General features: G+C 39.8%; 1 protein-coding gene across 2 annotated transcripts; it reads left to right on the top strand.

The window, feature by feature from the left end:
- The first annotated feature begins 21188 nt into the window (after nt 1–21188).
- On the top strand, nt 21189–69661 carry RNF180 (ring finger protein 180). Of its 2 annotated transcripts, none has more exons than XM_035100895.2 (7): nt 21189–21510; nt 24806–24941; nt 33430–33525; nt 34467–35411; nt 55052–55265; nt 57751–57876; nt 68003–69661. In XM_035100895.2, the coding sequence occupies exons 2-7, from the start codon at nt 24834–24836 to the stop codon at nt 68197–68199; spliced, it is 1686 nt and encodes a 561-aa protein (XP_034956786.1). In that variant the 5' UTR covers nt 21189–21510; nt 24806–24833; the 3' UTR covers nt 68200–69661. The 2 variants fall into 2 exon arrangements, with proteins under 2 accessions (XP_034956786.1, XP_060136252.1); XM_060280269.1 differs by having other exon boundaries at nt 21189–22380.
- Nucleotides 69662–72089: the final 2428 nt, after the last annotated feature.

Here is a 72089-nt window from a genome sequence, read left to right as displayed (position 1 = left end):
TTTTCTGTTGGCTGCAATGTCTACGTTACATGCTCCCTCCCTTTCAAAGACATATATTTTTGAAGGGCAATATTCACAGTGATTTTGGCTGCACCCTAATCACCAGTGGTGACAAATTTGTGGCCCTCCAGGTGTTGCTGGACTCAAAATCCTAACAAACCCAGCAGTGGCGGAGCTTCATGCTCCGGCACCAGGGGCGGGGCTGGGGCGTGGCCCGGGGCAGAGTGCGCCGCCTGCAGGGGTGTGGCACATGTTCTGGGGTGTAGGGTGCCACCTGCAGGAGCGTGGCATACATTCTGGGGGCGTGGCACACCGCCTGGAGGGGTGTGGCATGCATTCTGGGGGCGGGGACAGCCGCGATGACACCCTACCGGGATCACGCTGCCCGGGGCGGCGCGCTCCCATTGCCCCCCTCTTCCTACACTCCTGAAACCCAGCCAGCATGGCCAATGCTCAGGGATGATAGCAGGTGTAACCCAACATCATTTGGAGGGCTGCTAGTTTCCCATCCCTGCTATATATAATTTCCTGCGGAGTAAGTCCTGTTGAATTGAGCAGGGTTTACACAATTTCACTGTTAAAGTGTTTTAATGTGGACTGGAAACAAAGAAAACAAAGAAAGGCCTTTTTTTACACCCCCTTTTCATCATGCATTTGTATTCTAACCAACATGGCGGTTGGCTGGTTTTTGAATGTCTATTCTATAGCAAACAAAGTAGCAGGAACTAAGAACATAAGACGAGCCTGCTGGATCAGGCCACCTAGTCCAGCAGCCCATTCTCACAGCAGCTTGTGGGTTGTTAGCATCCAAAATGCATATGTAAAGGGTTAATTGCAAGAGCTGTGGAACTCTATGATGTCATATGCTCTGTGGTAGTTATGGCAGTTGGTACAGTTATGGCAGTTAATTTTAACAGTTAGAGCAGCAGGTATGTTGTGTTTTGCTGCTGCCTGCCTCAGAGTCAGAGTATCAGTCAGTCTGTAACAGTTTAATCTATGTGAGACCTATTAGCAATTTAAGTATCACCTACTGTACCTGCATTGGATATTTAATCTGTAACTGAAAGTATATTAAGTAAAAGTATACTAAGTAAAAGTTATATATTATTTTAAACTAGCGTGATTTTTATAGGAGGAGAGAGGAGAACTAATTAAAGGGTCAAACGTCCCAGGGCTGACTTCTGCATATCTCTGCAAATGGGAACTAGAGTCTAATTCCCACATGACTAACTAATATGCAACTGGTATTGCTAAACTTCTAAAATACTTTCAAAGTACAAACCATAAACCCTCTTTGAGATGCTTATGAATTTAGCCAAGAAAAGTAAAAAGACCATCAAACTCTCTGTGGTGAATGATAAATCTCTAGAAGGACTTGCTTTTTCTTGCTTTCTTAGTCTGCAACTTCATTATTTCAACTGTCTTTCAGAAACTCTGCCAGGCAAGTAAATCGGTTGCAGGTCAAGACCATAATATAAAAGAAAATCAGATATTTTTATCAAAATATGTTGTCACTAGAATATTTTTTTCTGTTGATCTTTATGATTTAGTGTCTGCAGTGGTTGAAGTACCACTTTGACTTTTCCTGACCTGGCAGCTATCCAGGGCCAATTCATTTGGAATATCTCCCAGCACATCCTCTATAAAAAAAAAAAGGATGTGCTCTGTCATATAGCACATTGATTTCACTGTTCAAGTTTAAATTTACAATGGACTTGTGCTTGTTATTGGCATATACAATTCAGCAGTCCCATACATGGGCGTAGGCAGGGGGGCAGGAGGGGGCAATTGCCCCCCCCCTAGAAGCAGGGCCGCTGGCCAGCCTGCCCCGCTGCCCACCCGGTGCCGTCTCCCTTCTCCCTGGCTGGCTGTGGAGCGGGTGGAGGGAAAGCCAGGCAACCACTTTGCGCGGCTTTGGGACTTTCCCTCCACCTGCCCCGGCGATTGCAGAGGGGGAGGAGGGGATCGGAGCAGCCCGATTTCGGGCTGATCCTGGCTCCCCCTCGCCCCTGCCGATCGCGGAGGGGGAGAAGGGAGTCGGAGCGGGAGGAGGGAAAGCTGGCAAGGGAAAAGGGAGCTTTCCTTGCCCTGCTGTGGCCCCTCCCCCACCCCTTGGCCCCACCCCTTGCCCCGCCCCTTGCCCCCCCTGATTTTCATCCTGGCTACGCCCCTGGTCCCATAAATCACATATCTAAGATTGCTGTGTCTCTATATATGAAATATGTAGATTTTTAAAATAGTTTACAGTCTTACAAATCACAGGATACAGCATAGGTATAGGATATGGCACAGACCAACCCCCCAGCACATAACCCAGATGCTTAAAAGCTTAAAAACTTCCTCTGCCTGCCTGTATGTTACTGGGTCAAGTTCAGTATTCTTTATTACTTGGGTCCAGGATACCCAATTCCTTCTTACCCTGCCCTATCACTGAAATCTTCAGAGGTGTCTTTGTTAGCGGTCTACCATGTCTTAGACGTACAGCGCATATCTACCAGGAGCCATGCATTAAGAATTATGGGGCTGACTATGGAACTTCCTCCCAGCTGAGATAAGTCTATCACCCAGCCTATTGAACTTCAGGTGTTCAACGAAGACCAGGCATTCTAAGTCAAATTATGCCTATCTGATGTTTTCAACTGTGTTTTTTCTTGTTTTAAACACTATGTTGCTTGACTGATGCATTGTTTTATTGATGGTTTTGCAGCAGCAGTTGGGCAATAAACGCAGGGGGGTGTTTCACACCTGGTTTTCCAGTGGCTAGCATCGCTGCCACTTACCAAGAAGGGCAGGGGCAAGGCACAGGGAGCACAGGGCAGGCACAGCAGCGGAGCTAATCTGACTCTTGAACCTGAACCACATTGAACACTGCACTCTGCGCCTCACCTCTCCCTCTCAGGATGCATCAGCAATGCTCAGTTTCAGGAACACAGGTGTGCAACACCAAACCACCCACTGTAGCTGTTCTTCTGCAAACAATTTTGTGACCATTCATAATGAACAGCTGCCCATAAATATTTGAAATTCAATAAATACATGGTGCTCTGCCTGAGGCAGTCCCACTTTAGCCATTTTGCCAGCATATCACTGGTGTATCTGTCATTATGTCCAAAAATATACTATATGGGCATTCATATCCATCAACAACAGTCACTCTATTATACTAATATCAAGTGTCTTTAAACCCCCTTCTTCAGAAATTAGTTTTGTGTGTGAACTGGGGGAGTAGTGGTAATCAAGAAAAAGCCCAGAAAGGAAATTTTGCCACATAAATTATCTAATTCTTACACTTGGCAAGGGGCATTTGAGATCGTTAATTAACAATAGTGTGCTTGCAAATCACCAAAGACATTTTTGTCTCCAGGAATGTGCTTTTCTGTCCTAGGAGTTTTCTGGACCAGATTTAACCACATTAGAATGGCAGCAAAATCAAAGTAAAGCTACTGCTTCACTGCTCCCCTCCCTCTTGCTCCACTCCCACTCTCAACTTCAGCTTGCTAAAAATTATGGCCAGCTAAGGTTCAGGCAGTTTATGATGCAATTATTAGCAATCATCATAGAATGCGTGGCTCCATGTCAAAGAGAAGCACAAAGAAGAATGGCCAAGAAATAAAAATTGCAGTGAGAACCAATTAAGAGTCCAGAAATAATTTGTTTTCAGTTGCAGATCTGGGAGATGGCAGGTCTTTTAATTCTTCCAGCTTTTCCCCATGATATTATTGTGCACCAAACTAGATGAGACATTAATCAAGTGATTGGTTTTTGCATTAGCAGTCAAAGTGGTAGCAGAGGGCAGGGGAGAGAGAGAGATCTGAACCAGGACTGTAGCATTTTTAATCATTTGCCACTGCCATGGCCCTGATCCAGACGGCCCCTCCTGCCACAGCTGCTTTTTGCATTGATTGAGAGGCTCCCACCGACACCCTCACTTGCCATATTATGAATTCGACAGCAAAACTATTGCCTTCTTGATCACTAACATTATGTCCTATGGTTTTTATTTCATTTTTATTTTTTACTCATGCACATTTCTGCCCTGCATGGTTCTAAAGCCTTGGGAGTCATTTCCAATAATTTAAAACCAACACAGATATAAAATTTTCTATAAACATGGGACAAAAGCACAAAACACCAATTTATCTTTCCTGTCTTTTCCCTTCCCACCAACTATAAGAACTTTAGACCACACTTTCAAAAAATTCTTAGATGTTGGTAAATCCCATGAGGAAATAAATTCTACCATTGACAGCAGCAGCTGCCAAGAACATTTCTCTACACTGTCCTTGCTGTCTGCATGTGGCACACAGCTAATAAATTGAAGAAAGATCTCCAGGTTATAGTTTGATGGAATTGTCAACACAGCAGTAGGAGTAGCTACAAGAACTATCTCATAATACCCTGGTCAATAATAGTGGTACTTCCTGTAGGAAATAAGACCCACCTCATCTTTAAACAGACTGTGGCATATTTTGAAGCTCAGTCTTGCTCATTCATTGGGTTGTGTCCTATGCTAGTCCTACTCAGAGGAGACCTATTGAAATTAATGAGCCTGGGTTAGTTATGCTTTTAATTTCAATGGGTCTAATTTGAATTGGGCTAGTGCTAGATACAGCCAATAGATCCAAATGTTGTGAGCTATATGGTGCTCAATTTCAGCCATGCTGTTTGTCTTACCACCACCACCCACTTAACAGGTAGGAATAAACCAGGATGGTTGTGGATTGGGCTTCTTAAATCCCCACAATGGCCTCCTGAAAACCAAGCTTTCTTTTCCAAAAAAAACTTCTCCAATTTTGGTTGCAAATCAGCAAAATACAAGCCAGAGTTCTCCTTCTCTTTTTCTGCTCCACATAAAAGGAACACCGAGTTTCCTTTTGTATATATATTGCAGTTGTCATTTTGCAATCATGACAGCTGAAAGCCAAAATGTGCACTCCTTCATCAAAACTCTCAGATGAAAATTGAGCTTTTGGCTATATTCACCCCTCAGGAAAAGAGGCTGTAGGGTAATAACAGATTCTCATTATGTAGTAAATATTTCAAGACTTAGCGATTGCTTAGCCATCAAAGGAAGACATTAAAGTGATAAGCAAGGCTAATGTTCCTGTGTTAACAGCCCCTTTCATAGTAGCCCAAGATTTTAATGCCATATCCTATCAGCTTGGCAAAGGTCCTCTGGATTGAATTTGTGACACATCTATAAAGTTGTACCGATATATTCTAGAGAACCATATTGAGATGTATCATCCTAATTACAGAATAACATAACTGAAATACCCCATTCACAAAGGCCACATAGCTGCCAAGTTATCCCTTTTTTTAAGGGATTTTCCCTTATGCTGAATAGGCTTCCTCGCGAGAAAAGGGAAAACTTGGCAGCTATGAAAGGCCAACTCCTCAACATTGAGCCAAAGAAAACGTATACCCAGCTTAATTAAATCATGCTCTCCTTTGAATTTATGGATACAGGAGTGGCAAGGACCCTAATATTTTGAGCTGGTGTCAGGAATCATATCCATAAGTTATGGCAGCAACTTTATCGCCACAACATCACCCTCTCCCTCTCAGTAACCTGCATGCAGCATTGGGAAGCTAGGTGAGCAACACTAGGTGAGCAATGCCAGCTAGTAGGTATTACTTCCAAGGTAAATTTCTATTGGATAACTACTGGATAACTACTATTGGCTATTATATTGAATGAATGAATGAATGAATGAATGAATGAATCTTTATTGCTAAAAGCTATGTCATCACAATTGATCACAATGCGTAGAAATATATTTCTAATGCTGGGGAACCTCTGTTCTCCCAGATGAGGAATTGAAATGTGAAAAAAAAATGGCATGTGAGAGTTACATGGCATTGCAAAACCGGATTAATTTCAAGCTACATTGTGGGACTTTATATCATACACCACTGCAGAACAATTACAGCAAACTTTGCAACCTGAATTATTGGACATTTGGAGTATCTGATCCTTACTTTTTCAAAATATCTTCATTCATTTGGTGTTTGTTGGCACCCTTGACAAATATGGGAGCCGATCAATGACCGTATATGACCTCTCTTTTTGTTGTGTTGTTATATTTTGTATTTCACCTTTGAGGACTTTTTGCTTTCCTTAACTTTTTTGCTTATCTGACCACATGTTGCTTACAGATGTTTGGCCAAGCCACCTTAATTCCTAGCAGTAAACAAAAACAGAAAGGTTTTCTGCAGGGCTAGGGGATAATCTGATTCTGTCACACACAGGAAGGCCAGTTTTGAATACATTTCAAACTAACTCATGTGGCTACAATATCTTTCCAAAAGATTTATGCCTTATTGTTATTCTACCAACCTCCCTACCCTTCCTACCAAAGGAGCCTTGGTAAAGTCCCAGCATGAGCTTTAAAAATGTTCTGACTTGCTCAAACTATTTCCAACATGTAGATTATATGAGGAGAAATCATAGCTTAGTGGCAGAGCACCTGATTTACATGCAAACGGTCCCAGGTACAGTCCCCAGAAAGTTGGGCTGGGAATGTCTCCTCCCTGAAACCCTGGAGAGCTGCTGCTACTCAGTGAATACTAAGCTAGATCATCCTGCTTAGTATAAGGCAGCTCCCTTTGTTTTCAGTTTGTTTGCAATCAAATTGGAGATGAGTAAGCATAACTCTGTTGTCTTTGTCCATGGAGTATAGGTCCGTATAGTTAAAGCTATGGTTTTCCCAGTAGTGATGTATGGAAGTGAGAGCTGAACCATAAAGAAGGCTGATCACCAAAGAATTGATGCTTTTGAATTATGATGCTGGAGGAGACCCTTGAGAGTCCCATGGACTGCAAGAAGATCAAACTTATCCATTCTGAAGGAAATCAGCCCTGAGTGCTCACTGGAAGGACAGATCCTGAAGCTGAGGCTCCAATACTTTGGCCACCTCATGAGAAGAGAAGAGTCCCTGGAAAAGACCCTGATGTTGGGAAAGATAGAGGGCACAAGGAGAAGGGGGCACAAGGAGAAGGGGACGACAGAGGACGAGATGGTTGGACAATGTTCTCGAAGCTACGAACATGAGTCTGACCAAACTGCGGGAGGCAGTGGAAGACAGGAGTGCCTGGCGTGCTATGGTCCATGGGGTCACGAAGAGTCAGACACGACTAAACGACTAAACAACAACAACAACAAAGCATAACTCTCCCATTAAGATTGCGTGTTAAGCTGAAAGTTAAGGTTTTACTTTCCCATTCTCATTGGTCTTGAGTATGGCAGCTACTCCGCTACTATCTGTGGATTAATATCAGACACAGGAAATGCCAAGATTGACTTAGGCACTGACTCGGTTACATCTAGTACTGCCAGCTTTCATTAGCAGGATACTAAGTTAGAGGGACCTTTTGTCTGATTGACTGGCACTTTGATCTCAAGAATTTGTAGTTGGTGCACCTGCTTTTACAATGCATCTGCCACTCTGGCATCACATCATACATTGCAAGATGTTACTCAACCACAGCAGTCAGTACAATACTTCTCAAGTACATATGCTGTTGAAGCAAGCAAGTGCAAAATAATGGTTATTTTTAGTGAAATTAGCTATCCATTCAAATTCAGTATAGTTCTGTTTCCAAAGAATAAGAGACTTGAAGATTATCTGTGATAATGATAAAAGGAGATGCTTTCTTTACAATTACAATGTTCCGGGGGGGGGGGGATTCTGAGCACTAAATAGCTAAGCTGCAACCTTTTGTTTCTTTTAAAGAAATACAGAAAATGAACATGCCGGGTATTATTCCTAGTTGCATAGTCTGTAAGGGAGAATTGCTGGCATGTATTTTTGTATTATATCCATAATACCCATTAGAAAATCCATATATTAATAGGCCCTTATAGAGACAGTGGCTTGAACTTGTATTTGAAAACATGAGCTACACAGTGACCATCCAGCTACCATTTTGTTTCATATTAAGACAATTAACAATTTGATGCAAAACAAAAACTAAAAAGCAAACTATAGCTGGAAATGTGATGGTGCCTGCTTGACTTTGTAGAAAGAGACATTAAACCTCTCTTTCTCTATATATTTTAAGAGCTGGAAGTGATCATTAGAAGACATATTGTCCAACCCCCTGCTTAAAGCAGAAATCTAGCAACTAGTATCGAACCTTTGAGCCTTTCCCTCAGTTCTTGTCTTTTAGCACACAAGGACATTATTCAGTAATAATATTGTATCTCCCCTTGAAACTCAACTTGCAAGGCCATGCCAAAGCAATGTACATGGCAAAATTCTGTGGCATTCTGCACATTGTTGTTGACTGTGTTTCTACACTGAAACCTAACTGAGCGATGTACATAAACAGGGCTGAAGGCAACTACTTGTATTATAGCTGTCTGAATCAGCTCTGAAAATTTTTGCTAGTCTTTGAAATGTTTGGTTTTCCTTCCAACCCCTTGAAGATTTGTTTTATCAACTTTTTTGCAATCTAGAAGTAGAATCATGGAATTGTAGAGTTGGAAGGTACCCAAGGGTCATCTAGTCCAACACCTGCAATGCAGGAAAAAGCAGACATAGACAATATGAATGTAGTTCAGTCAATATCTTAGCAATGAGTTTTCAGCCTAAGTAGAAAGGTCACAGTTAGCATTCAAATGAGATCCTATTGGTCCCTTATACAGGTATAGCAGCTGGCATACTGTCCTCTGTCCACCCACATGAAGCAGCGTAAACAATAGAATATCTGGCAAACTACCATGCTGGCACAGAGGGTATGAAATATGCTTCCAGATTTCTACTTTGAAATCCCTGGCACTGTATAGGAACCTCCAATATTGAACGGAATTTTGCTTTGGTAATAACATCTGGACTTAGACTTAAACTTAAGATAACTTAGACTAGTGACCAATGAAGCCCAATATTATCTTCTACAGAGTATCAGGGCCTTTCAACCCTGATACTTTGAGATCTATTTTTCAAACTGGAAGCTCCAGGGACTGAACCTGAGGGTTTCTACATGAAAAGATGAACTCAGCCACCAGGCAACAACCTAATATTCTTTTCTTTTTCTTGCCTTGACAATTTCACATGAGGAACCTTTAAATTCACTGTGAACTTTACTTTAGGCAAAATATTAATGGCAATTCAACTTTTACTGTATATTCCTATTGTTTCCTCAAAGATTGAAAAGGAAACTGGCTTTCCCTTGAATATTAATGACCGGGTGAAAACATGAAGAAGCAGAAGGGACAACCGTTTCCCCCAACTTTTAAAAGTCGCACCACATATAGAAATTCAACATATGCAGTTTTTCCAACATAGACATGCTGTGGCAGGAAAGGTGCACCTTTGGAACTTCTGCCTGTTGTATGAAGCAGCTTGTTTTTTAAAGAGCTTCTGTTTGTGAAAGGATGGCAGCCAGGTGACAGCAGCCATTCATTTTCAAAGATTCACTTTTTTCATTGTCTTTGATAACAGAAGTTGTTTCTTGATGGTGATCTGTTACTCTGCTGCTTCTCTCCAGTGCATTATTATGGGCTACAAAGACAATTAATTGGCTATTGCACAAGGCAATCTGATTGTGTGAGCTGTTTCTCATTCTGTCCCATCCATTCATCGTATTCTCTTGCCCCAAAGAAAGCTTTAAAATGTAATGCTAACCGATAAATCTTTTTATAAGAGGATGTAGAACCTATACTCTAATGAACAGATGTGAAAAATTACATGTTCCAGTGATGAAATAAATTGCCCTATTAACAGCTTAATCTTATTTCATCAATATTTGATTTGTAGCAATCACTGAGAATAAATGTGCCCATAAGCTCAGTGATTTTAAATTCCAACCCACAGTGCTACATCCACTTTTTCATCAAAATGTCATTATTTCTGCATTGTTACCACTTACACTCTTAGACAGAAAGTATTTTAAAGAAACAAAATACTTTGACTCTAAAAAGTTTGTTTAGTGTAATAGTTCTACAACAACTATAGAACATTTTATATTTGAGTTTATAAGCACACACTAAAGATAAAACCAGTGGTGTGTGAAATATTCATAGGTGGAATCCTGGCTCTGTTGAGCTTAATAGCTAAGCTTGAAGTTTCTGTAGTCTTACTACAAGAAAGTGAAATATCATAACGTGGTTACCCCAGAATGGGCATTTTTCTGATAGTGACCATGTACTATGGAATGCCACTCCCTCTACCCTATGTGAAGCAACAACCAACAGTTGTTTTACGTGTCTTGTGAAGACCAGTCTATTTGTCAGCTTTCCCTGACCCATAAGATTGGACCTTGTTTTATATCAAGGCTGGTGTCAGATGCAGCAATAAAGGATGCAGATCTCTGTTGCCAGTGAAGTTAACTATTTATTCAGGGAAACGAACATACAACAGCCTGGTGGTCTCAGCAGCATTCCTCAGCAGGTCTTGCCCCTATGGAGCAGTTGACAGTTTCTATGCTTTTATACTATTGCTTCCACACCTCTTTAAGGCTCATCCTCTCCTGGATGTTTCCCAAGCAGTCTCATACTGCTTATGCACACCTTCTCCCTCTGACCTCTCCTCGGTCTCCCACCAGCAATCCCCTGCTCTTAGCTTTCCTCCTCTGGGGGTTCCCTGGCTGGTTCCTCCCACCACTCTTCTTCGTCCAGCCAGTCCCTGACATTTAATGTGTTGGAGTTCCCTGGATTCCTGTTATTATTTTTCTATGCTTTTATACTATTGCTTAAATGGGTTTTCTGTTTTGCTTTTGCTTTTGCTGTTGTTTTCTACTATGCACTTAGAGATTTTTTGAAAGATTGAGCATTTTATAAATGCTTTTAAGTTAAAAATAAATAAATAAAAACTGGAAATGAAAGAGGGATTAAAGGAGGCCTTACTGAAATCAACTGATGAAACTGAGAAAGTCACACACTCTGCTAATCAATGTTCAGTATAACGCTAAAGGAACACATTCTACTCTTTGCCGAAACCCTAAGTGTTGTAATCTTACATACATACCATTCATGTTGATGGAGCTTGTATAGAAGAAGTTCCCAGTGGATCATATCCTACAGCTTTCTAATGATAACATCAGGCGATATGAAAAATGAAAATGAAAAACCTTAATTGGCTGAGAAGCGTTAGGAAGTGAACACATATTCATGGGTAAAAAATAATACAGCTCTGAATAAAGCACTACTTAATGGCAGGATATACTAAACACAAAGGATGCCATTAAATTGAGATCCATGGTATTATAAACATCTACTTATTTAAGGTTTGTTATTGTGTAGATGCATTGCAGTTGCAGGGACCACAGAAGTTTACATCAATATGTAAAAGCTTTTTACCTGCAGGGCTTATTAAAACGAGAGGAGGAGAACTTTTTTGTTTAAAGGAATAATTTGAATATCTGAAATTTGCTGTTTAAGAATTCAGGAGCTTCATCTTTTTGTACTTTATAAAACTACCAAAGTATACAATATAAATATATCATTTTATTGAGAAGTCTAGGCTAACATCACATCCTTTTGAAAAACCAACCAATATATCCATATTCAAAGACAAGAGACCTGCTTAGAGAGGGGAGGAATGGACAAGCAGAGGTGTATATTGCAAGTGCTGGCTGCATATTGCACTCACTTAAGTCCTTTGTTATTGCTCTTGGCCATCCTTTGACTTGGTTTTTGGACCTTTCTTTGAAAGGTCTATTCTGTATTATGTATTCTAATCATAATTTTCCTTTAAGATGGCTGCTTTAACCTCTCTTTATTCCTTAGGTTTACTCCATTTATCTGGTTATCATTCTTAGTGCATCCTGACCTTGCTATGGTTGCTAATGGTTGCCGTATTCAGAGCCAGGAATGAATTTGCCTGTAGACAAATTGGTCAGGCTAGAGGTTTTGCCTTCCTCATAGCAAATCATCACAACTTTTGGCAGTTAAGGCATTGAGTGGAATCCTAGTCTTCAAGATTTGGGTAAAGTGGTGCATCACCCTGCCCTGAACCAGCAGCATAATCAGGGTACCCCATTAGAGGGGTCTCGGTGGAAGTTTCTGTCCAGAGGTCAAGCGTGGGGACAGATGGGCCATAGAGCTTCTAGTGGCGTGCTTAGGACAGCCACCTCAGTAGATCAACACCTTGGAGGAAGCCCCATTCCTTGGCATGACCCTGAAGTGGTTTCAGGCCTTTGGCAGGAGGCTAAAATGAATATACACCCAATGCCTGAGCCAAACTTCCACCTACACCTGTAATCAATAAAGTTGTGGCCATTTTTAATCCAGCTCATTGTCTATTTGAGTTTATTCTATCACGCCTCACATTACTCACTCCACAGGGGAGGGTGGCACTGTGACTGGTACTACAATCACGTTATTCTTGTTTTGAATGCATTTGTCATAATGTTTCACATAAACCAATGCATTTTAGGAGCACTGTATGTTTTCTAAAACTGAGACAACTACATAACACATACCGGTAGTTGAGTGAATCACTTCGTTGACTAATTCCTGCATACGGTTATTATTTTTACAGCTTACATCAGGTAGAATTTCTTGTTGCTGCTGTTTGCATAGTCATCCATGAGGAAGCCTATAACCTGAAATGCAACATGCACCTCTAAGGCTCTCCCTCTTTTCCGTGCTTCTTGAAATTGAGTACTCTCAGGCCCTTTGTTGACAAATTTATATTGCTCTTTTCTAACCTCTCCCTCTAGTGGTAGGAAGGAATTAAACTGATTTGTTCTAGGAGGATCATAAATAAATTATCTAGGTATTTGGCACTAAATATTCATGAGGTTCAATTTTTGATATGAAAAGTGGGCTTAAGATTGATTTAAGATTGCTGTCTGTGTTTGGGGGGAATTGTTTGTTGCCCTGATATGCACTGCTGCTTTGGAACCACTCTAAAAACTTTTTCCCTTTACTACATGATCCCACTCAATCAGGGATCATGCAGAGAACAGGATGTCATGACATCACATGACGACATCCCTAAGAGCAAACAAAGCTCTCCCATAGCTATGACTCTTAATAAGGAAACAGTCCCTTCTGTCCAGGCAATTGCTTGATGCTCCTTGCCAGGCACTGTAGTGACAGTTTCATTGCCATACAAAGGAGCTCTCATCACTTGTGGCTGCACTAGACTAGTTGGGGCATAATGCAACTGTGCATCTCTTTAATAGAAATGCAGTGCAGATAAACAACTTTCACAGCCAGACAGATGCCCAAATCATAGGAACATAAAAAACAGTTTTATAGCCAAACTACTTTTCTACTTTTCTATACTTTTCTAGTATTGTCATGCTCTGACTGGCAACAGCTCTCCATGGTCCTGGGTAGAGATATTTCTCATCATCTACAGATCCCTCAAATTGTAGGTGGCAGGATTTGAACATGGAAGCTTCTATGTGGAGGATATATGTCCTAATGCTGACCAATGAGTTCCACTGCACCATTTCATTGCATTATTTTTAACGGGATGTGCCTCCACATGTGCCATTCACAATCAACAATGCCATTTTGATCAGGAGAGAGAACATTGGTTGAATTGCGTTCACATATAGGAGCATATTCCTTCTTCCAAACACTCACTTTTCTGTAATTTGTGTTGCAGTCTTTTAAATGAAATGATAAAATAGGAAAAATCAACAAAAGAAGAAAACAATTGAGTGTGGTCAGGTATAAGCAATTGTAAAAGGAATTGGGATACTCTGCTAGCATTGCTCACTATATATTTAATAAAATAATAATAATTGTAAGAATAGTAAAAAAAGAAAAAAGAAAGGGTGGGTGTATAGTGTGTGTTGTTTTTGGTGGGGTGGCTATATATTATATTTCTATCTATCTATCTATCTATTAATTGCCCCTTTAAGGTCAGCACTAGAATTTTACTCTACTAGGTGGTTGGCTAATAGTAATGGAGTAAAAATAGTTCAACTGGATAGATGATAGATAGATAGATAGATAGATAGATAGATAGATAGATAGATAGATGATAGATAGATAGATAGATAGATAGATTAGATTACACACACACTTATTTTATTTATTTATTATTTATTGCAGTCATAGTATTAGAGTTGTCTTACTCTAAGTATAAACAGATAGTAAGGTGAGCGTGTCCCTTACTCTAAGTATAAACCTGGAAGGGGAGATGTGTCAATTTTATTTTAATTTAGTTTTCAAATGTGTTCTTGTATGTCAAGTTCCACTTGGAACTTTGAGGATAATAATATGACATTGAGGAACACTTTGTACATTACAGAATGTTACTGATATGATAAATAATAATACTAAATTAACCTTCCTAATAATCATAAATTAATTAACCTAATGCAGCACCCGTATTAGTTTGATAGAAGGAACTAACAAAGTTGCCTGTATCCTCAGCTGGCAACACCCTCCTCAACCATTACTGAAGAATAAAAACTGTGCACAACTAACAATTATTAACATTGTTTCCCCAGTTTAATGTCTACTCCCAGTTTATTTACTTTGTTGTTTTCAAACTCCTTCTGTCTTTCAGGTAAACAGTGTAAGCACAACCAGAAGCTGCACCAGAAGTTCACATTACACTGCTTGAAAAAGGAACATATGTTCTCAAGTTAGTGCTGTACAAAAAGAAATGCCAATTTAAAACTCTGCATTTATTTTCCACAGCTGTTCTTAATAACTACATCTCCTGGAAGTTACAGACATAGCTAGTCAAAGATGGAAGCATGTACTTTATCCCATTCCAGAGTTGATTTTGTCCATGCAACCAGGATCCATGACATGTATATCTCTATGGAGCAGATACCTAACGCACTAAATAATTTCAGATATCCTAATGATGCTACTTGTCAGGCTTCCATCCCAAATCACTATGTCAGCAACTCTTACTGGTAAACAAGGAAGAGTTCTTTATTAAGGCTAACAGCAGTACAGGCTCAGTAGGAAACACAAGGCCAGAAGTCAAGATTCCAAGATTCAAGAACAAAGAAAGAGGTTCCTAATGGGAGCTTTGGAACTGTCTTGACAGTTGACATGTATCTCCTCCCAAGCTTCTAAAGATGTTTTAGAGTGAGCTCCCTCACGGGACACGCTCACCCTATAAATATACTGTACATCAGGGCAGATGCACCTGGTCCCACCTGTGAAGACAGCACCTGGTTCACAATGACAAGACTGTATCTTGCCCTCTGCCTCCAGCTCCTGTGCCATTTCCTCCTGTTCAGTCCCTAGTCAAAGTCCATCCCATTCCCGGATAAGGCAGAGGAGCCAGCCAATCTGCTTCTCTCTCTCTGATATCTAGAGTCACAAAGGGAGGACATCTCTTTTTTGAACCTGGATTCCAGCCCCCCAACTGTACATTTCCTTCGTTTTCCTCTGGTCTGTGTGAGGCTGATGGAGCTGAAGGGCACATGACATTTATGGACATTTAGGTGCACTCTTTCTAAAGCATTTGTTACTGCTTCCATCTGCCCAATAAAAGGCACACAAAGCTTCTGCCGAGGCAATATTGTCTTACTTTGCAAAACTTTGATATGTACAAGATGCAGTTTTGAGATGTACAAGTCACAGCTCAATAATCCTTTTAAAATCTCTAGTGAACTAATAGATAAATGTGAAGACACAATTTTAAAAGTCAACTGTTGTTCATCAGCTGTGACACATTTGTCAAACCTGTAATTTCCCCCAATACTTACTATTTTAGTTGTTGGCAATATCTGATGGAGCTAACATATGCATTATATTTTAGCACATTTTAGTTTGAGGATTTCACTTCTCTTCACAGTACACATTGCATGCATCTGACTCACTTTGGCTAGAATAAGTACTTCCTTTAGAGAAAATGGAGCAGATCATTGGCTTGATTGCTCATGGAAGTGAAGTTTTTCCCAATAAAAATATTGTGCAATTGAGTTAAGGACATTCCCTTTTCTGTACAGTAAAGGAAAATGATTGCCATAATAGTATTACTCACCTGACATATCAGATTTGGTCCTGAATAACTGATTGAGAATCATTATATTTCAAACAAAAGGAAACAAATGACATTTTCCTGAAGATTTCACTGTAGCCAGAAATAAATTGTATATGAGTCAGGATTAGAATTTAGAGAAATCAATTGGCAAACCAAACTGTTACGAACTAAGAGCCAATTCAGATATCCAGCATGTATGCAAGCAGTTCTCCACACTCCCCTACAGAGGCCCACCTAGTGCCCACACTGCTGTCTTTTGAATACCAGATTAAGACATTTCTGTCTTAATCTTCCTGAGATTGTAGACAGTGTTAGCCATACTCAAAGTAGATCCATTAAAATTATTGGGCATGACTCACTGAGGTTCATTAATTTCAATTGGATATATTCTAAGAATTTAGCTGGATAAATCTCCCAGTTTTAAATCCTCGCAGTACGGTTGGTGGTTTTAATGTATGGAATTTATTAGTGTTTTAGTTCTGCACAAAATATAATGTTCTGTTGTGTTGGTTCTGTATTGCTATATTAGTTGTCTCTTAAGTTTATTGTAACTTGCTAGGACTTACTTCTGAGTAAATATGGATCAGGCTGCAATCTGATGGGTATTCTGAAATCTGCTATCTGTTCACTTTAATGAAGTGGGTTGCTCCCCTTGTAAGGAGATATGTCTATAGAGCTTTCCTCTCCTGAGAAGTATGTATCATGGATGCTCAATTAGAACATTACCACTCCATCTTCCACAACAACAAATGCATTTATTATGATAGCCACCTTAAAATATCTAAAGGACTGTCACATGTAAGATGGAGCAAGCTTGTTTTCTCCTGCTCTGGAAGGTAGGACCAAAACCAATGGCTTCAAGTCACAAGAAGGGAGATTCTGACTAAGCAGCAAGAAGAACTTTCTGACAGTAAGAGCTGTTTGACAGTGGAATGGACTCCCTTGGAAGGTGGTGGACTTTCCTTCCATAGATGTTTGTAAGCAGAGGTTGGATGACAATCTATCATGGTTGCTTTTGTTGAGATTCTTGCTTTGCAGGTGGCTGGACTAGATGACACTTGGGGTCCCTTCCAACTCTACTATGAGTCTATGATTCTATGATTACATGCATATCCTGCTTTTCTTCCAAAGAGTTTAAGGCAGCATACATGTTTCCCTTTCCTTCCTCCTCACTTCCCATTTTAACTTAACAACAAACTCCGAGTGAGAGGGGCTGGTCCCAGGTCACCCAGCGAGTTTCGCGGCTTAGTGGCGAATGTGATTTGACTCAGTTTCCCCAGTTTCAGTTTGACACTCTAATCACTGCACCACACTGGTTCTTAATCACATGGACTGAAGTGACAGTCAAGACATTCAGGTCTTGTTATTAAAGAACTTGGAACAGCAGTAAAGAAAATGCCCTAAATATATTTTCACTTTGGGGTAAAGGGAGAGAAAGACTAGATATAAACTATAAACTGTAAAAGGCACAACAAATCTCTTCTAGAGAATTCCAATACTGTATTACAATTTAAAATATTAATGTTTCAGCCTCTTGCAAGCTTTCTAAACTAACTCTATAGGGAAGCTAGTTTCTGCTATTATTTCTTTCCCAAAGTCATGCATTCCAACATTCCAAGTTAATTTTCTAGATAGAATGGGCACACAATCACAAATGAGTTCCAAAGATTTGACATCTTGTAGCTAGGCCTTCATTTGAGACAGAACTCAATGCCACATCCTGTAGGCCTGACTCCAAGTGAAGAGGAGGAGGAGGAGGTTTGGATTTGATATCCCACTTTATCACTACCCTAAGGAGTCTCAAAGCAGCTAACAATCTCCTTTCCCTTCCTCCCCCACAACAAACACTCTGTGATTTGAGTGAGGCTGAGAGACTTCAGAGAAGTGTGACTAGCCCAAGGTCACCCAGCAGCTGCATGTGGAGGAGCGGGGAAGCAGATTACAAGTCCACTGCTCTTAACCACTACACCACACTGGCTCTTCATAACCCAGGTGACGACAGCATGAAATCCCCTCCAGGCAGAATTAGATATTGGAAAAGATGCAGGGTTGCCACCATGCCATCCAGGTCTTTCTCTCCCCTCTCCTCAGTTGTGCATGAGGAGATATTACTCTTCATGTTTCCTACCCCAACAGACAGTGCCCAACCTTAGAAGCAAGTGATAATCAATAGGATTACTATAATCCGGGTGCATTTTCCTCATCACTGAGCATTCAGTTACCCCATAGATCAGGAAGAAGACTGGAGGGCCTCTTCTCCAAAGCAGTGCTTTAACAAGATATAAGGCGACACAGCATCAAGCATTGAACCCTAGTTTGCTCTTTATAACTAATTACAGATACGGTACACACACCAGATGCAACATGAATCAGAACAATTTATTCGGATTGCTATGTACAATTCTTTAAGTTTTCACATTGATCTTAACTGAAGAGTAGCTATATTTGGCTGTATAGGTACCATACATTTAAACCACACCCACAAGAATCCTGGGACCTGTACTGTAGTTTGTTAAGAGTGCTGGGATTTGTACCTCTGTTGGTGTAGAATACATCTCTCAGGACTCGTGTGGGTGTAGAATACATCTCTCAGGACTCGTGTGTAGAATACATCTCTCAGGACTCGTGTGGAGGGTCCTGAAATTAACTCACATTTCTTCCTTTGTATTTTTTATTTTTTCCAATATATTGGCTATCAAAAGAATCTCTCTCAGCTTTAGTGTATGTTCATCAAAAACCCAAAGTCGCTCCATGGGATTTGTCAGCAATGAGTCTTATTGCAACAAAAAATAGCAATTAGAGCTACATCCTTACAATAGCAATAATAACTCTAGCCTCACAAAGGACCCTTGATGATCCCTCATTTTGAAACAAAAGCAACAGCTTTTGTGAAGCAGAAGTAATAACTTAGTGATTTCTGTGCATTGAAAGAAAGGGGGAAATGGTGCAAATTCATCTTTCAGGGAGTTACCATATTATCTTTGTGTGTTGTTTTAGGCTACAAGCACTATCATATTTTAGAGATAACTCACCAGAGCTTTTCTCTGAACAAAGCAGGGGATTTGTGGCTAAACCTTGTAAAAATGCTGTTCACACTTAGTTGATCATATTCCTGCGAACGTTCCAAACTTGGAATGCTTGCATTAGGACTGAAATAAAAGTCATCGGGCCAGTCACACATTGTCAAGTAATTATTAAGTGTTTGAAGTGTTAACTTATTAGGACTGGGTGCACTACAGAGACTTCCATTATTACAGAAATAAAAATTAAAGCTGGTTAACTGTTGTGGTGAAGCAATGACATTAAAAATTCTAAATAATTGTAATGAATTATTTTAAACCACAGGGTCTCCATCAGAACAGAAGCTTAATTGGAGAGTACAATAAAAAGATACACTACTATCTAAAAAGAGGCATTATTGGCTTCATCCAGTAATATCTGAATGCAGTCCAACAATATGCTAAGAACTGAACTTTTTTTACCCAGTGGGTGGAATAGAATGGCTTTCTGCAATAGAACTACATTGAAACAACAGCATGAAACCTAGCTTCTCTCACCTCAGTGATGTCTCTAGTCCAACATAATGTCATGATGCCATTACAAGGCACTTGATCCAGAATCTGCAGTTAGTGCAGAATGATGCAGCTCAACTTCCAACAGGAAGGAGACCCCGTTGCATTTTAGACCTCTGTTCACAGATCTCCACTGGTTGCCTCTTTGCTACCAGGCCAAATTCAAGGTGTCACTATTAGTATTAAAAGCCTTTAACAGCTTGGAACCAATTTACTTGCAGAATTGCCTTACACCATATATGAACACACAACCACTTCATTCTGCAGAATTCACACTGATACAGGCACTACATAATACTTGTTCTGCACTTGTAAGAAATCACCTGGCATAGAATTTTTGTAAAATAAATAAAAATAAACAACAACACTGGCAACTATGACTACACACAAAGACAGTACTGAGTGGAAAAATAACCTAAGTCAATTGCAACTGCCGCTAGGCTACTGCTACCATCACAAACTCTTTATTTACTTGAGCTATTTATGTACAGTAGTGCTCTTTAAAATATTTATCACCAGGTGGGTTACAATGCTAATTAAAACATTTTCCTATCTTACACAGTAAGATACACAATGGAACATTTAAACTTCACAACCAAGCTGATGGTCTTGCAAATGTCAGCATCTGCACTGTCATGTTATATTTTGGTGCTTTAAATAGGCCACAGATTATTTCAGATGATGAAAAGCTTTGGAAAAATTCTGTGCTGTTATAATCTGTGCTGTTATAATCCAGCAAAAACATAAAATGTCTCTTTAAAGCAGATATAGACAACAATGGTGATTGCAACTTGGAGCCTTTCCACAGAACCACTGAGTGCATGCCGCAAGTGCATTTTCATGCTCCTTCATTAATGACTTCTTCATTGACAATGGTATGAGCTACCCAGAAGCAAGGGAAGGACACCCTGGCCTCTGTCACTACTGAAAGCACAAAGGAGGATATCATTATGCAATCCCTCCCTCCCCAGAAAACCTCCATAGCAAGGTGAATATTACCGTGTCCCCAGATATTGAGGAGAGAATGAGCAGATGCAGCAACACTGAGATTGTCCTACAAGAAAGAACACCATCCCAAAAGACAGCTGCGTGGAGAATGAAAAAATGAAGGGAAGGTCACTCTGGCTGGCAAAAGGACGAAGAGCCAGTTAGATGTAGCAACCAGCTCAAGAGTATTTTGGTAGTGCAAACAATACCAACAGGGAAACTTTGGTGCTTGTTTGAGCAGCAAGACCTTAACCGCCAGATTATTTATTTATTACGTTTCTACCCCTCTTTTCTGCCAAGAAGCCCAGAGCATGCAATGCCCATTTATCCTTACAACCACCCTTGTGAGGTAGGCGAGACTGAGAGAGGATGACTGGGCCCAGGATCACCCAGCAGACTTCAAGCCTGGGAGGGGGATTTAAACCAAGATTTCCCTGGTCACAGTCCAACTACGACACCTCAGGGACTCCTAGTGCCTAACCGATAGAATATGGCAAGACTTTCTTTTTGAAAAGAACTCTGAGCATGTACGGAGCGCGCTCCAAAGCAACCACAAGCAGTAGGGCTCGAGGTCAGATTCTCCACTCCCCATGCTCTGGTGGTTTCCTTTCGGAAAGAAAAGAAGCAGCTATAGCTATAGGAGCGGGAAGCAACAGCAGCAGCAGCAGCAGGCGGCGACGGTACTTTAGATAGACCTCGCCGCCCCTCCCAGCCTGCTCTAACTACTACAGCCACCATCCCGGGAAGGAGCAGAGCTGAAGGAAAACGAGGGCGCGGGCGAAGCCGACGAGCCCTTCTTCTCCCGCTTCCAGAGCCCCGCTTTGCCCGAGGAGACCGAGCGCTTTCTGCTGCCGTTTGTCTCCCGTCTCTTCCCGTTTGGCGCCGCGACAGCCCGCATCTCTCATAATCCCCCCCCCCCGGCGGAGACTCGACAAAGCACCGCCGAGCCAACCAGGCCTCTCCGACGCCCTCCTCTCTCTCCCTCAGAGAGCGCCTCCGCAGCGGCCGGGCGCCGCCAAGAGGGGCAGAGGCAGGTAAATGGGGGCGGCCGCCGGGCGAGCGCGCGCGCGCGGGAGTTTCTGTCAGGCACGGCCGGGCTGAGGAGGAGGAGGCCTAGCCGCTGTGGTCGAGGAGACGAGCAGGCAGGCGCCACCTCCTCCTTCTCCTCTTCCAGCCTCCGCGTGAGGGCAGAGGGAGAAGGGGGCATAGCTGCCAAGTTTTCCCTTTTCTCACGAGGAAGCCTATTCAGCATAAGGGAATTTCCCTTTTAAAAAAAGGGAAGACTTGGCAGCTATGGAAGGGGGTGTCACACGAAGGCTGCCTCTTGTGAATGTAGAATAAAGGGGCATCTCGTCTGAAGGGGGCACAGCAGCGAGGGAAGCCGTGTGGAAAGGAACGGCAGCGGCATCGCCCTTCCCCACACGACCCTGTCAAACAGTAGGGGCGGCAGCAGCAGGAGTAAAAATACATTGTGTGTGTGTGGAGAGAGAGAGAAGCTTTTCCCCACCTGTTTCGTACGAAAGGTGCTCTCTTTTCTAAATATATTTCTTCTGAAGCGCCTTTTTTGATTTCGAGGGAGTTAACTTCAAAGCACGTTTAGAATCGCAGGTTTGTTTTCTGGATTACGTTTCAGTCATTTGAAAGCGAAAAGTGCCTTTTCTTGAAGGTCCAGCAGTTGGGCAAGGAAGCATGCTGCTTCTTTTAGGGAGGGGGGACACTACTTAAACTGTTAAATTCCACAGGGATTTATGATGCTTATTGTTCTTTATTTCCATTATAGACCGCTTACAACCTGAAGATTGCAAGGCAGTACAATAAATAAGAAAATACATAAAGAATAAGCATTTACATAAATACCATAGCAATATAAATAAAGTCAAGAGAGCATTACCAGGCAGTATAATGTAAGATTTCAATTATCATAACAAACATTATTCATACAACCACTCACCTAATCTCGCTCATCAACTGTTTTATACAACCAGTACAATCATTCACTACTTAAAGTATTGTCTCTGTCATCTAACCATTCATAAATAAACCACTAATGCTCAATAATATTACAACCCACATACAGGAGATCCTTGCCAAGCACACACATGTAAGATACTCTCCCCATTTCTAAAGCACTGTTGGTGGAGAATTCCTACAGCTCAATCCTAAAAGGTCCACTGAGGCTGTATCCTATACCCACTTTCTTGGGAGAAGGAAACACAGAACACAGTAGGACTTCCCTTTGAGCAGACGTCTATAGTATTGTGCTCTGTGTGTGTGCTGTGTAGTTTTATGTTAGATTTATGTACCACCTTTCAGTAGGCATGTTCACGGCACTAGCAAAATTACATCTGAGTAAGAGGATTTTTCATGATGGAAACGAATACAATGTCTGCTGCTTAAGTACAGCACACAGTTAGGCGTACTTCAATATATTCAAGTTTTCTGTAAACATTGGCATTTTTTCATTGTATCCAAACATAGAAGAGCTAAGCATAATCTCCTCAAGCAGGACTGCAAGACATGAGTAAACTTGACTAATAAAAGAATTTCATGAACTTTTTTAAAAGGAGCAATGCACCACAAACTCTGGAGCAAATGAGAGGACACATTAAATACATGTATGCATTTAGCATGTTTTGTTTTTACTTTATAAATAACAATTGTTGGAGAAGAGTGGAGATCAGGATCAGGACCACAACACTCAGGAGGGATATTCTTTTCCCACTGTGCAATTGATTCTGATGAAAATCTCTCTAACACACTATTCCCAAGCTGCTACTGACACCAAATAAAAAGCAAATATATCAAATGCACATTCACATTTACCATACCATCTCATTTTGTCCTTGAAAGCTAAGCATCTCTTTGTGGCAGTTGAATTCCACAATGTGTTTCTAGATTAACACATTATGGAATTCTTGTGGATTATGGGCCTCACCGGCTGGAGGAGGAGGATAGTTGGTATGGGAGTCTACAGAGGTTAACTAGAGGCCTGACTCTTACTGACTGTGCCAGTAAGCCTTGAAACACTGAAAAATAATGAAATTTCATTATGTAACGTTTTTGTCAATCATAGTTGACAAATTTGACAATGGGGACTAGAAATCTAACTAGTCATGGTTTAATCTAGTGTAGTACTTCAGGAAAAGCCTTGACTCAAAGCAACAGTCAGAGGGAGAACATGTTGCTGCAGAGCAAAGCCACAATTGTTCTAAACTAAAGCAACATATTTCACCTATCTGTCAGGAATACATTCCTGCAAGCAGTCCTATGGGACTGCTTGTGTGAATGAAGAATTGAAGTTTCCTTTTAGCCTTGTAATCAGGTAAAGATTTTACACTGAGTTACCTCTTCAGGTATTGAAAACTTGAACACGGTGATGATGCAGGGGATGTAGTTATGGGGCATGATGGAAATTCAGCTGCACCCTGCATCTGTTCAAGAAATCTGCATAGATAGCAGAACTATTTGTTCAAATTATTTGGACCTGTGCAAAAAACAAAACAAAAACAACCAAGAGTATGACTGTCATTAATATGACTGTTCTGTTAATGGGAATAAAACGGAGAATAAACTTTTCTTCCCTCAAATCCGTTGCAAATTCAGAGATGGAGCAGGGGAGGAAAGTGGGGAAAGAGGGCTAAACCGATTTTATAGGAACAAAGCCACTCCCACTGATTTTGGTAGCAATTCTGTGCAGAAGGTGAACACGAGGAAATGAGTGGGAGCAAAATGCAGTAACTAAAAAAAGTTAGCATAAAGTCCTCTGATAAATCACAGGATAAAAGATCATAAGTAGCGGCATCAATACAAGTGGGGCTGAGTAGTATGTGCATCGTGAAGAGTCAAGAAGCGATTAATAAGGATAAAACATCAGCTAATGTGGATTGACCCATAACTTTGTAAGGTAACCCCTGACCGTTAGGTCCAGTCGTGGATGACTCTGGGGTTGTTGCGCTCATCTTGCTTTACTGGCCAAGGGAGCCAGCGTACAGCTTCCAGGTCATGTGGCAGCATGACTAAGCCACTTCTGGTGAACCAGAGCAGCGCACGGAAACACTGTTTACCTTCCTGCCGGAGTGATACCTATTTATCTACTTCCACTTTGACGTGCTTTCGAACTGCTAGTTTGGCAGGAGCAGGGATCGAGCAATGGGAGCTCACCCCATCGCGGGGATTCGAACCGCCGACATTATAATCGGCAAGCCCTAGGCTCTGTGGTTTAACCATCAGAATAAAATGCAAGCTTCTCTTTCTCTGAAAGAACTGGTAAAAAAAAACACAGAATACAGAAACATAATAAAGTACGCTATTTTTATTTGATTCTAACAGAAATACAGTTCAAAGAAACAGAATTAAGATGAATATCCAAGGGCAGGGTGACATGCTTCGTTGCTGGAAGTGTCGAAAATATGTAGCTAATTCTGATTGCCTCATAAATTACCAAACTGCAGACTTGGTCTTTGAAGTAAGTAAAAAATGTATTATTTCTTCTAGGCCATTACTAAAGTATGTATTTATAATTTAGGAATGCTAGAATTAACATGTTCATAATTGCACAGTTTATATACTACTGAATTAAGAAGAACTGGGTTACGGATAAAAAATAAAAAAAATTCCTTCCAGTAGCACCTTAGAGATCAACTAAGTTTGTCATAGGTATGAGCTTTCGTGTGCATGCACACTTCTTCAGATGCATGCAGACGAAAGCTCATACCTATGACAAACTTAGTTGGTCTCTAAGGTGCTACTGTAAGGAATTTTTTTTATTTTTTTGTTTCGACTACGTCAGACCAACACAGCTACCTACCTGTAACTGAGAGATGGATATTCACCCACTGGACAATTTAAACTATTTGTTTATCAAATGAAGCTTTATTGGTATTTTTAGTATTCTGAAGTACTCTTTCATATTTGTATTGTATTGTATTGTATTGTATTGTATTGTATTGTAGATGTCATATATGCCCAGTGCAGAAAACAGGGAAGTAAATCACAATACTGGTTTCGTGCTGTTGTACTGGATCTGCTAACCTAAAATTAACTTGCTAACCTAAAATTTTAGGAAAGAAAAAAAAAAGATATCCACAATGCTAAATTATCTAATCTGTACGATTTATAAGGATAGTTTAGAGAGATTCACCATTGCACAGGGAGCACAACAAGGGCTTGCAAGGTTAAACTTCTGAAAAGTATAAATAAGCTTAAACTTGCAATAACTGTTTTGTCTGCACAGGAAGATGAACAAAGGATTGGTAGGCACTAGCATTCTTACATTATTTTACAGCGGAGTCAGAATAAGAATTTGTCTGGCACAGACCTTTTAGGTGATGGGGTCCTTTTCACTGTGATAAAATAATTTCAGCAGCTATTATTGTTATTGCTATTGGTAACCCAGAGAAATGTATGCACACTTAAATCCTATTGAAATCAATGTAAATTAATAACATGGGTTTCTTTTGAATGCACCTATTCTCTTTAACAGTGCTGTTTTCTGTTCAGTTGCTTTCACAATTACTTAGAAGTGCTATGGAAATCCGTCAGATTAGTTTACAAATCATTGTGGCATTGGTCCATTGCTCAAGCCCGCTTCCTCTACAGCACGGGTGTCAAACACAAGGCCCGGGGGCCAAATCCGGCCCACCAGACCTCGTCATGTGGCCCGCCGAGCGCCCCAGTCAGCGGGACCCAGCAGCAGGACCTTGCTGCTGAAGCGCTGCGCCGACAAAGCGCCGACAAACAGCTGGGGCCGGGGGGGAGTAGAAAGGCGGCCGGAGCAGCGCCGCACGGAGATTCCCGAGCCTCTGAGACGCAGCAGTGCTCTGTAGCACTTTGAATCCTCCTCCTCCTGCTACGGCTCAGCGCCTGGAAACGGCTGCTGCTGCTGAAGCACAGACAAAGCACCCAGCAGCACCGCGTGGAGGAGGAGGAGGATTCAAAGTGCTACAGAGCACTGCTGCGTCCCAGAGGCTCGGGACTCTCCGCACGGTGCTGCTGGGCACCGACGCGGCAAGCCGCCTCCTCCTCCTCTTGCCTCACCTCCTCCTCCTCCTGCCGTGGCTCAGCCTCACGAACGTGCAACTCTGAGGCTTTACACACTTCTCCTAAAATGGACACCCGCTGCCTCACGCTGCACGGGAAATGCTTTTTGCCCCTGGGTCCCTTTGCACTCTTTTCTGGCGCTGAATCAAGGCGGCGACCCCCCCCCTTCCCTTTCTTTCTTCCTCGCTCTCGTTCTTATTCTTTCTTTCCCTCTCCTTCCTTCCTTCTTTATCTCTGTCTTCTCTCCCTCTTTCTTTTTCTTTCCTTCTTTATTCCTTCTTTCCTACTCTTCTTTCTCTCCCCTCTTTTCTTCCTACCTCTCTCCCTCCCACTTCCTCTTTTCTTCCTCCCTCCCTCCCTCCCTCCTTCCCCTCCCCTCCCCTCCTTCTCCCTCTCCTCAGAAACATAGGATGCTGCTTTATACTTCTGGCCCTTAAACCCTGGAACCAGGAGAGCAGCTCCAGTGAGTCAACCTCAGCCAGTCCCTTTGGTGAAGGGTGGTGGCTCACTGGCAGAACATCTGTCCTGCATGCAGAAGGACCCCAGCATCTCCAGGTACTAGTAGCTCTGCAAAGGTCCTGCATGAAACCCTACCGAGCCTCCACCACCCAGTGCAGTTACCAAAAATCATTTTTCAATAAATTGTACAATAATTGTACATTTGAATATCTACTTGCCATTATTCTGACTATGTTTCTGCTTTCAGAGCTAGTTATTACTTACATTATTACAAAAAACAGTAATAATTGAATGCAGTGACAATAATTTATGATAATAAAGAGTGGACACATAGTCCTACAGATACAACCGGCCCTTTGAGGGTGACCAAACTGCTGATGCGGCCCCCGATGAATTTGAGTTTGACACCCCTGCTCTACAGCTTCTCATTTTCAACCCATTAAAGAATCTCAGATAGGGGAACTAGGAAAGAGGCCTTGGAGAGCTGATACTAAATTGAATGGGCAGGCCTGGGCTCGATGGACCGATGGTCTGAGACCAGGCACCCCCAATGTTTTGGGACTACAACTCCCATCATTCCTAGCTAACAGGACCAGCGGTCAGGGATGATGGGAACTGTAGTCCCAAAACATCTGGAGGGCTGCGTTTGGAGGTGCCTTGTCCGAGACAGTTTCAGATAGTTTCGTAAATTGTTGTTGTTGTTTTTTAATACTTTATTATTTAAAATAGTACAGAACATAACATATGTATGATACAGGTACAACGTTAATTTTCCTTTCATCGAGTCATTTACAGAAAAAATACGAAAAAAAATGCATAACTCAAAATAAACTCTTCTTCGCAATGTGAATAGTATACCATCCTTGTATTTTTTCCTAATTCTTCCCTCTTAGATACTTCCCATCCTTCTAATAATACAATAACAATTTCTTTATTTTCGCGGGCCTGCAAAGTAATTTTCTTCCTTTTTTCTTTTTTCCTTGGTTTTTCCTGATCTCACTTTTCCCCCCGTAAATTGTTAATATATCATCATAATTCACTAGCTAAGAAAAAAAATTTCATTAAAAAATGGGAAGTTAAGTCTTGGCTTAAAAAAAAACAAAATACAAAATGCATTTGTGCAATTGCTGTCATTTTGCAGCATCAGTTAATTATCAAGCACTGGTTTCCACTAGCTCCCTGCTGATGTCTTTTATAATGCTGGTTCAGAGAAAAGAGCAAAGTAAAAGTGCACCATGCTGATTCTTCATCCGCAATGTAATGCTGTGTTTGCCAGGAGAGAAAATAACATCATTTTTTTCAGTTTTGTAGGTCTAACATAAACATAGACTATTGGGAGCAGATTTATTCTTAACATAGATTATTAAACTGGATGATACATACAGAAACAGAAATTCACATTATTTTCCTTTCCTTATATAGCAACCCTTAAAAAATTTCCACCTCTTAATGATTTGAAATAATCTGTAAGGAGAATCTGGGAGGTGTTTTTGTATCTGCTTCTAGCTTAACTGTAGTGTCTCCCACACATTCTTCAGATGTTATAGCATGACTCAGCATAACAGGGCTAGGAAAGCAACCCAAGGCACTATGTGCGATCACATGGTTAATAACGACAAACAGATGTCAAAAGTTTTGCATCTGTCCTACCTTGCAACCCAGTGCAAGAACAGGAAATATGTGGCTTGTGAATTATCTGTACTTTTCACAGCTTTTTATGTGAGTAGCGGGATCTTTTTAGGATTCCAGTTTTGACAGTGTCAAAAGCCATCCATTTCTCTCATTTGACCAGTTTCAGCTAAGAAATAAGCCTTCAAATTCATCAATCTTCTGCAGTCAAAAGGACAGGTCTGCTTCCTACACTTGTTATAACCAAAGCTTTGTGCATTGCACAATTTGTGCCACAAGATGTTATCAGAAATAAAATTCAGTACCTCAAGTTTCTCAGGCTTAGTCTTTTTTAAAAGCAAGTGATTGGCCCTCATGATAGTGAAGATATGCTTGAAAGTGTGAAGGAGCATGGCGAAATCTCAGAAGCTTTCTGAAAGCAGCTGATGGGTGGGGGAGGTGGTTTTATTGGTCTGCATATTATTTTGTAGTACATATGTTTTTTAATATAGAGTGTACATAACACTTAGGTCCCTCCATCTCCTTCCAGTCATCTGACTGGCCACAAAAGCACCAGGCTATGATGCAGCAGTCCCTCTAAAAGCACCAAACTATAATAATGTGTCTTAAAAGTGTTTATTCATAAGGGTGAGATTGTTTTACACAATATTATATTCAACTATCAATGTTTTTAATGTTTTCAGTACCATTCAACTTTTATGTTACATTAGAAGGATTTTTCTTAGCAATTCTCAAACATCTCCTGCTGGATGGGTTATAGATATCTGATATCTCACAAGCTGATTCACTGTGACTTTTTTCAAATTAAAAACAAAAGTGGAAGTGTACCTTGATATGGCTGTGGAGGAAAAGAGGCTCAGTAAGACATTATGTCCAGAAAATGCATACACCTACACATATGCACACATCCCTCCAAAGAAAGTACAGTACCCTATAATTTATCTGCATATTCTGTCACTTGCTGGGTAAACTATGCCTGCAGTAGTAAGCTTAGAGGAAACTGCTTCCCCCCCTTCCACACACACACACACACACGAAGTGCTTGCTGCCTTTGCTGCATGGTCTACTTGCTGTCCAAACTAGAGCAAGCATGCACTGCAGAGGGCAGGGTTAGAAACTGAGACTGCCAAGGTTTTAAAATTGGATTGTTAAGAATATAAGGCTTTATGGACGTGCATGAACAAGTACTAAACAATAAAAACCAAGAGGGGAGTGGAGGGAAGTCAACTAGAATTATGGCTTAAAAATTGTTTATGATATTTTCTTTTTTCTTTATACATTATTGTTATTTTTATGCATTGTTGTTATTTCTATCTTTTTTGTTATCTTGGAAAATTAATAAAATGTTATAGAAAAAAGAAAAGAAAGAAAGTAGTCTGCCATCAGGACTACCTGATATGCACATGTCGATCTGCTTTGCAGAGAGAGGGGTGTGTATGGACTTTTAAAAGAATGTTTATTTGTCCATTGCACCTTGCTTGTCTGACAAGGAGTCTATATACATTAAGAGGGTGTGAAGAGGAAAAGAAGCTGAGGTCCAGTGAACAGATCACAGTGCATTCAAGTTGGGTTTCAAAGAAAATGCACACATCTCTAAATATGTATCCAACCATGCATCCTATAAATTAATATATATTCCACTTGCTAGAAGGGTAAAGAGGGGGGTCTTTTCTCACTTTTGCAGAAGTCTGGATAAGATAAGAAACAGCAGGGCAGAGTCATTGTGAGTCAGGTGGAACAATATCTGCATTTATGTCAAGTCTTCTGTGTTTTTCAAAGGGTTTGCAAGATGTGGCTTCCTCTCACTGTCCCTGCAGTTTGGACAAGAGAAGAACAGCAGGAGAGAGTCCACTGATTTCTTTCCTTCTCACTGCAGGACAAATCAGATATCTCTCCCAGAAACAGTCTGGAAATGATAGAAGATTTGGTGTTCAGTGGGAAAGAAGGAAGGTTGATAGCAAAGGCTATCAGAGGCTGGTTAATAAGCCAGATTGAGGTTTGTGGACATGTATGAAACTCGACTCAGTTTGGACATTTGACCGTCAGTAAGGTTTTGGTCACACTACCAGTCAAATATTTTAAACCATGAGCTTCATTAGAACAAGAAAAAAGATACTGTACTTTAATTGCCTGCAGGTTTCATGCTTTTGATAATAACAAAAACAAATCTGTTACATTGTAATGTTTCTCAGTAACAGTTATATATAATGACTTATTGTAACTTTTAATAGATTTAGGTAAGGTGAATAAATGTGAATAATTTACCGAACATCTAGATTCTAGAACACCAGGGTCAAGCACCTGACAAGCCATGTTGACGATTCATTTCTGACTGCATTTATGTAGCAATGGAGCCAGACATCTTTTTTTCATGCATTGCCCCTGTGAGGTGCAAAATATCTCCATATACCATACCCAATGGAGGCATGCAGCCCAATTTCAAGCTTCTGTTCTTTGTAGCTGCTCTAAGTAACTAACACTCTAAATTGATTTTGTGTGGCAGGGTGGTATTGTTTTTGTTTGTTACCATGGTATTTTGTGTTTTTATATTATAAAACAACCTGTGATCCTCTGATGAAGGGCAATATAGAAATTTAATACATAAAATAAATCATGAAATAAACCTGTAAAGAAGAAGAGATTAAAGTGCAACCACACCACCTTGAAAACTTGTTGTAAGTGCCTTACACACACAGAGAGAGAAACAGATTCGAGGGACATACTTTACACCCAAACTGGCATGGATCAGATTGCACCCAATCTGTCCATTATTAAGATCCTGGAGGGCTTCTGCTAACCAGAGCAAACATTACTGTGCCAGATGGACAAATAGTCTAACCTAGTATAAGGCACCTGTGTTCCTATTATCATTTACTCACATTCATTTCTGTTAAGTTAGGGCCGAGCCTTTTTTGGTAAACATCATAACTAAACAGGGATTCCCATCACATCAAGACACAATATGAGCTCCATTCCTCCCCTTCACCAGTCTTTTCAAGCCACTTATTTATATCACTGGTAAGAAAGAAACTGGAGATTAAGCAAATAATACAGAGTGTGGAAGCTTTTTTCTTCTGCTGAATATTTTAGGACTTACACTTGAGACAGGGCTTAGCTGCACCCTAAAATTTCATTTTCATATGCTGCAGTGAATTCAGTCTTGGGAGTGTAACTGTTGGCACTAAATTGTGATTATTTAGAGTGCACTTGATAAAGCTTTTAGTAGCATTTAAATGTCATACTGCAGTATAGCCATAAGATAAATTAAAATATTTTTAATTACGTTCCTTGTTTTTTCCTACTTTCTTTTTGTTACTGCCATAGTAAAATAAAACATATATTTTAAAGCCAAGTATTCTTCACAATAAATTGTTTTCAGTATAAAAATTTGCCCCGCTCAAAGAACAGTTATTAAAATTGGATAAGTTTTTATTTGGAAAACAACAACAACAACAAATTAAGGGGGGAAATGGAATTTAAAGTACCAACAATGTGAACTGATTTCCCGCCCCCGCCCCAGTGATTGTACAAATGTTATTCAACAAGTCGGTTTTCTCATAATTAAACAAGACCCTGTTCAATTAAATTGTGTTAGTTTTAAACATATATTTTTCTTATTCTTGCAACCCTTTATAGTTTAGAAACTAGTACCATTATCTATAAACTAGTTAAGACTGATTAAACTGAAATACGTTGGCTTGGTTTTTTTTTCTTTTAGCCTGCAGGCGCCGACTTCTGCAGGGTGCCAGAAGGCTAAAAGGGGGAAAAACCGAGCCGATGCTTGACAGGAGCAACGCACACACCCTCACTCGCTCGGCGCAGGCCCGCTCGCTCAGTGTGCTGCCTGCCAGAGGATCCGCCTTCCAGCTGCTCCCCGCCTCCTCCAGCCCTAAGTAAAGGTCAATTCTGGGAATTGGGGGGGGGCTGTTGGAGGATCTTGCTTCAGGTGGCCCTGACCCTAAACCTTTTAATCTTCTCACGAAATGCTGTATTTATTTGTAACAATTTATTGGCTATTCTCTGTTTACACATTGCACAATGCATATTTTCAAGAAAGAAAATGGCACCATTTATTTAAATAATTATACAACTTGCTTTTATCCACCATTGTGTCCAAAATGTATAGTGTATTCTTGGAAAACCATAGTGTCTTATAATACTGATTGCATAAATACCATCATGTATTTATGAAATTTCATAATGGATATATTAATAAAGATTTAACAATAATCTGTCAGGAAAGAATCCAACCACAAGATTTGAAACAATTTCCTAAACTTATTCACTATATGCTTGAGAAAATCCTCATTTTCTAAGATGGTTTGTAGGTGAATTAGGAGACATCAGCTGTGTTCCATCATCTTTGCAACTAGGCCATTACAGGAGAAACCATCTCTAGGCAGCAGTCCCATCTTGCTGGCCTGTCTCTTTATTGCAGAATTAACAATACATGTTTTAAAACTATCAAATACTTATTGTATTTTCGGGCAAGCCCTCAAAAGGTAACTAATAATAAAAATGTCAAAAGTGCATACTTGTATTTCATGACTTAATTGTAAAACACTGAAATGCACCCTGCATCATAGTTGGAGAATGAGAAGCAAAGGTGCTAGGTACAGACCACTTGTTCAACCTGGTTGAAAGGGAAATAGGTTGATGGGGCACTAATTAGAAGGAGAGCTGGCATGAAGGACACATTTGCCTGAAGGCAAGGAAGGAATAAAGAATGCGGGAAATGGCACTGGAAGTGGAAATATCAATGAAAGGTATTTAAAAATAGAAAGTAAGTCAGAATGTTATTAATATATTGAATCTTAATTCAACAGGAACCTCACTCTTCTACTGCCTCTCAGGATATCTGTAATGTATGGCACATGAACATAGAAGCACTTCCAGATTGGGTGACTCATATAATAGAAAATGTATGTTCAGTTTACTTATCTCGCATTACTTTTTTATATTCTATGCAATATTCTATAGAACGTAAACAATATCTAGGTCTTTATAATGGGCCTTAGAAGTACAGTTATATCATTACATATTTTATAGTTATTTAAGTAGGTAAATGCCTTTTCAAATGCTTATAATAAACAAGTCATTGTGTCAACTCTGCTCTTGCCATATTTAGTATGCATATCAACACATCCAAAGTTTCTGTATAATTGTAATACATAGTGCTATTCCCACACTTCGTTTGGTGTCATAAGTCCTGAAACTTCAGTAAGATTTCAACAGATGTAAATACACCCTTCTGCTAAAAGACTGATTTTGATTTATTGGAAGGATAACACCATGGCGCCTTTGAAAGATGGATAGAAGCTATGACTACTTTTGCAACATACAAACATAGATTGTATGGAATACATTTATAAAAAGCACAATGACTTTAATAATTCTATCATGAATCATGGTACTACTTATATACCCATATATTGCATTGTATCACAGTTTCAAGCACTTTTTTCTTTTCTTTTGATGTCTCCACATTTTTCACTCTACTGAATTTTTTCAATTATATATATATATATATATATATATATATATATATATATATATATATATAAGATTTGAACAGACTGACTTCTGCATAGGATTTTAGTTTACAAGACTGTTCAAAGGTTACCCTTACCCTCCCCCTCAAAGTTCCATGTTAAATACTGGTATGTGCCTTACTTAGTATAAAACTAAGGTCTCAGAATATTTAGGAATATCAAATAACCCTTTGAAATGATTACTTTGGTACATTGCCTTTTTCAGTCATAAAACAAATATTTACATGCTTTTCTGCTCTGTTTGAAAAAAGATTTATGTCTTATCTTCTGGATTACAAATAATTAATTGTTTCCCACCACATTATCCTCAGGCACAGTGGACAACTGGAAAGCTGAACTGCCCATTCTGTGGGGCCCGTCTGGGGGGCTTTAATTTCGTCAATAATACAAAATGCTCCTGTGGCCAATTTACAAACATCCATCTTTGCAAAAGGCGAACTGACTACCAAACAGTTAGTTCAGTTACATCAGCAATATCGCCACTGAAGCACTTGTCTCTTTGTAAAGTTCATTCTGACTTTAACAACGAAATATGGCAGTGTGTGACAGGTGGATCTTTGGAAGATAGAAATCAAAGACTTCCATATGTAGCCAAAAATAACAATGGCATTGGACGATTAATGGAGGCACTTTGCCTAGAGGTAAGATCAACCAACTTTGAGATGAACAGTAAAGAAACACACTTCAAAGTGTCTAATCCAAAAACAAGTATTTCAGCTTCACTGGCTGTGAATGACAAATACACTGTAAAAGCTTTTCATAGAAAATCACAGAGTTTAGACATGAACTTCAGAGAGAAGCTTGTTTTGCTGCCTACTTTATATGGAACTTCCACAGCTAAGAGACCTGTTTTCTCCAGGCAACATGAAGCACAGCCTTTTTACACAAAGGGCTGCTTACAATTAAAGTCTAGCAGAACACATACTTTTTTTCATTTCCCACTTAAATCAGATGCTGGTGAGCTTCCAAACAGTTTTTCAGTTACTTCTTATGGTGCATTTGCACAAGAAGAGACAGAGTTTAATCATGGTTTAAAAGCTTCCAAACAGTATCTTGAGAGCACTACTGCTGACCAGCAGCTGTTCCTGTCTTCAGAGAGCACTACAGAAGAAGATACTGTGCAGAAGCACATCACACCTCTTGGTCTTCTTCAGCCTTTCACAACTGTTGATCAAAAGTTGAACAAGAGAAAAAGGAACCAATTGAACAGTTTGAGGAGAAAGAAAAGGTGGCCAGAGAGGTGGCCTCAGAAGCAGGTATGTACAAAAAAATAGAGATTGTAACCATACCAAAATTTATCATGTTAGAGACAGCAACCTCTAAGTGGGAGTAATGGCTGCAGCCATGATATATATCAGTCCAGATATCTTACTAAGCTATAGTTAGCATCAGTCATGGTTTACAAATCTACTTCAAACTGATCTCTTTTGGGGGTGCAGACCATTGCAAACCATGGTTTGTTGATTCAGACATAACGTCAAACCATAGTTTATTACCTATACTTCACACAATGTCGGAATGGATCCATTGGCTAAAGGGCCAAAATATGTACAAACATTTCCTGTTCTTATGAAAAACACTAGTAGATAATACCAAAAATGTAGAAAAGAAACTGTCTATGTACATTTTTAATTATTTTTTCTTGCACCCAAAGACTTGTATCAGTATAAAGAACAAGTCCTTCATCATGAGCCTTCACTTAAAATCCAAATTGAAAGGAAGTCTTTCAATAATCTCTTGTTTCTCATCAAAATGTGAGCTCCCTTCCTGTAATGTAGTTTTTCTACCTGACAAAGTACAAATACAAATTCTCTTCTATAAAAGGTGAAAAGACTGCTTATTCTATTCTTAAAACTTTTGTGCTCATGTTTGAAATTAGCTCCTCTGCAGTTTTCTTTGCAGCTTTCTACTTCCTACAGTGAGTGTGAAGTTTTTCACCATAGCTAAGCCATATACACAAGTAAGCATGTGCATTAAAACATTACAGGTTATTTGAGTCATGTGCACAACTGCATAAACATCATTTTGAGCTTTCACATTACATGACTACATAAAATTTCCCATTATGAAATTCTCTCCTGTTAATACGGTAATAATAATTTATTTGTACCCTGCCACTCAGGGTGGCTTCCAACATATATAAAGACATAATAAAACATCAAACATCAAAGACATAATAAAACATCAAACATTAAAAAGCTTCCCTATACAGGGCTACTGTCATTGTTATCATTTATCTAGTTATTTTCACCCTGTATGAATCCAAGAATTATGTTTATAAATATTTCCATATATTTTACAATTAATACAATATATTAATATTGTTCTCTCAAACAACATGGTGTACTTTCCTATATTGTATTAAGTCAGAATGCACCCACACACCAAAACATTACAGTTCAAGTTCATTAAAATTCTATATTTCTATTTTAATGTAATTCCACGCAGCATAATGTATCATTCCACCGGAACTATATTATCGTGTTTTTGCTGCTAATCTTCCTGTATAAGGGGACTCCCCAGTAAGTACCGGTATGCAATAATAGAAGTGGGTTTTTTTAACAGCAGGGGGCACCAAATTTCCTCTAGCTACAAAACAATGGTAACTAAACTTTTATGAACAAGCATTGCATGGTATAGGATGCTGTATTTTGTTTGTAGAATGTTTTATAGATTAAAAACAGTAACACTGCTAACATCTGGTGATTAGCGGTTTTAAGCATAATAGTGATACCTGTTGCCACTGCTGCAGCCCAGAGTCTGCCAACATTTCTGTAATAAGCTGGTTCTTGTGGCTGATTTTATTATATATCCATTCCAAAATTGCCTTTGTTAAAAGCTTGTGATAAATGGCTGCAGTCTGTCTGCCAAAGAACTGTTTTTCTGCCTCTTAAAAACTTGTACCATTTTAGTTTAAAATATTTTTAGTAAGAGCAAGAATAATTTTTGTAACAATCTATGAATTATTACTGGAAAAGAAACACTGTGAATGATAAAAAGAGAAAATATTTTCTTGAACTTTCTTTTTGTTTAAAAGTTGGGGAGAAAACAAATAAATGGACAACTGAACATGTGATATAATTTTTTAAATATTACTGTTACAGTACAAGGAGCTCTTCACACTGAATCTTTTTTTTTAATGACATTAATTCTTTCCAAACATTTGAGTCATTGTCATAAAGTAAAATTAAATGCAAGACATTAATCGTTACTTATCAAAGAAGAGTTTGGTTTAGCTAGCTTGTAATATAATGGTGGCTAGTATCCTGGTGATTAATCTAAGTTAATCAAATGAAAATATAGGGAAAATGTCTATTTACAGAAACACTAATTGGTTTTGAGATACCAGTTTCATTTCTATTTATGCCATTGCCTTGGTTACTTGAAGAGGGTGCTTGAGAGGGCAGTAGTGGCCCAGTTTCAGGCATGTTTTGGGGAAAACTGATTACCTGGATCTATTTTAGTCTTGCTTGAAGCCCAGGCCTAATTCGAGGTGCTTCCAGTAACATTTAAAGCCCTAAATGGCAAGCCCCAGATATCTGAAATACCGGCTCCGTCTTCATAGTTCTGCCTATGGAACTGATGGCCCAGAAGAGGACTTTCACTGTGGCAGCCCTAAACTTCCTCCCGTCTAGCATTTTCGTCATATAGCTTTCACCATATGCTGAAGACATACCTCTTTATGTTGATGTTGTGTTCTGGCTGGAACAGTCGTATTTATTTTAATAATTCAGTATTATATTATTGTATTGTATACCACTCTGGGACCTTCTAGTGAAAATAAATAAATAAATAGGGGCACAGACATATTAGCATCTACTCTTCCCATTTGTTGAATGCTTTTTCTAATTCCTGACCATGCAAAGACTCTGTTGTGCATTTGTAATGACCCTAACTCTGGGGTGCCATGGGCAATACTGGCCTCTGTCCCTCTTTCCTTCTCTGATGCCCTCCCACGGCTCTGCCTCCCAAAAGCTTGCACAGCTGTTTGCTGCTGCAGCCCCGGCTACAAGCTCCGCAGGCAAATTGTGCCTCTGGGGCTGGTCAGAAGTGCTGGTTGCCAGGAGCTGAAGCAGCCTCAGAGTAAGCAAGCAAGTGGGCAAGGGAGCCCAGCCAGCCAGTCTGCCAGCCCTTGGGAATGTACAGACAAGTCCCAGGCCCCTGTTGGGTAGTGTGAGGTGGCACCTCTCTTTGGGGAGGGGGGGCAGCTCAGAAACCAGGGGCAGCAGCTGCTGCTGCCCACAGGACTCCCAAAGAGAAGGGAATGGAGAGGAGGCTAATGGAACACTCCAAAAGGGAGGGTGTTCAAAAAAGGGTGAGAGACTGCCAGCTCTGCAGGCAAGGGGTAATGTAACTGAGCTCCTGAGCCCCACAGGGGTGCTGCAGAAAAATATGTAGTTGGTAAAGGGAGCTGTGAACTCAAAAGGGTTGAAAACCGCTGCCCTAACACAGTATTATTGGTCCACCCCAATGCATTTGATCACTGACATTTTTTTTTTAATTTTCAAAGGCTACTCAACAACCTTAGTGCTTGGCAGAGCAAACCTCACCCCTCCTTTCCCCTCTGTCTTCCAATTCTTTGTCCATTACCCTGTTTCTCATATTTTAAGACATACCCATAAAATAAGCCATAGCAGGATTTTTAAGCATTCAAGGAATATAAGCCATACCCCAAAAATAAGACATAGTGATAGCCGCAGCAGTAATGCCGGCTGCGGCAGGAGGAGGAAAAAAAATAAGACATCCCCTGAAAATAAGCCATAGTGTGTTTTTTTGAGGAAAAAATAAATATAAGACATGTCTTATAATATGAGAAACACGGTATTAGAAAACACAGGGCTTTTCCAGTTGACCTATTTATTGAACATTCACTAACTCCTGGACCCTTTGGGGGGTTGTGAAGCCTTCCAGCCCCCCTATTCACCCGTTGGTGAGTGCTCGCCTTTGGAGCTCCCGCGGCGAGCGTCCGACAACGATCCGCAGAAAAACCGGAAGTCTTCTCATTCTGATTGTTTGCATTGTGTTCATCCCACAGTTTTCAAAGCATTTCATCATCACTTTCCAAAGAGCGCTTTAATTGTGCAAACCTAAGTTTATACAGCATACAATTGAATCCCTCCTGCAAAATAGTGTTAGTCTGGAGACACCCTCAAAAGGCCATTGTGAAATGGCAAGTTGCCCATGGGGGGGTGCAGATTGAAGACTTGTTTTAGTAGTCTATGGAACTTAGCCCCATCTCAGAAATTAAGAAAGTAGGAATGCACATTGGCTGAGTCCTTGGCAAAGCAAAGGAGGTTTGGAGAAGAGAAGGACCAGATGTCCCACTTGGATTCCATATTGTTTTCTGATGTCTTGGTAGACAACATCTACATTCTTTGCAGTTTTCTGTGCAACCGGGAGGTTAAATGTTAGTGAAAACTTGCATTCGAAATGTACTGCTGGAGCTATAGATTATGACTCAGAATCCTCCTCATGGGGCACTCCCACATTAATTTTTCTTTCAATTTCATTTCTTTTTCATTCCATTTTAAGTAGAATCAAGTTAGTACGGCATTTTCCACACCTTTGAGAATTTAATATCTTTATATCCACTGTAACTACATCCACACCAGTGGGTGGTGCACTGCTGCTATATCCCTATTCTGTATTTGCACAGACTCTCCTGTTTTTACAGACTTCCCGCCCACTTCCTTTTTCACCTCACTGAGCATGTGCACAAGGAACAGCAGGATTTTTTTCAGTTGTTTTTTTAATTGTCAGCCTCCAGGAAGAGCAGCATGTTGTAGAATCATACTGAGTTCCTTTCTGCAGTTGTTTGCTTAGTTTGTGCTCCTTCAAAAAGCCTGACATTTCTGCCATTAATGAGAGCAGTAATATTGACAACATCTGTCATTTGTGACAGCCTACAATTCTGATTCCCTCTGCATCTAAGGAGAGGCAGGATGTGCTTGTTATTTTTGGCACCTATACTGGACTTCATCATACTTACCTGCTTTTTTCCAGTTAGATAACATCTGCATAATTTGGAGATGGAGGGAAATTGGGGCATGTTCAAATACAGCTTGGCATTGTGTGGATACACCCCTAAAAATGAATACTGCAATTATGAAATGAATGCTTGGTGTGGATGCACCAGGAAAAGTAAAAAAAGATTCACGAAGACAGGAGAGATGGAGAGCACAGGACTCCTGCACCTTTAATGACTGTTCAGAAATCCCCTCTTCTATACAACTATTAAAGGTGCAAGAGCCCTGCCTTCTTTTTCATCTGACCATCCTACATTTATTTGCTGGGGTGCCCTAGGGTGTACTAAGTTGAAAAAGCCATCTACTGCTCCAGAAGGCTTCCAAACTTAGTGTAAGCCAAAAACATACGGATGCAATCCAGAAGGCAAGATTCATCATCAGTAGGCAATGGGATTGACATACCAGCTCAATTAATCTGTTAAAAAGGAACAAAAGAGAGTGGAGGCAGAGTAAGTGGCATTTATTATGCAAGAACACCAAATCAGATGCTGAGCACTGCCTTCACTCGAAGAGCAATTTTCTCCTGGCTCTTGAGCAGGAGGGAGGTTTTGGAAAGTAAAGAGATAGCCAAGGAAATCAGCTGACATGGACAATGCCAGAGGTTTGCCTAAGGGTCTCCTCAGAACCACAGGGGAGGATGAGATGCAGCTGGCTCCGGATCCAATACAAGGTCACAAGAGAAGCAGCTGCAGCACACAGGCTGCCTCACCATCCGTTGACATTTCGAGGGATCCTGAGATTCAACTCTCAGCTCCTAGGAATGAAAATAGATATTTGTTACATAAGTATGCTTACAAAATGTTTATTCCAGATTTAGTCCCAAGAAACCTGAAATTAGAAGGGAGTTTTTGTGTGTCATTGCAGAAAATCTGTTGAAGCAGCAATGCAAGTCAAACTGTTACGGGGGAAGTGTAATCATTGATTTTAGACTAGTGTCTCTTAAAATTCTGTACCATAGCTGCCAAGTTATCCCTTTTTTACAGGGATTTTCCCTTATGCTGAATAGGCTTCCTCGCGAGAAAAGGGAAAACTTGGCAGCTATGTTCTGTACATGCATTTCCAGCACAATCCCCTATGTGTCTGCTAAAAAGTAAATCCCATTGAATACAATGGGGATTAAACCTTAAACTGAAATTCCAGATAAAAATTCCAGATAGATAGATAGATAGATAGATAGATAGATAGATGCCTAGAAGTAAGTTCCATTTTATTCAATGGGACTTGCTTCTGAGTAGAGATGTATAGAAATGCACTGTCAGCCTGTCATCCTAATACCTAGCCAGCAGTGGTGAGGCTTCATAGAGTGCTGAATCCACAGACGTGGCACTTGTAGGAACCAAAACGGCGGGGGTGTCATCCAAAACTTCTCCGGCCTACTGGATCAGGTTTAGAATTGCTCTGGAAGATCTGTAGATACCAGACTTAGTAAATACAGTATAGCCTATTATATTTATTGCATCATTTTACCTCAACTTGAAATACAAAACTTTTTATCCGAGTTGAGTAGTTGTGAAATGAGCTTTATAATGGCTGAAGAATTATTACCTCACAGCAATCTGTTTCCGTTTCTCCCAATTTCCCAGTTTTCAGTTCCCCATATTTCTGTATCGGTTTTTGATTTTTGTAAAAGTCCTCATGAAAATTCATCATCAAGTCTCCTAATGCACACCTGCTTGTATGCAATTGTGCCTAATAGATTGATTTTAATATACATTTTTGCATGTTATTTTCACTAATTATGCATTTTTATGCACCATTTAGCCTGGTAAACTCATTTATGGAGCAGGGGGTGGTGTGGTCTAAACCACTGAGCCTCTTGGGGTTGCTGATCGGAAGGTCGGCAGTTCAAATCCACACAATGGGGTAAGCTCCCGTTGCTCTGTCCCAGCTTCTGGCAACATAGCAGAATGTGGTGTTCATATATGACAGAGGTCTCACTTGCTCTTTTAAAATAAGAGATATGTCTAAAAAGTTAACTGTAATTATTGTCCTTCATATAACATTCATTGCATGTTATATTTTGTTTATTCAGAATTATTTTTCAACTCTCAAAAGCTGCTCCCATTTTTTCTATATATGTTTGTTTTCCTCTAAATGGTGGCTTATGGAAGCATGTAGCCCATGACAGTGTCTCTTATTAAAACGACAAGGGATGCACAATTAGTACATTTCCCTACCAAACAGTGATAGTGGGTTCTGCTGTACAGATAATTACAACGGTGCCATAATTGCAGTTACAGGAATTCATGCAACTGGAAGTAACACAGTTGGCAGGAAAGCAGTCCTGATTACTGCCATGCTGTTCCCAAATTCATTTTATGTTAAGCTTATTATCTCACTTTGATTTCCTATGACAAAAAGATAAAATTATTTGCTTCAAAGCAAGAAAATGTTTTTATTTCTTCTTCATTAGGAAGGGGGTTGGGAAATGTAATAAATTCAACGTAAGTTTTTTGAATAAGAATATTTTGATTTGAACAAGGTATATGAAAGAATTAATAGGGTACTTTTTTACAAATGTATAACACATTTGCTTCATTACATATTTTAAATAAAAAACAAGGAATTTACAAGTATTGTGTTTTCACTATGCAACATTTTTGATGTGCTTTCTGCATCGCAAAGGCATCAATCACATCTTCATAGTCTATTGTGATCCCTACTTCTATTTCAGTATTCTGCGTGGCTAATGCACTAAGTCATTCTTGTAACATTTGAGAATACAAATATGTTAGTATACTCCATTTTCTTTGGCTGTGCAATTGGTTGCTGCTGTGCAGAGAAAATTCTGAGTGGTATGTCCATTTATGGAAAGACGTCTTGTAGTTTGTCTCTCATCATTGCACACATTTTCAAGATGCTTTTATGTCCTTCTGCCATACTTAATAAATAATTTCTGAAGTGGCTGCATTCATTAATGAATGATCCTGCCAAGTCATCCTGATAGTAATTTTGCAAATCTTTTGTGTGTATCTGCACTTCTAATTGTTCCAATTCTGGCATTTTTAATAGGATCGCAAACTTCGAAGAATTAAGGTTCTTATACGCTAACTTTGGTCTCTCCAGCTTTGAGATGAACCTATCAATTATCACATTTATATGAGTTAATTTTGAAGCTTTCGTGTGCATTAAACTTTGTTTTAGTTTTATGTGATTCATCACTCTGAAGTTTCTTTTTCTGCTGCTGTTTATTGGACATATCACCAGAGTTGCTCAAACCTGACTTTTCCATAGCTGCTGGTTCAGAAAATTCAAACATATCACCAGCATCTTTCACGTACAATGTCAATGAATTCTACAGCTCTGCCACAGTACTAATGTTGATGTCAACAGATTGAAACTTCTTGCCAGTAATGTTGAATCAGTCCGAAATGTGTCCCACATTTGTGCCATTAGTGCTATCTCCAAGGACTCCAGTTTATTAAACAATCCTGTACCTTTACTGCAAGTTAAGGATTTATCTTATTTATAGCAGATCATCATGTAAGGCTGCAATAATTTGGTTCCAGTTTTGATTAAGCTGTGACAAGCTTCATTTAAAGATGACCGAGTACCAGACATGGTGGTTTTTTTAGAGAAACATTTCTGGATATTGTTAAGTGTAATTCTAATACCTCCCACTGATGAGTAGATGATGAGAAAAATACATATAAGTTTTTGAAGTAGGCCAAGGAATTCAATAGCTTATTTACATTTCCAATAGCTTATGTCCATTCTGCTGCACATGCCCCAATTACGTTCAGTGAGTGAGCATGGTATTGCATGAAAACATTGAGCTTCTTTTATTCTCAATAGAAGACCCTTGTACAATCCAGGCATTTTGCTTGAAGTGTTGTATGATTGCCCTCTACAGTATTCAATATTTATATGTCTTGAGTGTGCTAAAAACTGCATCAGCCAGCTGTTCTGATTTATGGCCAGGATTAGGGAGAAAACAAATAAAACACTCTACAGGCTGTTCATTTTCGTTCACATATCAAATTATCAAAGAAAGCTGATCAACATGACTTATGTCAGGCATTTACACTTATTTTAAAAATGCTTTGCAGAATATGTTTATTCTGTAATATGATTCAAAACTTTATCTTCCATGTTGTTGATTACTTATCTATTTCAACTTAAGACCCTCACCTGGGGTTCCATATTTTGATTTACTAAAAAATAGATCAAATTCAGCTGTGACCATAATAAAGTTTCCATTATGAATAGATCCAAAGCAATTTGTGCTTCCTGTGAAAGACAGTCCTCAAAATGCTAAAGCTTTGACTGCAGCTACAACTCTTCTAAGAACACACCTCCAATACTAGACTTTTTCATCAGTCTGCCCTTCTAATGCATCCACCCTTCCAATGACTGATCCTCACTGTTTCAGAGCCAAAACTTAGTTTGTATAGCCAAGAGAATTCTCATACTTATAAATTCATGGGCATGTTTCTAGTCATTAAAACCTTCCTTACCTATGAAATATGTCCCTCCAAGCAAAAGCCATTGGGGCACAAAAAAACAAAAACAACCTGAGCCTATTGACTTAAGAGTACACTAAGCATTCCTCCTAGTCTTTTCTCCATTCAAGAGGTGTCCTTTAGATAAATGACAAAGAAGGCCTCTTAGATTGCAGAAAATCTTCTTTAAATTTTGTTCATTATCATTCTAAATAATCTCACAGTTCTTCATTTATTCTCCATAGGGCTGGATCAATGGCCATTAACAAAAGTGACCATAATTTCTTATTTCACCACAATGAAGCATATGTTCAATCTCACTGCAGTATTTGGAATCTGCAACAGAGTTATCAGAGCTAGTACCGAGTTGAAGACTGTTTGTGCACTGAAATGGAATCAGGGTTTTCTTTTACTTTCCCCCAAGGTTGAGGTCAGTGCTTATATCACTCAACTTGTTTGCATCTTGTATTTGAAAACTGGTGCTCAGAATGCTGGAGCTAACAATATTTTCACTACCGGTAATAGGTTTCTGAGACTTGTTTTCATTTACTCATTTTATATAGAGTATTTTTAAAAATTCAGGTTCAGAACATTTATCAATAACATCACTTGCTTCTTTGCTTTTTTCTATATTCTGCACTGCTCAGCCTCTTCCGTTCATCTGATGATGATAAATTTACCTTACCTAGTTGTTATTAAATTATTTCGGCCATTGGCCCATATCAAACAGCAATTCAACATAAAATTTAATAACAACTAATACCAAACTATTCCAAAAGTTAAGCAACATGTAGCACAATAAACATTCAGAAAACAATATGATATAACCACCATCAGAAATGAGAACAAGTCATCTCACACTAACACAATAATTTATAGAGAGTGCATGCCTGCATTATGTACTGCACTGTGGGTCTACTACAAACACTTTTAAGATGAGCTTCTCCCAGTTGTTCTGCAGTCAGACCAGGATCGATGTAGTATGCTCAAACCGTCTTGCCCCAGTGAGTAACCTGGCCACCAAATTCTGCACTAGCTGAAGTTTCCAAACTGTCTTCATAGGCAGCACAACATATATGCTGACTCGAGCCTTTTCCAGATGACCTGTGTAGTGGTTTTTTGTTTTTTGTTTTGCATCCTGATATTTTTACACAGAGGTTATATGACATTGTATTGTTTTCCCTGCCTGCTTAAAACATTTTGTTTAGGTAAGCCTAGGTACGCACCTAGAAGTTACATCTCTTTTCAGTTGTTGCTGATTTTAATCATTGTTTGAATGTTTTTAAATAAATGTTTTCAGTTGTTTTTAATAAATAATGTTAATGCTTTATGTTATACGTTTGTAAACTATGTAGAGGCTTTCTTACAATCAAGTAATTAATGCTCAATACACAGCAACTTCTGGTTGGTTTGTGTGGCAGTTATAGGACACCACCAATAGAAGGAATGGAAGATCCTTTACTTTGCTAATGTACACAGGGCCAACAATTAAGAACAAATGTCTGTACTACTCAGCTAAATTCATCTCTAACTGAGAACAGGAGTTAATGTATGCTCATTATTTGTTAAGCTCTTTATATGAAGATAAATTTAACATTCAAAGCAACAGTACCAGCACAAATTCAAAATATAAATTCCTCTTAATTACATAGCAGCTATTGCTTGCTGGTGGTGTTTTATTCCAAAGCATAAATCTTGTTATTTCTTATGAGCTTTTGTTGGAAAATAGGAATTAAATTTACATTTTGAAATCATACTCTCTCTTTTTTAGAGTTATAAGGGTGTTTTTTCACCTTGAGCTGAGTTAAAAGCTGTTGTATTGATTGCAGTGGTTGGAAACCATCTGTTAAATTTTTAATTTAGCTTTATTTGGCAGGTATGAGTTTTCAATAGATCTCTTGAAAGGCTACACACATTCTGTCATAGAGCTGCTATCTTCATTTTAAAGATACAATAGCTTGAATGAATATTTTATATAGTATCTGCATAAATGAATATTGACTAAAAATGAAGTATAATTTCAAACTAAAACTGCTTACTTGCAAAATAAGGGTTACCTGAAAAGCACATATTTCATTAGAGTTGACATAAAATCCTGTGTTTAGAATAATTATTTGAATGGTAACAGATCAGTTATTTGTACCTCTCACCTTTCTGAAGAATGAGACAGTTTCTCTAAACAAGCAGCAGGATGAGGTGGCAAAAGTTTGAGGTGCTAGACAGAAGCTTCAAACTACAGGTGAGGATGCCCTACTCCCTGTGCATAAAAAGCTAACACATTATGGCTGCTTTGCTGGATTAATCTTTTTTATGTGGAAATAGTATTTAAAGAAGACTATTTTTAAAAAACCACATGTAGTCTGAATAGGTGTATTCTAGTCTATCACTTTAGCTGCACATTCTGATCTATATATGCAGGAAATGAGGCTGAAATGAGATGTCGGAGTCCGGAGGTAGAAGAATGGACCACTTCAGGTTACATGTGAAAAAGTTTTGTGCTTGCCTGTGCAAAAAAACTCCCTGCAAGTATAAAACTAGCATAGCAGGGCTGATGTCCTAGTTTTTAACTAGCAGGGACAGGTTTTTTAAAATTGGGCACATTCAGAATGGCATCCTGCACCTGTACCCTGAAGCAGTACCATCCATTCCACTACATCATTCTGCTGTGTGTGTATTTATCAAGTCTAAACTGGATAAATGCCAAATCAAAGTCATTCTCATTTCAGTTTTTATGTAATTAATGGTACCATTCCTCCGGGCAAAATCTGCAAGTTTTCAATTGCAAAAAGATCCCAAGTGGTGTTGCTCAGCTTTAAGAGCTGTCTAAAAATGTAGTTTCTATTTTATAACAGAGTACACTGGAGGATAAGTAGTGTTGTACGGTTGTAGGACATTTTGGAACACAGGAGTTCACAGCCTTGCCCCCAAGAAAAGCCCCAAAAGCCAGACAGCTTTGTTGATTCATTTTTGTTGATTATTTTATTTACATTTATAAAATGTACAGTACAGTATATGCAGCAGGCTACAATATATGTTTTACTTGGTGAGTAATAATATTTGTAGGCTTGCATTAACAAAATAGATTTTGTATCTCCACACCGATGTGTCTTGAACCTGTAACTGGAACTGACATTTATATTGATTAAAACAATGGTACTGTTACTGTTTTTTGATATGTGACCAACCAAGCGACTAAAATAATTTAAAATGTTATTTAACTCATTACTGATTAGTAGAGGGGTGTCAAAAAGCTTCATGCAAACTAGATAGAAATGCTTCCCTCTTTTGCTTTCAGCTGTTCTTAAAATATTCTAGCCCCAAAGCTAATTAAGCAATTTTTTAAAAATAAAAAGTTAGCCATTTTATAGCCACTGATTCCAATGTGAGTAAATCTCCTTAAATTCCTAAGTATTTTAGCAGAACTGAATGTAGATTCCTCTGTAAGAGATTCTTTTGTTGGATGGTTTGGGTTTTTTTTGTTATAATAAAAATAATAATGTGATGAGTTTGGGGTTAGATTAAATTGGTTTTTTAAATCCCTTTCAATCCTGTGATTATATAGCTGTAAAATGGGGTGGGAGGGTGGGCAGAGGCAAACCATTTTTTTAACCAAAGTAGGCCTGCTTCTAATGTAAACAAGGACAGCAAAACAGCTGGAGAACTTTCTGGAATATGGTGGAATGGGGCTTGTCTTCCTCCCCCATTCCCCTGCCTGGTGGTTTCATCAAGGTATCTGTGCATGAAAGTGAACAGAAGAGATTGGTACTCTTGGACACAGAGGTCCTTCTTAACTCTCTGTGAGCATCCAAACCATAGCATTAGGATGCACCCTAGAAATCTGATGGGGAGCAGGGTAAATTGGAGTTTTAATGCTGGGAATCTTTCCATGCTAATAACTATGCAACCAGAGCTTCAGGCAAACATGAAGGGTGGAAAACCTATATGCATCTCAGTGCATTCTCTATCTCCAAAAAAATACTTTTCAACCCCCAAACGTCAGGGAACTTGGAGAAATCTAAAAAGTCTGTCCCTATTCTTTCTCCCACCCTTAGTGGAAAGGGAACATAAAGAGGTTTGTTGGCCTTTCATAGTCCCCATATATTTTCATATTTAGCTCAAACCTGCATTGTAGCATTTTGCTGCTCAGTTGTGAGTTTTGTCCCCTTGTAGCACATTGTCTACTAATAACAACTGTCAACACCCTGTTGTCTGCCTACAAAGTGCCCACCATTTGGGAATTTTGAACATGTGTGTATGTCTAAGCATCTTGGGAAGCTATTTTCATGAATCTATTGCGTTAATTTGTTTCATGTAATGGGAAAAATTGCTACTTCCCTGGGTGATTGCCAATGGCTTCACTGAGAACTGCATTCCCAAAGGTTCTTAGACTGAAAAATGTAATCTTTCCAGTAGCATTTATCTGGCTACTAGGAATATCAGTTGCCACTTTAGATGTATATTCTAATAAATGACATTCCAATTAGGACATGGAGTGATCTGGGGGGATTAGTATTTGAAAAGCGGCATAACATAAAGTTCTTGAAGTGATTCTGCATTTAACAATGTGGATGCTGCTGAATGTCATCAGAAATTTTGCTAAATACTAAAACAGGCCTATTTTCAATTGCTGTGGCTGGTGTCATTCCCATTCATTGCAATGAGACTTGCAGCAGTTCAGTGCTTTGATGAGAGCAGACTCTTGCAAAAAAAAATAAAAGGCTCTTCAAGGCAATAACAATGCTTTCAGAAATGAGTTTTAGAACATTTAGCACAGGGGTTCTCAAATACTGTTACAGTAAGTCTCACTCAGTCAAGGGTACATCTATTAGAATCCATCTGTATAAAAGGTAGAGGAGGTGGTCTGTGTAGGCAGTTATTTTTTTCAGTTTAGGCTCAGATCAAGCTGTTAAAGGAGAAGAGGAAACAAAACCTAGACACTAACAACATATCCTGAATCGGGTTGGGGTGCATAGATTGTTCATGCATGAAAAGGAGCAATAAAAACTACAAAAAACAGCTGTGCCACTACTGTATTATCTCACTCAATATACAGTATTAGTGAGTAGCTATATGCAACTGTAGCACTAATATGCAAGTTTGAGTTCCAAAGTATGGAATGTAGAGTAATTGGGAGGAAGGGTTCAAACTGAATTCATCTTTGCACAGTGGCTTGGGCCTCTTAAGGACATCTGGCTTTCACTTTGATAAATTTAGATTTAGCACAGTAAAGTTTATAGTACAAATGAACACATAATTCACACCGGCCCCCTGGCCTGTAGATTTTACAACCAAGCACATTCCTCACTATGCATAGAACATACACTGTAAATCTGAGCATCTGTGTATACATTAATGGACTACTTTGTTGTAATGACCCATTTCTTGATTCAGAACAAGGTTGTCTAATATGAACTATTCCCTCCAAAAACCTGCATCCTTCCTTCTCCTGAGACCAGTTCCCACCTTTGGAAACTTGTGTCACTTAACCAGTTTTATAACTGGAAGCTCAAGGTGGCTCAGATGCCTCTTGCACAGATCCCTCACCCATAAGTCTGAGTCCTACCCCAGTCCTCCCTTCTTGTTTCACACAAAACTTGTCTAGCAGTAGTGACTATAAGGCTTTTCCCCTGACACATAGACGATTGAATGTGCTTGACTGTATTACCAATCAATGTCATTTCCCCAAGAACTTGTTTCCAACTCAAACTGTGAACTGCTTCTGTGTCTATACACATGCATAAGTGAACCCATATCTCCCACATTCACACCATGTTAAAGCATATGGTTTCCCCCAAATAATCATGAGAACTGTGGGTTGTTAAGAATGCCGGGCATTGTAGCTCTGTGTGCAGTAAACTACAGCTCCTAGGATTCTTTGGGAGAAGCCATCTCCTTTAAATGTGCTTTACTGGAGACAATTGCATGCCATAGATGTTATTGCAAAGACTAAGGTACACGATATTCCCTTGCTTATTTGAGGAAAATTTGCCAATTCCAATAAGTGCCAATGTAAATGAATCAAACTGTTTAGTTATACAAAATGGGAGACAGTGAGTATAATGACTTTGTGCCAGAGTATATAATGGCTTTAGTTGCAGTAACTCTACTCATTTGCAATGAATACTGCCATAGTATTCCACCCTTTTATGCTTCCAATTGTCTATGGATCATTTATTCTAGGTGCCATAAGTAGACAACACTCACTTTAAATGTAAATGTTGTGCTGAAAAATATACTCTTCTTTATAGTTTTCTCTGTGAGCAATTTATTTCTCCCAAGGTGAAGCAGAAAAGCCTGAGAGGAGGCCATGGCTCTTTGTAATTCTTAACGCCAAAGACCCTCTTAACCTACTTTGTTCTCCTTGATGTTTTTTACTTCTATTTTGCATTTTAGTGAGAAGCGAACTAGAGAGGAAGTGAAAATTATTAACTAAATACAAACATGGATGTTTGGACTTGTTTTGCTAACAATTATATGTGAAGTTTAGGCATAATTGTTTTCCAAAGTGTAAAACCATAAGCAACTATGCTAAATATCAGACATCAGTCTGAGCACAGAACCCTCAAATGCCAAATTAGGAGGAAGGTCCACATCTTTAGGTGGTAAATGATTTCAGTGCTTTATTTTTTCTGGTCTGCTTTCATCTCACACTAATGACATAGAACTACTTGTTTCCTTTTGCTGTTATTTTCTAATTTTACTACTTAATCCAGGCATCCCCAAACTGCGGCCCTCCAGATGTTTTGGCCTACAACTCCCATAATCCCTAGCTAACAGGACCAGTGGTTGGGGAAGATGGGAATAGTAGTCCAAAACATCTGGAGGGCCGAAGTTTGGGGATGCCTGACTTAATCCCTGCTACCTTGTCCACCACAGGATGCCTCCTGCCACTAAATCAGTGCCTCAGGTAAAACTGTAGAAGCTTTGGGTGAAGAAGACGGGGAGAATTGAGTGACAGTGGCAAGTGAGGGATGATAATCACCATTAAAATAACTTTTCACTAGTTCTCGAAGCTACGAACATGAGTTTGACCAAACTGCGGGAGGCAGTGGAAGACAGGAGTGCCTGGCGTGCTATGGTCCATGGGGTCACGAAGAGTCGGACACGACTAAACGACTAAACAACAACAGTTTATAAGAATTGAGAGCAGCCTGGAATTGTGGATGGTGTCAAAGTAATCCCAAACTAGAAGCTGACAGAATTACATTTCAGTATTTAAAAATTAAATGTGAGCAGCAGTCCCATTCTATAGTTTTTCCTCAACTTGGCTCAATGATTGTATTTTTATTCATTTCATTAAACATAATTTGTATACCACTTAATGGTAAATAAAACACACGAGAAGTTTATGAAGAATATTTTTTTAAAAAAAATAGTTTATAAAAATCAACGTTAAAAGCAAGCTTTCAAAATTCAAAATGTAAGTCACCAGTTAAAAATAAACATTACAAGCTAAATTACATATTAAAATGCACATAAATTTTGCATGTCTGGGTAGGTTTTCCTAAACAAAAAGGTGCTGAAAAGAGAATAGCAAAAATGCCTAATATCAATGGGCAGGTAGTTCCAGGGTGCAGGAAGTGCTGCACTAAAAAATTGACTCTTTACAAGTGCAAGACAAACATTATGTGACAATTGTAAAAGCAAGTCATTATAAAAGCAAGTTTTATGCAAGTCAAAGTGGTCGTGCAGGCATAGATGGGGTAAGGTGCTCCCACAAGTAAACTGGTCGTAAGCAGTTAACATCTTTATATTCTAATAGTAACACCTTGAAATTTAAATTTGGCCTGTAGCAAATTGGCAACCACTGTAGATCTTTGAGCAGGGTTGTTTTATGCTGACAGGGTCTGACTCCAGTCAGCAACCATTCTGCAGCCTTCTGTACTAACTGTAGTTTCTGGACCAAGCACAAGGGAAGCCCCACCTCATGTTCGTTTTAGTAATCCAACCCTAAAGTCACCAGTGCCTGAACTACTGTGATTAAGAACTCCTGGTCCAGCTGGAGCTGGTAGGAGGCACTTCTAGTCACCAAGGCTTTCCTGGGCATTTCCTACCTATGTACCTGCTCCTTCAAGGGGAGCACAACCCCATCCAGGGCAGGTAATTGGCTAGTTTCTCAAACATTGGAAGCACTCACCTATGCATCTCCATCTTGCTTGGATTTAAGCTCATCTTACTTTCCATCATCCATCCCACTGCTGCATCCTGGCACCAGTCAGGGTCTGCAAGGCCTCTCCTGATACCAATATTATGAGAAATAGAGCTGAGTGCCATCATCAACATGATGGCACATTGCCCCCAAACTCCTAATGACTGTTCCAAGCAACTTCATATAGATACTTTAAAAGCTTAACTGTCCGGGGCTAAAAAGCACTCTCCCATGCTACTCTCTGGATTTGGTCCCATAGATAGGGCCGGAACCGCTGAAACGCAATGGCCTATTTTCCATGGAGCTGGTCCAGGAGCATACCATGGTCAATGATGTCAAAAGCTGCATAGAGATCAAAAAGAAGAAGCACGTTTGCAGTCCTCTCGTCTCACTCTTGCTCAAGGTGAGCAAGACCAGTTCAGTCAATAGTCAGGTCTGAACCCCAAATGGAGTGGGTCCAAATAATCCATGTTATCCAAAAATTCATGAAACTTCCCCACAAGGACTCTTTCCACAACCTTCCCTAGGAAGGAGGTATCTGCAGCTGGTGAGTAGTCATGCCAAACCAAGGGATCCAGGGTCAGTTTCTTTAGGAGTGGCCATAGTATCACTTTTTCAAGGAATACAGGGCCACCCCTTCACCCAATGAAGATCTATGTGTGCATGTATTTAAACATGGCACATATTTACAAAATACTATATATATATATATATATATATATATATATATATATATATGTGCAATAACATGAATTATACATATTTGGTAAGAAGCAATTATCACTTCCATTGTTCAAATAAGTTAATAATAATAATTCAGGACTTCGTGTTTACTGCATGCCAAAAAACAAAAATGCTACCATCTGCAATGCCAAATTCACAATTGACAAAATAAAGTAGACAAGTTTAGGTCATTTGAGCTGAGGAACTAATCAGAAATGATTTATCATTCTAATTTAATTTGGCATCAGCAAAAGAATGCAATAGCAAAAAGAAAGAGGAGTGAGATGCGCACACGCAAGGACACACAAAAAACAGACCTTGGCCGAAACCCATTTCTGACCTCTAATGTCTGGACCTAATTAATATGTCCTGTTTAATTGACACCTATTGATTGATTGATTGATTGATTGATTGACTGATTGATATCTATTTAATATGTCTCTGCAACCATGAGATCTAGGAACCCCTGATTAAAAATGGAAGCTGGGTTTGCTATTTCCATTTTGCTCTTGATTTCTTAGTCATTGTGCTAGAGAGTAGGGACCAGATGTGGGCAAGTTCAAAGCTATTGCTTAGCTACAAAACTCCTAAGTAGCCTTGAACAACACATTGCTTGACTATACCATTTCCACTACTGCTTAGATTCTCTTACCAGCAAGACTTTGGTCATGGAGCAAGGTTTTTACAAAAGCGCAGGAGCCATCCAACTATAAATCACAGGTATCTGAGCTAGACAAGGTTGCATCAGCAATGACTAGGCACCAATTTTTTTAGTTGCCCTTGCTCTCCCACCCGCATTCTGGATTATGAGCAGGGCCCTGACTCAGAACATGTGTTGGTTCTGAACCTGTCCTCCTGACTAGGGCTCAGGGAAGGGAAAGGCTAGGGTGATCTGGGGGAATCTGAAGTTGGAAGGTAGGACCAGCTAGATTGTGTTAGATCCCCCAAATCCATCGCCCTCCTGAATGGGGACACCTTCTGGAGGGAGGGGAAGTAATCAGGCAGTGGAGGTAGTTTCTGCTGCCTCCCCTTGAAACCCATTAAGTGCTAGGTGGGCTAGCTTGGATGAGCACAAGCTTGCATTACTCACTATTTTCGACTACAGCATGTGGAATTCTGAAGATGATCTACCGTAAGCATTCACTTTCTCATAAGAGAAGAAGATAATTTGTTATAGTAATGCTAAGCACTCGCCTACTTTTTAATACACCTACTCCTAGCCCCAGTGTTGTCGTTCTTTTACTGACTTTTGTAATACAGTTCATAAAATGTGCGCACAACACTAGTAATAGGAAAGCTTGCCGTACATAGGGGGAGGTGATTTGTGTTATTTTTCAGCTGTTGCAGCAAAGCATGTTTCTTTTTGTTCTAGCTCCACCTAGAAGTGTTCACATTACTTCAGGTAACATTGATTTTACTTTGGGATTACGTTAGAAAATATTAGTGGGGGTGGGGGAATACACATTGTACTTGGAGCATGATGCCTTTATTGTGTCTCTTATTTGACTGAGTGAAATAATTTTAAAGCACTGCTTTGTTTCTCCCTCTTTCCCCAGGCTATGAAAACAGAAGAGGAGCACGAACACTGGCAAGATAAGGAAAGCTACCTCTGTGCAGTGTGCCTGGATGTTTATTTTAATCCTTACATGTGCTATCCCTGCCACCACATCTTCTGTGAACCTTGCCTACGCACACTCGCCAAAGATAACCCAACCAGCACTCCGTGTCCTCTGTGCCGCACAGCAATTGCCCAAGTTTTTTTCCAATCAGGTATAAAGCTTTTAAAGATATATTTCATCTTTCCTAGTGACTACAAGTAAACATTTAGCTGTCTTTCTTCAAAGTGAAGGTTCAAGACTAGACACTGTACTCCAAATCTAGTACAATGGGAACTAGTCATACATTAGGCATGATGGTAGCAGATCCATGTGTCTAAATCCACATCTATTCCAGTTATGTAGAGAAAGGGATGGGTACAAATGTTAGTAACAAAAGTGCAAAGCCGGGAGGGGGTGTTAAACTCCCTCACCAAGGCAGGAGATCCCTCCAAGACACATTTGTCTTCAACTGGGCTCAGAATCACCAGTATTGGGAGAAAAGCACTTGGGGAGATTGTGTGTGTAGCACTCACTTCTCCATAGCCAAACACCCTGCCCCTACATAAGGAGAGCAGATGCTGCTTGAAACACATAATCTGTTACGTTCTTCTCTAGTCGGAGCCTTAATGGTTACAAGTTTCTCACACTCTCTTCTTTCAGGTGCATCCAGAACACAATTTTTGTTGCAGGAACAAAAAAATATGGTTTTAAATAGAATTAACCCTAAATCCCAGGATGCATTCACTTAATAGTCTTACCTATTGCTAGGTCCACCCCCAATAGGCTATTCAAAAATTAACGATTACAGCAAGTGTTTCAGTTTTTCCACAATATGATCCATCTCCGTCCAAGTTCCTGTGAATAGCTCAAAGCATTCCTCTCTCACAACATTAAAAATATAGCAATAGAAACCAGAATAGCAGTAATCCGTTCTTCTAAGATTTCTCTAGCTATGCAACTTTTGAAATTAAAGAGTGGGTACAAGCATTATCTGGTTGAGCTTAGATACCCTGCAGCCCAGAGAGCTTTTTCCTTATTAAGTTTTCAGCTTTGAAATCTGCAATAACGAGGGAAGAGCACTTGGTATGCCCACAGGACCAGATAAGATGCATTTGTGGTTCAATGGAAATTGAAGATCTAGCTCATTATTTATTGTACTGTCCATTATATAGCACATCCAGAGATAATCACTTGGGCGCTTTTCTAAAGAGGATAAGTAATGGCCCACAAAATTCCAGATTAATTTTTTTGCTAGGTTTCTGCCAAAATGGTGGCAGAGACAACTTGCCTGATTGAGTCAGGAAGGAAGGCTATTAATTGCAAAGGTGATGAGAATCATTAGTGATACTGTGTTTATGCACTGACGTTTTGGACAGTTTTCCTCTGCATTAGAGCCCAGGCTAGACTATGCTTTTCCCCAATATTTGCATATTTACAGTATTTGTAAAATGTTGATACTGCTCTTCATCCTACAAGTGATCACAGAATGATATCCAGCAAAATATAAAAACATTATAAAACACAAACAATAATTTAAAAATAATGGAAACACAATAAACCATCATAAAATCATAAAAAAATAAGGCAAGGGCTAATCTCTACCAATTTCCTGCCACTTAAGTACTGCAAGCTGATAGACTACCTAGAAACTTCATCAGCTAATAATCTACTTTAGGGCGCTGCTATATAAAGTTGCAAAGAGCTCTTTAATTGCATATGCTCAGCTTCCTTGACTATGATTGAGACCCTTCTGCTTTAAAATCTATGCATAATATCCATATGTTTACTTCCTAGACTGCAGCCCTTTATATAGCTAGGGATGCTATATAAGTATTCAAGAAGATATCACATCATAAATAAATCAGCTAAAAGTATTGCTCTGCTTTCCTTTGGACCCCATCAGTGAGTCCGGGGGGTGAGTCCAGTGAGTTTTGTCATCTGAGCAACCCAGGACCTCTATACAAACTGCCCAGGCTTACGCCCCAGAGAGGTCACTTTAGTACTGCAAATACATGTACACTGACATGTAGCCTTGAACCACAGTGTATATAGATAGACATACCCAAATGCTTACATGCAACCTATCTGGAATCTGCTGTGGCCTGATCCTAAGCGTACTTTTACTGAGTTCAGTGGAACTTATTCCCTGGTAAGAATCAATAGGATTGCAACCCAGGTCATGCAACTGTAGCCTGTATTTTAAAGTATACAGTGCTTACAAGTGCTATTTTTTTATTTAAAAAAAACTGCTGCAGGAACTCAACCAATTTTTAGATCTGTTTTAGCATGCAGCACAGAGAGCAACTGTTTAAAAAACACATATCCAAAATTCTAGTTGAGTGGTAACTAGTCGGATAATTAAATGGTTTTTTGGAATGTGGCATTAGTCTTGATTCCACATTACTGAGAATAAGTTTCCTGAAAGTAACAGATCTATATATAAGAGCTCAAGCTTGCCAGGTTTTCTTATATGTGTTTTGTATTGAATGTTTAAAAAAAAATATTTTAAAATTTCTTTATGTGCTGCATGGTGTGTGTGTGTGTAATATGCGACAAATGTAAATAAATCTGAAATTCAAATCTTTGGTAATTACAAAATTTACATTATGAAGTGGTTTAGATTTGTGACATGTTTTTTTCCTTCCCCCACACTACAGAACTGAACAATTCAACAAAGGCTCACTTTCCTATTGAATATTCAAAATTAAAGGAAAACTTTCAAGAATCCGGTTTAGCAAAATGGCCCCTCCCTAGTTGCAGGAAGGCATTCAGAGTTATTGAAGGTAAGAAAGATTGCTGAATATTTTGCCTTTTCATGTGTCAAATGCAGCCTGTAGCATTCATGTGAATGGATTTGATGCCATTTGTTTGCCCCTACCTGTAAATCTTGCAGCCTAAGGTTTCCAGATTCATTACATTACATGCGGCAGAGTTCATAACAGGACACTGCTGGGCCCCTGTATTGCAAATGTATAGGATAATACCACTGTTGAGATTGGTGGGTCTAACTGGTATTTGGGGTAATCTAAGCACCATGTTGTACAATATTCTTGCTGTGTTTCACATTTGAAACCTATGTATGTGACATTTTCCTGTAAACGCCAGCTCCCTCAGCCACTAAAGCGAGATGAGCGCTGTAATCTCAGAGTCGTAAGTGACTGGACTTAATGGTCAGGGGTCCCTTGCAGCCATTGCCCTCTAATATGCATTGGTGCCTCATGTGGCTTGGACATGGAATTGCTTGGACTTGGCTTAAGCTGAGGTCCTTTCTGTTTCATGAATGCTAAGAAGTAGGCAGAAAAATAACAAGAGACCCTCTACTAGCATGGTTCAGAATAGGCACTGCCATGACATTGTTAGGATTCTTTTCTCATGTTGCAGTCATGGGATTGGTTATATCACATGACAGCATACCTGCCAAGTCCTAGACGGAAAGATCCGGGATCGGCAGCGGTCAGGGGTACTCAGGGGTACTCAGCATTGGTGTTTTCTACTGCTAAAAATTGACTCTGAAAATGGTACATTCAATTTAGATTGTCTAGAATGAGCCTCAACAGCTGTTCCCAAACACGATTCAGTTTTCCTAGAAGCATTATTGCTAACTGGATCCACCTCTTGCTGAGCGTTTTGGAGTCATTGTGTCAGCTGAAATGGGATGGGGTTGTGGAAGAGATGTGGGAAGCACAGCAGAAAAGCAATTTTTTTGCGGTATCCTACAGTTCTTCAATCTGCCCCATTGATAGCACTTGTGCCACCATCGTACCCCATACTTGTGCCTGCCACAAAGAATTTGCATCTCAGTAGCTTCAACTGGAGTAGTGGTTGTGGGGGATTGAAAAATACCTGCCCATGTAAAATTTATGTGAAGTGTTTTCACATGATGAAAATTGCAGGTAATGGACAATTTTACTTAAAATGCTACATATACGAAGTGAGCATGTAATTAATTATTTGAACAATGTGGGTAGCTATCTTAATTACTGCAGGTCTTAAATCTAATTGTTGATTGAGTGATTCAGAACAATGTTGTAGAAAGCATGTTTTCACTTGTTACCGAATAAGCACTGTGGAACTCCTCACAGTAGTCCACCTGGCAATTCACTATACAGCTTGTCCTGAATGCTGAAGATGCACAGCTTTGATGCCAAGAGATATCTATTTTTGGAACTCACCCTATTTTTGTGATCATAAATTGTTTTAAATGTTGTATTGTTGTAACCCAGTCTGGGGCCTTAGGGAAAGGGCAGGTAAATAATACAGTAATAAGGAAAACAAACGTAAAACATTGTAAAACAACTACAAACTGTAAGATAGTAGTTTGTATGTTTTATCTCTAGTTTTAATACTCTTGCTTTTTGGATACAGTTTTTCACTGATTCCATGGAACTTAAATCTATTATTTTTCTTAAATGAAAAACTGTCTTAACAGGAAGTATTCACAAACTCTCTGTAGCAACATGTACTCAGGATGTTCTGAAAGTGTGGAAAGGTGAGGAAAGAAACATAATGCATTACAGTATGTTTAAAACATGGCTCACAGAGCCTTTGGGAGGAGTGACCTAAAAGGCATTAGAGATTCTATAAATATTTTAGCAGTCCTAAGAGATACAATATAGGGAGAGGAATTAGAAAAAAGAGCCAGCAAGTAGTTTGCCGGCATGAAAGCAGAACTAGGAATGTACCAAGAGTTTTGTTCAGTAAAATTGATTGGGCACACTCATTTGGGGGGGGGGGGTTGACTTTCAGTGATTACTGTTTTATGTAACTCATAGCAATTCTCATAACAAAAACAGTCTTAAGCTAGCACAGCTAGTCAATACCAATAATCGGATTTGTAACTGGATGCTAATTACCAACTGATGAGAAGCAGTGACTTTAATTCATGAGTATTTTTGGTTAAACATTAATTGATATTTAATATACTTATTAATTACTAGGTGGGCATTATTATAGAATCATAAGGCGGCAAGGAAACCAGAGTTCTGTTGTTCAGTTCCCTAATCTCTGCCAATATAGCTGTACCTAAAGCATCCCTGTCAGATGCCTGTTTGATCTTTTTTATAAAAGCCTACAAGGAAGGAAATGTACAACCTTCTGAAGAAGTTCACTGAAATACTAAAACTGCTCTTAAATTTTGGTATTTTAAATAACAGAATTACAAAGATTGAGGTGGTTTAATGAGCCATCAATTTCAAGCCTGTGACAGAAGTAGAGGTCATGCCCAAACCCACCTTTGTCATCTTATCTTCATTCTTGAATATACATCTGTAAATAATGTTAGAGGGCATCTAGACATTCCTTCTGTTTATGATTATTCTTTCTAAAATCCCAACAGCCTTTCTGTAGATTCCTTCCTTTATCTGACATTTAGCTAGATCAACTCTTTGAAGTTGCTTCCATCAGATCTGTCATTTCATACTGCATGACTACTCTTTTCAAAGTGACATTGGGCAAACAAGGATACCAGCAACAATGTGTGTCCTGTGCTGTGTTTATGGCAGTTATGTAACAACAAAAAATACATGCTCAGCACAAGTCTAGTAGGACAATGGTACTCAATGAAAGAAGAGAAAAGCAGTCTTTGCTGGTTGTAAATTTTGCCTGGGAGCAGAACCATAAATGCTCCATAGGCCACAGAACATTTTTTGTTGCTTTCAGTGAAAAAGGACTGACCTTGACTGACCCAGTTTTACAGTACTACATTGGAAGATGCTTTTGGGTCAACTGTTTATCAATTTTGTATATAGAGCTAACCTTCCAATCTTGTTCAAAGGCTTTCCAGTAAAGATTAATGTTTCAAATAAAACCAAGTCAGTGCAGGGCTCTGCTCCCTAGAATAAGTGATAAAGTCATGTCTGTCAGGAGGTCCTACACACGAGTAGGAGTCTGGTAGAGACACATGCCCAGCTGGCATGTTCTCTCCCTCCTGGTCGGTCGTCCAGAAGATTCAAAATCTTTCTCCAGCCTGAACATTACAGCGACTGATACTTAAGAGGCATCAGTACACTACAGGATCAGCAGAGTATAGGAAGTCAGTGTACAGACTCAGTAGCCCAGCAGTTTGGCTAAACCTTGTTTATTTACATCCACACTCGGGGCATCATAACTCAGCTCCTTCCTCTTCGGCATCAGATAGCAAAGAGAAAGAACAAGGAAAAATGTCCTACATCATGGAAACACAGAAATCCTGTCTCTGTCACTTCCCACAATGAGGAATGAAAACATACACTGTCATGCATAGCTGCCAAGTATCCCGTTTCCGCCGGGAAAAACCCTTTTTTCCTACCGCTTCCCGGCGGTCTCCCGTTTAGTTTTTAATCCCGATATTCTCCCTTAAATCGGTTTCTGCCGGCGGCCACTTTTTTTCTGGTGCCACTTTGCCCTTCTATGGGCACCAGAAAATGGCGGCGCCGGCGCCGGAAGTCGTTTCCGCGCATGACCGGAAACGCGTAAAAGTGACTTCCGGTGGCGCTTTGCCCTTCTATGGGCATCAGAAAATGGTGGCGCCGGAAGTCGCTTTTACGTGTTTCCGGTCATGCGTGGAAGCGACTTCCGGCGCTGGCGCCCCCATTTTCTGGTGCCCCTGACCGTTAGGTCCAGTCGCAGACGACTCTGGGGTTGTGGTGCTCATCTCACTCTATAGGCCGAGGGAGCCGGCGTACAGCTTCCAGGTCATGTGGCAGCATGACTAAGCCACTTCTGGCGAACCAGAGCAGTGCACGGAAACGCTGTTTACCTTCCCGCCGGAGCGGTACCTATTTATTTACTTGCATTTTGGCGTGCTTTCGAACTGCTAGGTGGGCAGGAGCTAGGACCAAACAACAGGAGCTCACCCCGTTGCAGGGATTTGAACCGCCAACCTTCTGATTGGCAAGCCCTAGGCTTTGTGGTTTAGACCACAGCGCCACCCGCACAGGCAGCTCATACACCAGTGGTTGATGTGCATGTTAATTTGTGTGATCAATTGCACAATTATCTTTTGAAACCAGTTTCTACAGGCTTTCTGATTTATGTAGAAGAAGCTGGTTCTGAACACCTGTTAACCCTAAATGTATTTAATGTTATTGGCCAAGTGATAGTGAGTGCCTGTGCACGGGTGCATGCCCATGCAAGACTCAGCTCTCGGTTTTAACATAAAAGCGAATTGATTGGTGTTGAATTGCCAGGAGAACAAATCCCTCTATAAATATTTCTGTAATTATCTTAAAACAATTTTGAAATGATATGATAAAAAGTGTCAACGCATCTGTGAAACAGCCAACTATTTTGTTTAATTTCAGCACAAGATGTGCTCGATACTTAAATAACAGATTTAAAATAGCAACAAGCCACGATGTGATATTTCCTAACATCTTTATGTTAAACTCTCAGTAACACTAACATGCCTGGGTGTGATGAATATTCATTGACCTCTTATTTCCAGGTTAATCTTGGGAACTTTCCTTATATTATATAAACCATCTTCAAGTCTTCATGCGCAAATCACAGAAAGTAGTTATATTCATCAGTTCTTACTGAAAACCTGCATGTAGGACACCTGTATCTAGTAATTTATTTCTGCTTAATGTGCACAATAAAACTGTCAATTTGGTTGAGGAAGTAGCACAGAGAGAATGGAGGAAAATCAGAGACTTTTACATCATTTAAAAACTTTTCCTAGGCCACAATACCTCAAGGACTGCCTCTCCTCATATGAACCGACCAGGATCTTGCGATCATCATCTTCACTTGCCTCTTCCATGAGAGATCCAAAGGGTAGCAACACAAGAACAGACCTTCTCTGTGGTAGCTCCCTGTTTGTGGAATGCTCTCCCCCAGGAAGGCTCTCCTGGCACCTTCATTACAGGCAAAAACATTCCTCTTCTTCAAGGTCTTGGGCAAATTAAACAATCTAGGGCCTTTTAAACTGTGGTGGGGTATCATTTTGTTTTTTACTATGTTATGTGTTTTTATGTTAAGCGCCCTGTGATCCTCAGATGAAGGGTGGTATAGAAATTTTAGTAGTAGTAGTAGTAGTAGTAGTAGTAGTAATCCCCACACAGAGAGAGACACATAATCATCTCTATCCAACCATGTACAAAGGTTCCAAACTCTCACTTCATATGAAGCCACTGATTTTGGAAAAAAATAAATTTTGTAGAGCCTGAATGTTAGAAGATTCAGGATAGATAGAAAAAAAGTAGTTCTTCATGCAGCACATAGTTAAACTATGGCACTCACTTCCACAATAAGCATTGATGACTGCCAACTTGGATTGCTTCAAAGGGGGATTGGACAAATTCACAACGCTATTACTACTAGCCATGGTGACTGTACTGACGGCCACAGTTGGGGCATTAGAGGTTGGAGGTTGCTGGGAATTGCTGCTCATGTCCTTTTTACAAGTTTCCCACAGTATTCTGGTTGGCCACTGTGAGAACAGGATGCTGGGCTGATCCAACAAAATCATCTGATGTTAATCAGAAATGGCAAGATTCGAAAGCCAGTTGGGAACATTTCAGCATTCCAGGACGTTCTGTAAATGACCTTAAAGTAGTCATCCTGGCCACAGTCAGTCAGGGAACTATTTGTCCATCTATCCCACTATCTCTCTCCTTTCTATGTTCCTTAATGCCTTTATTGTGTTTCATACCTGCATGGTTTATTTTTTGAATTAAATTGCTTTCTAAGCAGTTGTTTGGGGGTTAACAATCAAGTTTTAACTTGAAGAAAATTTTCATGCATTTTCCCTCTGAATCCAGAAACCTTCACCCATATTTGTTATCTTCATTAACAGCTGTTGCTAGCCACCTGCTGTGAGGCCGAAAAGGAAACTTGAGCGACTGTTTTCCACATGATTTTTTCAGCATCACACAGTGCTCACATCTATATATAAAATGTGCTGCACACTCATACAAGGATAAATCTCACTTGGCTAAAATCTCCTGAGTTGTGAGAAATGCAGGTACTGCTCTCAGCTTAGAATGTACTAAAATGTTAGCTTCTGTTTGATTTACCTGCTACTCTTTGGTTAGCTACTTAGATTAAAAACAAACAACACACAAACACCGCCTGTATGTTTTCCATCACTTTGCTCATTGACATTCTTCTGTTCATAATAAAACAAAAATGATGGGTTGTTGTTTTTTGTTGTTGTTTTTTGCACCATCTCACATAATGTCTCTAATGGACTTTTGCCTATTGTTTTTCTTGAGGGTAGGAGAGAGTGGTTACTTTCTAAAATGCCACAAAAATCAATGCAAGGTAAAGAAAACAGCTGAAAGAAGGAAGATGAGAGCATGCTGTTAATCGAATCACAGACAGTTCGCTTCTTGGAACAAAGGCTGACTGTCTCTTATTCAATTAACACAGTTCACTTTTGCCCTCTTTGTTCTGAGAGCAGTACACCTAAGCAAGTAGATTTTAGCCTGAAATCATTATAGATTTATTTTATTTTTCTTAAAAAACCAATGCAAAAACCTCTGGGGGTGTTTTTAAACAATTAGTCCCAAAAATATATATAATTTCATTGGTTCTGTGGCTCTCATACAGAACAGTTTCCTGATGTGCATCCTCTACCTCTCTTCAGACTTGCTTCATAAAAACATCCAAGTTTGTCTTACTAGCCGCATAAATGTAACACAGACAACATTGTCCCTGAAACATCACAGGGCCCCATCATTAAAATCTACATGGTAAATTTTAAAGACACTGAGAAACTAGTTAAAGGGAGAACTACAAGGGAGGTATTTGAAAGAAGACATTTGATTGAAACAGCCCTTTTTTGTTTGTTAACAGAATTTTTCTAGATAGAAGTATTCCTATTTAAGTGTGTGTCTCAAGTTATCAGGAAAAAATTAAAATGGCGTAAAACATGTTTTAAGGAGCTGGATATCAAGCAGACATTTGCATTATATTACAAAATACAGTATGCAAGAGCTAAAGCTTCCTAACATCACTGCAAAACAGGCAAAAAACCTTCCAAAATTACCCTTTATCCTTGGCACTAAATCTCTACTAGATGTCTGGCAGACCAAGATTATGCTTTTCTTATACCTAGTGCCTTTCGGTTTGCTGAAAATGAGTGGGAAATGTTGACATCCTTCAGTAATGGTGACAACATTAGGTTTTGCAAGTGAGCAGAGGCTAATATGGTGAACTACCATTCATTCAAATTGGGTAAGGAAAAATTATGAGACCATTGATCCATCTAGCTCAGTATTGTCTATCCTGGCTAGCAGCAGCTCTCCAGTGGTTCAGGAAGGACCTTTTCCCAGCCCTACCTGGAGATGCCACCAGGGACTGAACCTGGGACGTCCTGCACACAAGGGAGATAATCTGCCTCTTGAGTTGCAGATCTTAGTAACATATGCTTATGGTGCTGCTTGAGTTTGGGCCGGAGACCAGGCTAGGGGTAGGTACCGATTGTCCCCTCACCCAAGGAAACACTTTGCCCTGGGGGCAGGGCTGGCTCATGGCCAAACCATGGATTTTAATCCTTTCTTATTTCCAAAGGCATATGGAAAATAATTCTTAAAAACAAAGAAAATATTTTAAAGTCTTTATGGAAAGCAAAATGAGAAACACAACTGGTGACTAAAGAACACCCTATTCATCCATACCCATGTGTACTGAGAAGACCCAGCTTCCCCATTTTTAATTCGGTGTGGACTATTAAAACTGAATTAATTAAGATATAGTAGAATGAATTTCCTATTTATGTGACAGGAAGTTCAGGCAGGAGCCTAAACTTGCCATTTTTATGCTTTGGGGCATGCAGTAATGAATCTGCAAGAGCCTTAGACTGAAGGGTGTTTAATGCTAAAACTTATGCTTTGGATTTACGATTGCTTTTCATTTACTGTTCGAAGTCAAGGGGGCTTCCCATATAGTTCTGGCGGGGAAAATTGGGTCAAACATTTAGCTAATGCAGTATGAGATGTATGACTGGGGAGTTCACCAGCAAGAACAATTACAGTAATAAAATTTCTATTTTTGAATGAAAAATGATTACATTATAAAGTCTAATCCAGGGTAAATATAAGGCAGGTTTGCTTAAAGTAAATCACACAGAGATACAAATCAAGGATTACATCTACATTCATCTGAATCTTCTCAACTGACTTAACATCACAAGTTCAACTAATGTCACTAAACGTTTGCATGATTATGTTTTGATTCATGATTACAAGATGATTCAAAGTTGTTGAGGCAAAAATAGTCTCCTGGCAAATTTTGTGTTATATTTGCCATATGAACAGAGATAAATAAAATATAATCAAATATAGCCAATTTGATTAAAGTCCTCTGGAGAGTGGACTACACTACATATAGAAGATTTATATATGGAAATCAAATAGTTTTCACACCAATGGCAGCACTTGTCACTTCCAGATTCATCCCTTGCAAGCTGTGACATAAAATGAGGAAATAAAACCTAGGTGCACATTTTGTAGTGATGTTTAGGATATGTTAATATCCCAGAGCCATTGAAAATATACTCTAAAACAGGGTTCCCCAAACTATGGCCCGGGAGCATCGGAAATAGCTTGTGCGCATGCGCAAGCATCATTTCCAGTGAACTTCCAGGCTGAAGGAGGCCCATGTGCATGCACACAAGCGATTTCCGGTGTTCCGGCAACCAGGAAGTGTGCCGGAAATCGTGTGTGCACACGTGTATGGGCCGCAGCGCAATTGGCGCTGGCGGCACCAGCCCTCAGCGAGGTAAGTTTGGAGACCCCTGCTCTCTATTTTACTCGCGCTGCATGGAGAAGGGTCTTATTTTGGGATACAAATGGAAGTTGGCTGTGGTAACAAAAGTTTTGTTCCATACTGTATTCTCCTTTTATCACATATCATAGAGTAAAACCAAGTCAGATTTTTTTAAAAAAATAATAATTAATCGAGAGTGATTGATTATGAGCCTTTGAGAGACTGGTCACTGGGAGATGGTTTTTCATATTTCATGGTTTTTCTTTTCAAACTATGCACAATAGCCTCATAAGCACAAATACTCTAACTTTATAAAGATCTGCAGTAGTTTGACAAGCAGTCACATTTTAAAAGCAATTTTGGCATAAGGGTAATTACATTACATAAGGGTAATCCATTACAAAGGCTGGAAGTTGCAAGGGGTTGTATCATGTAAAGAGCCTATCTGAAAGGGGTCACCCCATATTGGAGACAATGGTGCATGAGGAATTAGGTAACGTAAAGCATAGTTGGTTCCAGATAACCCAAATTAGGTCTTTCATGAGCTCTGTACTGTCCAAAGAGAAAGGAATTTGCTCCCAAACCTCATTTGTTTACAATCCTTGGGCCAATTAAAAGGGTTAGCATCTCAGTTATACAAACTGCTTGTTGATATCATTATAGGATCCTCAGAAGGCTTGAGAATGGCGTACGAGGGAGTTCTAGGGTGTCTTGTTTTATTCTATTTAATTTTTAGGGATTCTTCTTTGTTTTATGGTTTTTAACTTTTATGGTTTTTAACTCCCCAGAGGATATTATTGAGTGGGATATAAATATTGCAAATAAATAAATAAAAATAGCAGGCATGACACAGAGGGGAAAAAAGATAGGGAGGAAAGAGGAAAAACAAGCAAAAGCTGGCACAAGTGCTTAAAGTTTTTATACTAAGAAACTTGAATGGAAGCATTTGGAGGGAGAAGGAGGGCGAACTGGAACGGACCTGTCAGCAGAGCCCACGGCGTGTGTCCTGATTCATATCATTCCCTTTTCTACAGCCAGGTGGAATGACTGCTGCAAGATGGCATATGAGGGAGAGATGAGATCAAATGTAACTGGACTATTATACTGTATTAGCATATGATTTCCCCCTATCTTTTCTCTGTATATCTAAGAAAAGGAATTTATACTAGCTATATTTTTGACAGAATTATAACTTGTTCTTTTTTTCTGGTCCTGCAGGTCTTGAAAACACAGATTCCTTTACACGAAGGCATTTCCCACATGCTGCTCACAGGATGGACTATATGGACTTTGAGGATGATAGCAGAGGATTGCGATTTGACATGGACATGGTGATAATCTACATTTATTCCATCAATTGGGTTATAGGATTCATTTTGTTCTGCTTTCTCTGCTATTTTTTCTTTCCCTTTTAAGGACTTCTATTTCCCATTGTTTCATTCAGCCATCAGGCATGGGAACAGACATACCCCTGATGTAAAGAGCATGTAGAAGACTTGGATTTACTGTTTTAGAAATTGAAATGGTTAAAATATCAAGAGTAACTCAGTGTCCATTTTCTAATCATTAGGTTTTTCTGTTGCATTTTGAACTTTGAATTGTGGAGAAATATTTGTATATAGTGTGTACTTTACTAATGCCTTCTAAAATGGACACACAGTTTTCTGACCCAATACTTTCTTTTTGGTTCTGTATTGCCAACCTTTAAGCAAATTAGGGCAGATTCAAATGTGCATATTCACTGAAAAGTGGCTTCTGCCACAAGCAACAATTGGCATGTTTGAAACAGTCTTCATAGTTCACATCCTACAGATAGACCCTCCATATCACCTCAGATATAATGATTTCTGGGGAGGAGTTCACACCTTAAGCAGTTAGGCTGCCTTGTGATGCTTGGAGTTTTCCATATGATATATTTGCTTATTAGTGTGTATCATATGCACTGTATATCAGATGTGTTAAGACTCTAGCTTTTCATCTCCAGCATTCATCCTGAATATATTAAGTTCACATAGGATATGGTTCAAGAGCAGTTTTTGTGGTGACCAATGTAGCCAAACCTGCAGAGACAATCTAGCTCTCTTTTGTCTATGTTTGTCTGTCAAAGTATTGACATGGAGGAAACTAACCTTTAGTCTCCTGAAGCAGAGTAGTCACATGTATTATGGGACAATGAGTGGAAACACAAATCAAAAGCCACATTAGTACTGCCTGTGTTTAATGGAAGCTGTTTCCACAATTCCGCAATTAAAAGACACCCCAAAAATCATATCAGATTGCTATTGTAAGAAAATGCTACACCTCATGTTTACTCTAGATAACACCATATGTGGCAACAACATTACACCTCCCTTCCCACTGCCAGTGGGAAAATTTTAGGGAATGTAATGTTCAGACTTGGTCAATGTCATCAAGTAACAAATCAAGTGATGGTGCAAGATATCAGGTGACGAATATGAATATGTGAACCAGTCCTTTCTTTCTTTCTTAGCACTTGACATGCAAGGTGGAATTAGGTTACTTGCCTGTTACTTTAATCTCACATATTATACAGATTCACACATGCATACAGAATCAACTGAGGCATGAATGAGCAATCACAGCTCAAGTATCAGTCAGAAAGGTCATATCACCACACATTTTCTTAAACACGGTGTTTTTCATTAGAGACGGCTCACACATTCAGCTGTGAGTTGTCAAGTGTTGAAAAATCAAATAATCTTTATTTGTGCACAAACTGCCCTTAGATGTAAGAAGACTGGAAGCATTGCAAAGATACATATGTCACAGGTTCTTGTAACACACATGCACACATGGGCATACCCAGCGCAGGGCAGGGGGGAGCTGCCCCCCCCAGAAGCAACTTAGCTTTTTCCAAATGGGCGAAGCGGGGTGAGGGGAGTGAGAGAGGGGGGGGGGAGGGGGAAAAAAGTCAGCCTCCTCCTCTGATCTTCCCAAGCTGTTCTCTCCTTCCTTGAGCCTTATATTTACAGTGCGCCGCACGCAAAGAGCTGCAAGTGGTTCTTGTGCCTCCTACGTCGTCTAATGTAAGCTTAAAAGCAAGGAACTGGAAGTATTTGAACGGGGAAATTTAAACATATTTTTTTGGCACAATGGGAAAGTTGGGGAAAACAGAAGCTCTACTCCACCTTCTCCACCACGGCAGTGTTTTTCCAAAAACTCTCGTGTTTCCAGCTGTTTTACTCTGTTTTACTCTTAGCACCCCATTATTTATGCGAGAGCGAAAGCGGATAGAAATGGCTTCAAGCACCAACGCTGCCAGGCTCCGAACTGCTCTTAAGGAGCGGCAGCAGGCGGCAGAGCCGGAGTCACCATACCTAGGTGGCGGCGGCAAATACGGCCACTTTCCCTTAATCCGTAGCTTTTGCGTGTGAGGTCTGAAATTGATCTGCAACGCTACACTCTCACGTCCTTGCCGAAAGAAAGAAGGAATGAGCTTTTCAACCTCTCTCACTCTGTGTGTGTGTTTTTTTTCTGCAAATAAAATGCACCGCTCGGCACGTGGCGCACAGAGGCGAAGGAGCCTTTGGCCACGCCACGCTTGTCCAAGCCTAGTCCCTGTTGGGAAATGGCCTTAGCCACCGTGTGCCGGGGTCTTCAGAAATGTGGAAAGACTCCTATCGATGCCCCCAATATATGGAATGCATAAAGAGGAGAAGAAAAACAGAACTATTGATGACCTGACTCCCAGAGTCAGAAAGATTTTTTTTCTCCTTTCGGTTTATGTACTATTATTAGTGTTCACCTGGGCTCCGTAGCCCCGCGCACGTTCCCACTTTGTGGCCCCTCCCCTCCCGTGCCTTGGCCCCCCCTTGCCCCCCCCCTAGTTTTGATCCTGGGTAGCCCCTGCACGCACAACCTAAATATGTGGAAGAATAGGTAACTGAAAAGATTGTGGCACAGATTGTTGTTTGGCATTCTGAAGTTAGTCCTGTCAATCTCCTCTGTTCCCAGTATGGCTGGATCTGGATCCAGCCCATAATTTAACATAGTATTTATTATTTCGAAAGTGCCTAAAACAAAACAAAACAGGGTGCTATGAAACAGAGTTAACCACAACAAAATGATGCCCCCCTGATTACAGTGTGAGACAGCAGATGTAACCTTTGGTCTGTCTAAGAGATTTCTACTAGAGGAAAGCAATGTATAATGAGAAATAGATGCAACAAAATGCAAGCACTAAGAAGTTTTTTAAAAAAAACATTTTTAAATGAACACAATAAGCCAATGCAAAGAGAAAAGAAGAGGACAAACACTGTTTATATTTACAGACAAGAAAGGTGAGAAATATTTAGAGCAAAAAATAGATATTTATCATTTTAGATAGCTTCTTAATTAAATAAGCCAGCTTCATAATCTATGGTTTGAAGCTAGGTTGTTTAGAAAATGACCAGAGTTTATTTTAGACTATGATCTATGCTTCTTACCAAAATTCATGGAAAGCGAAATTAAATACTGTACCGCAAACATTTTTCTCCAAGCTGCACAGAAGAAGTGCTGAGCTCAGGCTTGTTCTAGCTCATGCGCTTTGCAGTGGATCATGGTTTACACGCAAGTCAGCCCATACTCTCAAGTTCACAGCATCTTAGTCTGCCAATACTATACACTGTTTTTAATAGCCCAATCACAAATATCACTGGGAAGCTACAAGGATTCTTCTGAGAAAACACTATCACAGATTAGCAGCAACCACTGAGCAAATTTCTCAAATTAACAGGGTTTTGTCCTTGCGGGGCCAAGCACAGGAAGCGTGCAACTCTGGTGCTGGGCCTCCCAAGGTAGAAAAGAGACTCATAACATCAGTTTTGGGTTGAAATAGATATAAGTAGGCTTAAGTGAAGGCATTGGAAATGCATCAGGTATCAAGCAGCTCACCAGCTGGTTGATCAGGGGTTTGGTTGACCTTGAATAGCAAGTCTATCTATTATGTACATTCAGGGCCACCACTTGGAAGGGTGCTATGGCCCATCTTCCCCCATGTGGACTCCCAGAGACACACCCCTTCCCAGATCTCCTTTAGCCAATAGGCTAAAGATGCAACCCAATGCCTTATCCACCTGAAGTTGTGATAATTGCTATGAGGTAGGCAAAAGCCTGCCAACCAGCCAGTTTGTCTACTGGAAAATATCATCCCTGGCCCCAAATACAGCAACTGAGTATTCTATGGAAAGGTCCGCGCGCTGCCTTACCCACCATCCTTTGGGCAGGACCATTCAGAAACAGGCTGGGAGGGTGAGGGATCCAACAATATATGAACAGCCAACTTCTGCTACGACTTGCCTTT

Source organism: Zootoca vivipara, chromosome 11, assembly GCF_963506605.1.
Source record: "Zootoca vivipara chromosome 11, rZooViv1.1, whole genome shotgun sequence".
Classification (NCBI taxonomy): domain Eukaryota; kingdom Metazoa; phylum Chordata; class Lepidosauria; order Squamata; family Lacertidae; genus Zootoca; species Zootoca vivipara.
The sequence above is the reverse complement of the archived record's forward strand: the minus strand, read 5'-3'. Positions and strand labels throughout refer to the sequence as shown.

Bases quoted from the DNA above. Each gene is read 5' to 3' on its own strand.
- RNF180 (XM_035100895.2), top strand. From the start codon at position 24,834: ATGAATATCCAAGGGCAGGGTGACATGCTTCGTTGCTGGAAGTGTCGA. The intron at 24,942-33,429 runs GTAAGTAAAAAA...TTAATTCAACAG, and splicing joins CTGCAGACTTGGTCTTTGAA to GAACCTCACTCTTCTACTGC. The intron at 35,412-55,051 runs GTATGTACAAAA...CTCTTTCCCCAG, and splicing joins AGAGGTGGCCTCAGAAGCAG to GCTATGAAAACAGAAGAGGA.